This window comes from Apodemus sylvaticus, chromosome 22 (assembly GCF_947179515.1).
Source record: "Apodemus sylvaticus chromosome 22, mApoSyl1.1, whole genome shotgun sequence".
Lineage (NCBI taxonomy): Eukaryota > Metazoa > Chordata > Mammalia > Rodentia > Muridae > Apodemus > Apodemus sylvaticus.
In genome coordinates, this window is record NC_067493.1 from 8,168,751 (window position 1) to 8,240,839 (window position 72,089).

Genomic DNA, 72,089 nt, shown 5'->3' on the forward strand with positions numbered 1-72,089 from the left:
TGGAAATGCCATTTTCTTGCAAGCAGAATAGTCAAAGCATCTGGCTCCCTTTCCATCCTTCCAGAATTTTTGAGTCAAGGACCTCAGTCAGAACAGCACACTGAGGGCAGATCTGAGAAAAAATAGCTACATGCCTGTATCAGTAGTTTTACCCATTGTTTCCATAACTAAGTTATAATAGCATGTTCACACACACACATACACACACACACACACACACACACACACATATATATATATATATATATATACATATATATACACATATGTATATACACATATACAGATATACATACATACATATATACATATATACACATGTACACATATACACGTATACACATATACACATATATGCGTATACACATATACATATACATGTTCATATATAGACATATAAATATATACATATATATATATATATATATATATATATATATATAAAGTCCTTTATTTTATTGTTATTTTAATTCTTTAATCTTTATTTTTTACACTTACATAGTCATACCTCTCCCCATCATCCCCCTGACTCTTCCTCTTCCCATACCTCCTCCCCCATCTCCAAGAGGATATCCACACCTCCCAATTCCCAGACCTTCCCAATCCCTGGGGCCTCACATTTCTCAATGGCTTAGATGTGTCTTCTCCCACTGAGGCCATACCAGGCTGCCCTATACCATATATGTGATGAGGGTCTCATATCAGTTAGTGGCATGGAGTCTGAGAGATCTTGGTTGTCCGGGGTAGTTGAGACTGTGGGTCTTCCTATGGGTCACCCTCCTCCTCAGCTTATTAAAACTATTTCCTGATTCAACCACTGGGTTCCACAGTCTCTACCCATTGCTGTATATAGTGTTTTTGTATTTGAGAGCAGAATATGAACATTTCTACCTCAGACTACTGGACAATATATAGAAGATTAGGTGTAAAATAGGCAGAACTCTGCCATATATGTGCTCCTACAGGAAATAAGAATATATTATTTGATTTCATCTTTGTAAATTGTTTAGTTAATTGTTTCACATGATAAATGGTTTCTATTTGTAGCCATGTAGCCATGTCTGTTCAGGAACTCACATTCTGTACAAGGTCATAGATTCAACTGTATTATAAAATTTTACTATAAGTTACCAGGGGAGAAATGTCCACAAAAGCAAAATGATGAATACATTTTAAATAAGGATTTGAGAATTTCATTTCTTCCAGAGTAAACAAAGCAAGTAAATGAGTTAATATTTTATGGAGAAAGTTCATAAGATCACAGATATGATACTTCAGTATAGGAGCCAGGGAGAGTGATTTCAAAATTGGATATATGCACTGTAATCCAATAATTGATATATATGTATAAACATATATACATATATATCAATTATATATAAATATAAATATTATATAAATATATAATATAAAATATATAATATATAATAAATATATATAATATATAAATAATGAATATTTTTTATATATATGCCAACGTTTGGCAGAATTATTTAAATATTTCTTCAGAAATATGATTTCTCCCTGACCTTTTGGATAGAATTTCTGTCTGGTCTTATTAAAATGATGTAGATCTTGGGCACAAAGATGTATCCAAGTATCCCTGCACTGGATGTCAAGATGGAGAAGATCTCCACAGCAACCATGACCTTGTCTTTGGAGCTATGGTAAACAGGGAGGAAGGTGACCCAGACACTGCAGAACACCAGCATGCTGAAGATTAAGAACTTGGCTTCATTGAATGTGTCAGGCAGATTTCTTGCAAAGAATGCAACAGTGAAGCTTCCAAGGGCCAGGCAAGCCACGTATCCCAGGACACAGTATAATGCAGTAACTGAGCCCTTGTTGCATACAATGATGATGTGGCCATGCTCAGAGTGTTCATCAATATCAACAAAGGGAGGAGAAACTGCTAGCCATATTGCACACAGAATACATTGGAATAGGGAACATATGGGGATAATGTAGTTGGGTGTCCCAGATAATAGGAAGTTTCTGAACTTTTTTCCTGGGTTTGTGACTTTGAAAGCCAGAACCACAGTGATGGTTTTGGCCAGAACTGTGGAAACAGCCACAGTGAATAAAATTCCAAATGTGATTTGCTGTAAGATACAAGTTGCTTTGTTAGGATGGCCAATGAAGAAAAAGGAGCAGAGAAAACAGAACCTGAGTGACACGAGTAATAGGTAGCTGAGGATTCTGTTATTGGCCTTCACAATAGGAGTGTCATGATGCTTGACAAAGGCATAAAGTACCACCGTTGTGAATGCAGAGAAACAGAAGGCTATTAAGGCAAGAGCCATACCCAAGGGGTCTTCATAGCTTGGAAACATCAGACATTTGTGAATGCATTTGTTGTGTTCTGTGTGGGCATACTGGTATTTTGTCCTATCACTGTGTCCCACTGTGCCATTACAATGCCCCACTGTCCATTCACAATGTCCCACTGTCCCATCATAATGCCCCACTGTCCCATCACAATGCCCCACTGTCCCATCACAATATCCCACTCTCTGATCATAGTGCCCCACTATCCCATCACAATGCGCCACTGTCTCATCACAGTACCCCACTGTTCCATCACAGTGCCCCACTATCCCATCATAATTCCCCACTGTCCCATCACAATGACACATTGTCACATCACAATGCCCCATTGTCCCATCACAATGACACACTGCCACATCACAATGCCCCATTGTCCCATCACAATGCCCCACACTCCCACCACAATGCCCCATTGTACTATCATAATGCCCTCTTGTCCCTTCACAGTGCGCCATTGATTCATCACAGTGACCCACTGTCTCATCACAATGCCCCATTGTCCCATCACAGTGCCACATTTTCCCATCACAATGCCCCATTGTCCCATCACAGTGCCCCACTCTCCCATCACAATGCCCCATTGTCTCATCACAATGCCCCATTGTCCCATCACAATGATATATTGTCCCATCACAATGCCCACTGTCCCATCACAGTACCCCATTCTCCCATCACAATTCCCTACTGTCCCATCCCAATGCCCCATTGTCCCATCACAGTGCACCATTGATCCATCACAGTGACCCACTGTCCCATCACAGTGCCCCATTGTCCCATCACAATGCCCCATTGTCCCATCACAATGCCCCATTGATCCATCACAGTGACCCACTGTCCCATCACAATGCCCCATTGTCCCATCACAGTGCTCCATTGTCCCATCACAATGCCCCATTGTCCCATCACAATGGCCCACTGTCCCATCACAATGTCCCACTATCTGATCATAGTGCCCCACTATCCCATCACAATGCCCCACTGTCTCATCACAATGCTTTTATTAGTCAGGGTTCTTCTGAGTCACAGAACATATGTGTAGTCTCTATATATTTAGGGAGTTTCTCCAGGACTCACAGTCTGCTGCCCATTTCCCCAACCTTGATCAGAAGTAGCTCTAGATGCACATCCAAGGATCTAGCAGTTGCTCAGTCCCATGAGGCTAGCAGGCAGAAAAGAGTGTCTGCTTCCTTTCAATGTCCTTATGTATGTCTCCAGGAGAGGGTGTGGCCCAGATTTAAGGCTGTCAGTCTCCTGCAGGGGACTTGGCTCAGATTAAACGCTGTCAGTCTCCAGCAGAGGCTGTGGCCCAGATTAAAGCCATGTGCTACTGTAACTTTAATCCCAAATGATCTTGACCTCAGAGAACACCTTGTCTCAATCTTCTGGAATTCACAGAAATTATGCTTTAAAATCTCCATGCCAAGATCCAGGTCAGAAACTTGTATCTCTGAGCCTCCAGATTAGGATGACAGGTGAACTAATTTTGGATTAATTTTGTGATTGTAATTAGGATTCTTAACATTCAGGGCAAATATTGTCTTTTCCATGAGAAGATGAAATTTATAACTATACGGCCGTGTAGGGCTTCACAGATAGAACCTTCCCATGCAAGGAAGGACTTTAGAGACCAGGCTAGACATCACTGTCCATGCTCAGGCTTGGTGGTCATTATCTCTCTCCAGAAAACACTTATCCCCTGGATAATAGGAGCTGTGATCTTCATAGAGTAATGGGGTGTTGTTAGATTTGAGACGTTTAGACCAAACTTGGAAGCAGTCAGGTAGGGAATACTGTGGTTAATTCAGTTATAGAATAGGTTGGAAGTGGCTGTGGGGCAGACGAGAGGTGTTTTAGAAATGGAGAATTTGGACATTTGTTGACCAATTTGGATATACAACTGTTGGGGAGTGTCTGGTGAGATGGGTCTCTCACAGCCTGACTTATAGAGCATGGAATATAGAGAATACACTATACACTTTATGTTCGTCTCTCAGTCAGAGTGTCAGATCTGAGCCATCTTGTTTTCCTGATCCTTGTCCGCAGGCATCATCTCCAAGCAAGATCATCCTGAGAACATCTCTCCCATCCTGAATCTCCACATGCTGATGGTGTCCCAGGAACTGCCTTCTAACAAGTTCATGCAGCCAAATCCTAGGAAGAAAGTGGACATCTCAAGTCTTCTGCTGCCAACTTGATGGGCTGGCTCTTCTCTCCATCCTGTCCCAGTTCTCCACAGTTAACACATTTGGAAAGAATGCACACCACTTTCCCATTGTTCTGACACTGACAAACGTCAGTGGCTGAGACCTCTGGCTTTTGAAAGGGAGGTGATCAACATTTATGTCCCAGGAGAGTTTCTTAGGATGGGCTCCTCAGCTTCTGTTCAGTAGGAGATTATTAACAGGAAGGCAAATCCTGTTCCCCATGACATAGACAATCCTTTGCCTGAACATTCTAGTGAATCCTGTAGAGCTCTAGGCATCCCCTGTGATGTCACCAGTGATGTCACAACACCCACTGCTCTCAGGGCTTTCAATTAGTCCCTAGATATTTCAACCATATTTATGTCTGCAAGGTGGAGGAGGAGTCTACTTGAGAGTGAGGATGGGGAGCTTAGAGAAGTGAGAGAGTGGCCAAAGGAAGCTGGCTTTCCATCTCACTGGAAACCAGCAAGGAAGATGTCGTCCTGTGAAAGGCACAGTGAGTTATGGAACAGTGATTTAAAAATTCCTGAATCTGGCATTTGTGAGCCAGGATTCTCAATAATGGGTGATAGGAAATGCTGCCACTGTGAAGCTAATGAACTTTCCTGCTTATCATAATTCCTGAAAGGCGAGGATTCTAGTACATTAGTTTGTCCATCTCCAAAGAAAGGAGCTGGCTAGTCCAAAGCTATTATAATGTGAATTTTTATGTTTTCCTCTTACTGGCCATTGGGGTGTAACCTGGGATAAAACAAGAACATAAAATATCAGGAGGGAAATTATATCACCCAGTTTATATCAGTACAACTCTTTACTCCCAGTTTGTTTTTCTAGGTACAGTGGCTATCAGACTATAGTAACTCAGAGCAAAATATTCTTTTGAAACCTTACATTCTCAGACCTCCTCTGACAACCTTATCCCCAAGAATGATATCCTTTACTTCCTAAATCCGCAAATTTGGTGTCAGACATATCTCTAATACAGCCAAACTACTGTCAGAATCAGAGACTGGATACTTTTTCCAGCTCTATATTGTTTTAGTCTTTCAGCTGGATGAATTGTTCAGTCTTTTGATGATGGTTTGCCATACATGACTATTACATCCATGAACATGAGCCTATAATCCATGGTAGGCCATCTGGTTATGAACACTGCATATGGGTGCTTGGGGACTGTGCCATTATCCTGGTCTTCATAGCTTCATGTTTGGGGACTCAGAAGACAAGTTGTACCCTGTGCATTTGTTAACAATACTGGAGAGGACATCTGTGTGGTCATCATAAGCATGTGTAGGGAGGCAGTCAAAATACCTGGTTGTTTAGATAGCTAAAACTCTACAGGATGATGGGAAACTGAGATCCACAGAGAAGGCATTTTAAGTTTTTGGTGTCTCACTGGATTCCAGCTGTGTTCTCTTTCTGTTTGGACCTCAGCCTAGTCTACACATTCTCTATGCCTTCACACTTTGCAAATTTACTTGTGTTCCTTTAGGTACAGAGGCTGGAGTATGGCACAACCCCCTTGCTCCTCTATTGTCATCAAGAAGCAGGAAAGAACAATGGAGTATCTGACACCTCACCTGATATTCAGTGAGAGAAATGAGCTGCAAGGTGGCCGGAGAGTCATCACTGATGGTTCCTTGGGCGGTCTGTGTTTGTTTTATCAAATCCCCTGGTGTCAGTTTTGGCTCTGCAAATATCTCCCTCAGTTAGTATTTTTCAGGTTTTTGTTCTAGACGGCTGCAACTCCAGGATGTCACTGTGTCCAACATCACCTTCATAAACACTTCTCCAAGGAGACTTGAGAACCTGAAGCATAGTTACAAATGAGATGGGAAGTGGACTCTTCTGATGCCTTCAAATGAGACCTGAGTCTGTGGTCTGAGTGGCAGTAGGTATGGAGGCCCTAGAGACTGAGTTCTTAGCATGCATTTGGAGAGTCCTTGACTGGTGTTGAATTGGTGAGATTATAGCTGTTGTGAGTATGTGGTGAGACTTTGAACTTCTCTGGCAGGAAATTGGGTGCTGGATCCTTCTGGTAGCAGCTAGAGGTTCCTGGAACTCACCTTTTCTTTGTCAGTGCTGCACTGTAAGTCCCAAAACCTTAACTCCTCTTCCTGTAAATTGTACTTTATATTGTGAGACAATATTGCTCTCTCCAATCGTCCTGCATCCTGTTGTGGTCTTCCTGCCTCTGTCTCTCTCTGTCTCTTTGTCTCTCTGGCATCTCACTCTCTCCTTCTTTCCCCTGTGTATTCGTGCATACACATATGCACACTTGTGTATCTCTCTAGAACGTGGGATCCAGGGGTCTGCTTTTGGCCTAATGCTATACCAGTTTCTTATTTTCAAAGTGCTGCCAGTGCTGATGTCTGGGAACCTTATTTTATGTCTTTGGAGTTCACTGTGTTCCAAAAACGCTTTACTACATTCATCATATTATCTGTGTTATTTCGATGAATTCATAAATTTCAACACTTTTTAATATAATTATTCATTGCCAACCTCTCTTCTTTAATCCCCCCAGTGTAACTACTCAGCTACCCTGCTGTCATACCCTGACCTCACTGGATGGGCCTCTGTATGACTGCTCAAATAGATGTAGGGGTAATGGGTTTCGCAAATGGCAACTGCCTCATTCAGGATGGACGGAGGTATGCTGGGGCAGCGGTGGTGTCAAATACTGAGAACACGTGTGGAGCACCACACCTGGCAGGAATATCAGCCCAGGAAGCTGAACTGGCAGCTATGAAATGTCATTAGAGGCTGAGAAAAGACAAGACATAGATGGCTGGTGTGCTATTGCTACCTCTAATATCCATGGGGCCATTTGTAAGGAGAGGACCCTTCTGATGGGGAAGGACTAATCTCCATCCCAGAGAGCAACAAGAAAGCCCAGTGGGTGGCCCCTAGAAATTGGGTTCCTCATGTCCTTGATTGCACCAGACCCAGGAGTACGCACACTCTCTGATGAGAAAAAAATATATGATCTGGGCCAAAAACCTGTTGATGTCCCAGTGTTGTAAGAGATGAGGAAGGACAGCTAACTGCCTACAAACTAATGTTTGAGAGAAAATGGGTCTACACAGATATAAGAAATCAGAAACTTTCTAGAGTTCAATGTAAATGAATATGCAACATGCACAATCTCATGGAATATAAAGAACATGAAAGTGGAGCTAAGAAGAAAGTTCACAGCCAAAAATGACCACATGAAAAAAAAATTCAGAGTTCTCATGCTGGTAATTTAACTGCACATTTTAAAGACTACAGCAGTGAAAAATGAGACAGCAGTGAACAAAAGCAGGACACATCAAGAAAATATCAATTTGGGGGCTGGAATCAATAAAATCGAAAGAGAACAATACAAAGAATTTATGAAACATGGATTGCTCTTTTGAGACTTTTATTAGACAAGATAAACAAACCTTTATTAAAAGATAAAGAATATACAAATTTATGAAATATAAATGAAATTGGGGATAAAATAACAGACTATTAAGAAATCCAGAGAATGGTGATGACATAGTTTTAAAAAGGGTGCACTCCACCAAATTGGAAATTCTAAAAGAAATGGATGATTTCCACAAAAGATTCCACATACCAAAATTAAATGACACTAAGAAAACCAACTTCAGCAGACATAAAACTAGGAAAAAAGAATTCATGACAAATATGCCACCAATACAAGTCCAAGGCCATGAGTTTTAGGGTGGAATCCTACAAGACTTTCAAAGAGGTTATAACAAGAATACTCGTCAGTGTATTTAACAATATAAAAGCAAAAGAAATATTAGGCAATTTATTTTCAGAACCCATGATGACTCATATATCCTGTCAGTAAAGACTGAGCAATAAAACAGAATTGCAGACCAATTTTACATAAAACCATAGATGCAAAAATACTTAAGAGAAAAAACAAATAAAATAAACTACAAATCACATCAGAAGATCATCCACTGTGATCAACGAGGAAGACTTCATTCAAGAAACAGTGATGATTCAACATAATGGGATTAAAATGTAAGAAAAAACAAGAACTGATCATCTCATGAGATGATGAAAAATTCTCTGACAATATTCAACGCAATTTTATGATAAAATTCATGGAGAGATTAAGGATACAAGGGACATGCCTGAACATAAAAATGGCAATTTACTGAAAGCCTAGCACCAACTTTAAATTAACTGGAGAGAAATTCAAATTAATTCCACTTATTCCTAAACTAGACAAGATGTTCCATTCTCTCTATAACTTTCTATTCAATATATTATGTAAAAGTTAGGGAGAGCAATAAAACTGAAGGAAAGGAAGATAATATAAATTAGAAAGGAGGAAGTAAAATTATCTTTCTTTGCACCTGATATGTTGGTTACCATAAGTGAACCAAAACTTCACAAAGGCAATTGCTAGAGCTGATGAACACTGTCAGCAAAGTTGTTGGATACATGATTAACTATAAAAGAGAATACAAATTAGTGGCCTTTGTATGTAAAAATGAGCTTGCAAGTGCAAATAAAATGGAGAGATATCATAAAATTTGAATTGATTGTTGACAGTTCTCAATTTTTTTTTACATAATAAATAATCTTGAGTAACTCAATATAGGTATGTTGGCTAAGTACATATCAAAATATTTTTAGTCACAGATTTGTGAAGGTTCTCAAAAACTACTGTGATAAGCAAAGGCTTTAATAGATTAATTACATGCTAAAGAGTTTACTCTTGTATAAAGATAGTAGAAAATACAAAACTTTAACCCATTAACTATGTTTATGATGTTTCTCTGCATTATGACATTTTCTTACGGTTTCTAAGATTACTGCTACATACAAAGGCTTTCTTTACCATATTGCATATTCATAGCATTTCTCTCCAGGATATGTTATTTTATGCATTCATAGATCACTGTTGTGAAAATGTTGTATCACATTGATTATATTTATAAGATTTCTCTTCAATATGTGTTCTATAATATATTTAAAGATTGCTATGATATGCAAATGTTGGGAACAAGCAAAAGAAACTTGTTCTAAGTACTGCAATTTTGTTTCCAACCTCTATTTAATCATGAATTGAAACAAATTTCAAGTCCCAGGTCATAGGGGACCTGCATAATTTAACAATATTCAGCAAGCTTTCATCATTTACTTTTGTTCCTAAAAACATAATGACTGTTCCTAACCATAATTTCTGTTATTCATGTTTTATTCCTAAAAATAAAATGCCTGTTACTAACTACAAAAGAACAACTCGGTGTGATAGGATAAACCATAAAACCTACATTCTGTATCATTTGACATCGAGTAACAACAGTAGAAAATCCCGATTGGTGGGAAATATACCTGTAACAGCATGTATGTTCATAGTTTTTAGTTTTGAAATCTATATCAGTTTCTGGCTCAGGGCAGGGATAGGATCGGGTGATTCAGATTAGTTTCTAAATATATTTTCTAGTCCAGATTAATCAGTAACTACTTGACTACAAAAGATTTTTATTATTTGCCATGTTCTTGTGTTTGAATTATGTTGGAACTTAGGGGATCCCATAACATAAAGGTTTTACCACATTGCTAACATTCAAAGTATTTCTCTACAGAATGAATAATTTCATAATGATGAAGACTATAGAGGTGTACAAAGGCTTCATTATACTAAACACATTCATGAGGTCTCTCTCTAACACATTCTTTCAAAAAATGAAGACTACAGAACTGTGCAATATCTTGGCCGCATTAAATTCACTCACAGTGCTCCTGTCTTATCATTTCCATTGCTATGTAAAATCACAATGGACAAGATAACTCCTATAAAAATGATCATCTAATTGGTGCTGGTTTACAGTTTCAGAGGTTTATTCCATTTCATCATAGCAGGAAGAATGCCAGGAATGAAGGCAGACATTGATGCTGGAGAGGAAGCTGAGAGTTCTGCAACGTGATCCAATAGCAGCAAGGAAGAGACCATCTTCCAGGGACCTTCAGCTCTTCAGCACGTGTAGGAATTCCAAAACCCAACCACACAGCAATGTACTACCTCCAACAAGGCCACATGACAGCATAATGCCACTCACATAGGTGTCATATTTAAATTACCCCATTCCATTGTCTGGCCTCATATTATTGTTCAAATGAATAAGTCTTTGGGGATCATACTTAAACATGTAGAATACATGAGTGACAGCTTCAAAAGTCCCCATTATCTAGAGCAGTCTCAAAAATGTTAAGAGTCCAAAGGACAAAGAGTCTTCTGATATGAATCCTATCATGTAATCATGTTCAAAAACATAAAAGCACATCATATGCCTCCACATTCACAGTATACACTTCACCATTCCTAAAAGCAGCATGAAGAAATAGTGGAATTAAATAAGACGCAAGTTAGCTCAATAGTCTCCAAACTCTTCATCTCCATATCTGTTGTCAAAGTGTTCTTCAGATCTCCAACTCCTTTCTGCTTTGGTCAATGCTGCAGAATTTTTTTGTGCAGTTTTTATTCCCCGAGAGCAGTTTTCTTGAGCAGGTAAAACACAGTTCTAACATCACATAATTTTGGGGTCTTCTTGTTTCAATGTCCAGGATCCACACATGGTCATCTCTACTCCTTCGAAGAGATTGGGTCACTTCTACAGCTCTGCCCTCTGTATCACTCTAAGCTCTGTTTGACTCCACTCTCCTATACCTTTTGTTCTTGCTGCTCATCCCATTGTACATGCATCTTCACTATGCTGGGTTCTTCTACTGCAACTAATCTTGACTAATAGCCTCCCTTATGCTCACTCAATGATGTCAAGCCTCACCTACTCTGAATAAAAACATCATGCATTTGAAACCATTACCACCTGTGTGATTCTTACACATGACCGAGTCTAGCTGTTCTACTAGGTCCAAACTTGTGGATCTCTGGCATACATTCTTTGTCACTCCAATAACACTACCCAGAAGATTTTACCCCAGTGATATTGATTTATTCATCATAGCCTCTAATTTTTTTATCTACAGCTATTCAGCAATAATTGTCTCACTAGTACCTTATATCTTGCTGCTAAATCCAGAGCAATGTAGACAAAGCTGCTGAGTTCTGCTGCTTTCTGGTCCTGAAACATGGTCCCTTCTATTACATTATTACCAGTTTCTACTTTTCAATTCACTGCCTAAGCTTGGCCATCCTAGAACTTGCTCAGTAGATTAACATTGAACTGAGAGATGTCCAAAGCTCCATTTCCTGAATTCTCTGGTAAAAATCATGAAACACCATGCCTGGACCTTTTTAGATCTGAAATTGAAAACCGAGAATTGCAAACATAATCTATCCCTTGTGACTTTGACACATACTTATATCTTCCTATGTCCACAGGAAAAAAATTACCAACTAATAATAATTCCTAACATGATATACTTGTGTTTCATACAACTACAATTTCATAAGTTTAGCTACATGGAAACTTGTCCTAATGTAACCATATATTTATTACCATAGAATATCCTTCATAAAAGGATTTAGATTAATTCAACTTCCTGGTGATGCTTTGCTCTTTGAAACCTCCTTTTTGTATTTTTCCTTTAAAAGTTTGCTATGTTTGATCAAAATTGTCAGGCCAAAATCTATGTGGGTTGTTTTATGATACTTTCTTTGTCAATGCAATTAATGTAAACCTCTTTACCTTAAACTCGAGGAGACTATTCAAACAAGGGAAATAGGCAACATTGTTTGCCAAATCATCATAAGAACTATCTCTAGAGTTGCAATAATTGTAACCACCGATCTCTACCTTAATCCTAATCTAATGGCCTCTTAACTTCCAGTTAATTCATGATTACATTCATTAGACTCTTCTACAGCCTGTGTTCTTTCATGTCTTTGGAGATGACTGTGTGTTGCAAAGGCTTTACCACATTGACTACATTTATAAGTTTTCTCTACAATGTGTTCTTTTATGTCTTTGGAGACTACTCTGATGTGAAAAGGCTTTACCACATTGATTACATTCATAACGTTTCTCTCCAGTATGTGTTCTTTTATGTGTTTGGACACTACTGTGACCTGAAAAGGCTTTACCACATTGATTTCATGCATAAGGTTTCTCTCCAGTATGTGTTATTTTATGTCTTTGGAGATGACTGGGTATTGCAAAGGCTTTACCACATTGATTGCATTCGTAAGGTTTCTCTCCAGTATGTGTCATTTTATGATATTGGAAAGTACTGTGCTGTGCAAAGGCTTTACCACATTGACTACATTTATAAGGTTTCTCTCCAGTATGTGTTATTTTATGACATTTGAGATTCCTCAGTCTTGCAAAGGCTTTACCACTTTGATTACATTCATAAGGTTTCTCTCCAGTATGTGTTCTTTTATGTGTTTGGAGACTACTGTGACATGATAAGGCTTTACCACATTGACAACATTCATGAGGTTTCTCTCCAGTATGTATTTTTTTATGACTTTGGAGATGACTAGGTATTGCAAAGGCTTTATCACATTGATTACATGCATAAGGTTTCTCTCCAGTATGTGTTCTTTTATGATATTGGAGATGACTGGTTGTTGCAAAGGTTCTATCACATTGATTACATTCATAAGGTTTCTCTCCAGTATGTGTTCTTTTATGTCTTTGGAGACTACTCTGATGTGAAAAGGCTTTACCACATTGATTACATTCATAACGTTTCTCTCCAGTATGTGTTCTTTTATGTCTTTGGAGCTGACTGTGTATTGCAAAGGCTTTACCACATTGATTGCATTCATAAGGTTTCTCTCCAGTATGTTTCCTTTTGTGAAATTGCAAAGTACTGTGCTGTGCAAACGCTTTACCACATTGACTACATTTATAAGGTTTCTCTCCAGTATGTGTTAATTTATGAGATTGGAGATTACTCAGTCTTGCAAAGGCTTTACCACATTGATTATGTTCATAAGGATTCTCTCCAGTATGTCTTCTTTTATGACATTGGAGATAACTCAGTCTTGCAAAGGCTTTAAAACACTGATTACATTCATAAGGTTTCTCTCCAGGATGTGTCATTTTATGTCTTTGTAGATTAGTGAGATTTTCTAAGACTTTACCACATTGATTACATTCATATGGCTTCTCTCCAGTATGACTTCTTACATGCCTGCAATGATAATTGACACATGTTGAATCTTTACAACATTCATTAACCTGATCAATAGTTTTATCAATATGAATTAAGATTATAGATTTGTGTAATGGTAAAATGCATTAGATCTTAAGGTTTTATCACTTCATATGTTCATGGTGATCTTTCTCTCTTTTTGGGTTGCACAAGATATATGTGATGGTTATTACATGTCTCCTATTTATAACATTTTTTTTATATGGAATTTTTCTATGATGTATTTCACCTATCTGAAGAAAACTGGAAAAACACAGAATTTTATAAAACTGATTTCATTCATAATTTTTCCTGTGGTATAAATTACACCACATTTGACACTGAACTAGTACAAATAGAAGAATTTCCAAGTCCCTAGTACTCATAAAGGTTTTCTACGGAATGATTTTTGGGATTTTCCCAGTAAAATTAGAAAGCCAATTAATTGGAAATATCTAACAAATTCACAAAATATGTTGAAGGCAGAAGGCTACACCTCTTCTTAATCTTTTTGAATAAAAATGTAGTTTGTTTCTTTCAATATCTCTGTGGTTTCATGGAATATATTCATTGTGACACATGATTGATCTAATAAGAGAAGAATAACAACTGAAAGGTTTCCACATTACATTCACACAATTTGAATTTTTGTTTCTCATAAAACGCAGTATATAGTTTTTTGTCTCACCACTACACTATTCTTGATTCTCATAAACTGCCCTCTCAACAAATTTTACAATGTCATTACAAGAATATGAATATCACCAACTTTACCATGGACTATTTGCTTATTAGAAACGTTCAGCTATAAATTTATCACTATTCAATGTGTAATATCTAAGTTCTATGAGACTATACAGATTGGCAAGTTCACAGCATAATTCTAATGGAGCAGCCCATCAAATGAATACACAAAACAGATAACTGAATTTGAGGTACATAGTTTGGTAAGAATATTATATTCATAGCTGCACCTAGATGATTGATTTTTTTTAACATTTTTGCTTTTTTAGAGCATCCAGAATATATTAATTTTTCCTCAGAGGCATAAGTGCATCTGCTTGGACATGAAAATTACCTTTCATGTCTTCTAGAATTTTCACAATGTTCTTCAATATGATGGCCTTCCCAATTGTAGCCTAAAAGTCCGTACCAGAAAATGAATGATATATTATTAGAAATAAGGTAAAATTCAAGTTCTGTGAATTTTCACAGTGCTGTGAAAGCTATCATGAAAACTCAGCAAACCCAATTTATTCACCTCAATCTTTACTGTTACCAATTGAAGTAACAGAAGATCATCAATAACCAAGAAATATTTGTTTCCTTATTTGGAAAAGAATTCACAGTCTTACCTATAGCTGTGAGATTCAGGAACGTCTCCAATATCACATCTTTGTAGAGACTCTTCTGGGTAGAATCCAGCATATCCCACTCTTCCACAATGAATGTTACAAGCACATCAACCAAAGTAACTGCATCCTAAAATATCCCATATATGTGTACAACAGAAAGAAGTATATGGACATTACTGTAAAGTAAATGTATGCTTCTTTGAAAATATATTAATTTAGTTCTAGTGCTTCCTCCACTAATTTTGTGACTCAGAATTTATCATCTAGTTACCATGTCATTTTTGAAGCAACTTGCATTATAAGATTCACCTGTGTTGCTTCTGAACACTCAGAATAGCATATAGCCTTTCAAGAGAAATGCAATTGAGAGGGAGATGCGAGGGAAACAGAACAACAGTATTGAGCACCCATCTGAAAGCTTGTATGAACAATTACTAAATATAAAAATGATGGGAAAACTGGGTGTATTTGCTCATGTCTTTAATCACAGAGGTGCAGACAGGTTTATGTCATTGAGTTGGATACAAGCATGGTCTATGTAATGTGTTACTGGACAGAGAAAGTTATATATTCAGATCTTCAATCCCCTGCAAAAAATCAACCAAGGAAACAAAAATTATAGAAAACTCACTGTTCCTTAGTTACCTTCCTACAAAAAATTACACATTCACTGGAGTTCTGTATTCATTTTACAGAACTGTTAACTGCACTAGTTTAAACTGCACCATTAATACAGTTTTACCAAAAATGGAATGCATGTTTAAACAGTTCCAAATGGACAGATGAAAATACTAGTAATGAAAACGTTGATCATAAATAAGCAACAGAGGGCAGGAGAGAGAGCTTAGAAGTAGAATATTCTTTCTGGTCTTCCACATAATGGTTGTCAATTTCTACCATACACATAGGAATGAACAACTAACTACCCATTACTTTAATATCAAGGGTTCTGTGACCATCTTCTGAAAAAAGTAAAGATGAGGCATACATGACATTCATATCCATGCCCACAGAGTAAATACTACAATTTATTCAAAAATTCCAGAAAAAAAAAAAAAAAAAAAAAAAAACAAGAGTGAGGCAGAATATTATACACCCGGAAAAAAATGATTCTGAAGCCTCAGCTAGTACTGATGTCATGAAGATATGCTATCTTGAGAAATAGAATATAAACAATGTAATTGACAAAATTTCAAAATTAAAGATGTGGTTGAAGAGTTGAACAAAAGCATATGCTTATTGTGCTAAAGCATTTCAGTTGGCTTTTGTACTTTCTATATCAACTATCAGGACAGGAAGGGCTTCACAGAGAAAAAAATTTGAAAAACAAAAACAAACGGAATAAAATTGAAAATATTAAGCCATGAGGCTTGCATAATAGCTTAGACTTAAATAGCATATGCTTATACTGTATCTTAGGGACAGAGTCCAAATGGTGACTTCATGGGAGTGTAAGAAAAAGCAGAAGGATCTGTTTCAATCACAACACAGTAGACACAAAGAAAATTATTATCTTGTCCAAAAGAAATTCAGGGGGACACATGGAGCAGAGCCTGAGGGAATGCCCAAGGGAAACTTGCCTAACAGGAAAACCACCTTATGGGCAAGCTACAATCCATGACATTATTATGGATACTCTGCTATGGTCACACAAATGAGCCTTGATAATTATCCATTGAGAGCATCCACTCAGCAACGGACTGAAACAGATACCGAGATCCAGAGTCAAATATTGAATATACTGGTGGGACTCATCTGAAGGAGTCAGAGGAAGGAATGAAGGCACTGAAGAAGATAGGAACTCCACAAGAAGACCAAAAATCTCAACTAACCTGGATTATTGGGGACACAGGGAGACAGAGACATCAACTAAATAGCACCCAAAACCTGGAGGAAGAGCTCCTGGCACATAAGTAGCAGAAGTTCAGGTTAGTCTCCATGAGGGTCTTCCAACAACTGGAACAGGGGCTGCCCCTAAAACTGCTGCATATCTTTGGTATCTGTTCCTTTAACTGGACTCCAATGTTTGGCCTCAGTGGGAAAGGATGCACTTAACCCAACAGAAATTTGAAACCCCACCATGTGGGGATACCCAGGAGACCCAATCAATTCCATTCTGACCCTGGATGCTATACGCTTATGTTCATCCTGTGATGAAAATGCATTCGGATTAGAGTGATGCTATTAGTTTGCAGGAGCTCCTACACAAGTCAAATGTCTAATGTGTCTTCTGACACTCAAAGCAGTATATTGAAGTTCAAATCTTTTAAACTCAGAAAGCAAGTCCTTTCTTTCCAACATACAATGGTACAGAAGCCCCTTCCTTTTCCAGTAGACAGGAATGTACACTCATTTTTCATCCGCATCCCATGCCTGCCATGAGAAAAAGTAGGCATTGCATAGATCTACCACACTATTTGTTATACCACATGCAATTTACACAGCTATACCTAACACTGTACAAACACCAGAGACAGCTGAACCTCTCTCCTGACTATGTCTTCTGGTGGACTGCTAAGATCACCTCTTCCTGCCTGCCACTTCCAATTTTCAACCTTAGCAAGCATTCACTCTTGAACGTACCCACTAAAGAGGTCAGTAAAAGGGGAAACCCTCAGCCAAAATTCTCCGAAAATACAGACAGCAAACAGTAATTCAGGAATAAAATTACCATCCTAACAAGACAAAAACAGAGACCAGTGTCTAAACCTATTGTCATCACAAAAACCAGATGCCTAGATATCAGCAAGGGAATATATCAAAAATAAGTCTAGGAATTGTGTCATTAAGAAATCCAATTTATCCTGTCACAGCAGGTCCTCAAAAATCAAAACATGCAAGAGATCTGATACAAAAGAGGTTGTTTTGTGGAAAGGACAGGAGTGAGAACCTGGGGAAGAAATAGAGGTATACAAGAAGATCTGCAGACTGGAACGCATATAGGGAGAAGGGAGAGTGGGATGAGAGTAGAGAAAGACTATAGTGGGGGCTTGTGTAGAGAACAGAAACAGGCAACAAATATAAAGAGCAGCTGAAGCTAGGGCTCCATGTATATAAAGCACAGCTGACAACAGCAGCAGTTGATGGAGGCAGGTAATGATTTAAGCAGGTGCTACGTCCCTGAGAGCACACCATTGTAATTGCCTGCACGTTAACCAATACAGAGGCAAGGTTCACATACCAAACAGGAACGGATGATAAATAGAATAAATGGACTTGTTGGTAAAATATATTTGGAGTCTAAAAGTTTCCTGGCACTAAATAACCAGTAACGCTGCAACATATCAAAAGCAAATATTACAATTGACTATAATAGAAGATGAATATAGGCTCAAAGGACACGGAATTAATTCTAAAGAAATCCTAAATGAATAACTTCTAAACTAAAATTTCGATTCCTATTAAGGTACAAGAAGCATTCAAAATATCAAATAGATTGAAACAAAAAGAGTCCCCTTGCCACACAATATTCAAAACACTATACATATATAGAAATGTGAATAGTGCAAGAAAAGAAAAGAAAACAAAACAAAAACCAGTCACATGTTAAAATAGACCTATTAGATTCATATCAGCCCTGTCATTGAGTAGTGTAAAATACAAAATGTTTTGGTAACGTGATGCAGAATTTAAAAAAAGCAGCCATGATATTTCTAAAAGCAAACCAATGGTCCAAATGATTTGGGAAGATTCAGCCTTGATAGGGAAGATATTCAGAGGTCACTGCCTGCTTTAGCAAGTAAGAAGCACCACTAGAAACTTCACACATGGTCACATCTAGCTAATGTTCCCCATCCCACCCCTGATAGGAGCCTCCACCCCAGCACCCACTGCTCAAACACCTGTTCCTCCCCATTGTGGGCAGATATCCTGTGCTTACCATGTCTTGATTTCAGAACTTCCCTGAGGTCCCCTCACAGCACAATACGGAACAGCAGATTTCAGAGCAGGAAACAGTGAACTATTTTGGCCTGCACAGCCACAGTAAACTTGCAGAAAAGTTCACTGCCTGGAGGTCAGCCTGGAGGTCTGAATTAGCCAATAACCCTTACAACACCTCAAAATTAACGTGTGCTTTTAGACCAGGGCCAAACATTTTCCTGATCTTAGGAGTAGTTTGCACGCCCTTAGCATTTGTTGTGCCTGCCTAGCAAGAGCACTCTCACACCATCCAGCCCTAGGGGACAATCCACAATTCCAGTGCAGGCGACTCAGCTGCCTGCTCCTCTCCTTGTTAGCTATGACCCTGTACTTAACAGGATCTAAATTCAGACCTTTCCTGAGCTTTCCTCAAAGTACTTGCCTTCCTCTTCCAGTAATCAAGATGAATAGGTTGCATAGCCTATTCCTCAGGTGCAGTGGAGGTATCAATCTGACCCACAAGGGGGAAGGGTGCCCAGGCACTTAACTTTAAAAAGTGACTTTAGGAAACAAAAGTTTTGTTTTCTGGCTTCATGCTGGGCTCAGGGAAATTGCAGCTCCCTTTCACCCGAAGATAAGTCCTTGATTTTGAAGTTTACCTTGGTAGACAGCCATTATTGGAAGAAGAGGACAACTGTCTCTGAGACATAATAAATCTTCTTTCTACATACACAGAAAAATTCACTCTCTATTTGAGATATGTTGCTATAGAAAGCATGTGCTAACACAACTTTTGGTGTTTCCCCACATTGGCATTGAAAAAGATTTGCTGCCTAACAACAATGTTCCACAGTGTTTGTCATCTTTCCTGGTTTTCACTCGGGGTTCTTTCATGCCTATCATCTGGTGGAAGGGAATTGTTTGAAGCTGCAAAGAAAAACACATGTTTCCTAAAATCTCTCTTTAATGTTAAAAGCCTGGGAATCCTCCCACTGATGGGCCAGCTTTATATGTCCACTGCAATTCAAGTAACAGTTTATCCACCTTGATTTTAGGAAGTAGAAGGGGAAGTGCTGTGAGGAATTCTCACACAAGCTATGAAGACAGGTCATGATGAATGCAGGATAACTGCCCACTAATGGGAGGAGCAAGCAGCTGAACAGCCTCAGTTGCAATGCTGTGTCCTCCTCCAGTTCTGGGTGGGGGTGCAGTTGGATGAGGTTCTTGGAGGACAGGAACAAATGCTATGGGACTGCAAACCTGACCTGAGATATATGAAAGGTCTGGCCCAGGACTGGAAGCACCTTCAAAACTTTAGTAGGGGTAAGACTCACTGGCCAATCAAGGACCCCAGGCAGACCTGCCAGTCAGACTAAGAGGAGGGTTCTTCCTGGTGCCTTGCACCAGGAAGAGGGGTGCAAGCTTGAATGGTTCTCTGCATTCTGCTTTGAGTGCTGCTCTTGGGTGCTGTGTAGTGACCACGAATAAGTTCTGTTTTTGAGACATATTGAGCACAGGGTCTCTGCCCATAATGAGGAGAATGTGGATGAGCAGTGGAGCTGGGGTCGTGGGTCCTTCCTGATGCTAGATGGGAAGCATCAGTCAGGTGTAGCCAGATGTGGTCACCTGTGAGGTCCCTCGTGGTACTCCTCACTTGGTACATCAGGCTGTGACCTCTGAATAAGTTCACTACCAGGGCTGAATCTGCTCAAAACATTTGGACCAGGAGCTTGCTTGTAGAAATATCATGGGCAGGATGCCAAACTTGGACAGCCCTAGTTTCTCTTAAACAAGTTCTGCCCTCAGCATTTACCATTTGTGTGTAAGATCCACCTGCAGTTAATTGTGTAGAGCTGTTAAAAGGCTTCTCATATATTGGGGAGCACTACCATATTAACCTGTGTTGTAACCTGTGAGTAGAATCTATAATGTAAAGGACTTACCAAACTTAATAATTGCAGTAAGTAGCATTTATTTGATAGCGACTGCCTCAAAACCACCCCACAGATGAGTAGTGTGCTAAACCCTCTGGCTAGAGAGTAGGATGCTAGGATTCACATATTTGTTCACCAGGTTTGCCTAAATATATGGCTTCAAACCGTAATAGGTGAGGCAACTGTAATGTACAACACAAATGTACATTTGCTTGGCACATGCCCATATCAAAAATCAGGACTGTAACAAGCATTTTCATGGGACATTACAACATCATAACCAACATTAAGGGCTGGTGTGCCTCAAGTGCCCATTTTCTAATTGGGAAAAGCATAGTTCTACCTCATTGGAAAGACTACTCTAGCTGACAGCCATTTGAGAGGGAAAAACACCTATGTGCTTGCAGTCAGAAGCTGAGCATGACTGTCTTCTGAAAGGCTCTAACAACAACTGAGACAGATGCAAGCACTTACAGCCTATCAGTGGACTCAGGTCAGATTTAAGGGAAGATTTAGGGGAAGGATTGAAGAGGCTCTGAAAGATGCTAATCCCATAAGAAGACCAAAAGTATTTAGTAACCAAGATCCCTGGGATCTCACAGAGACTAATCAATCCACCAAAGAGCACACATGGACTGGTATATGGCCCCAGGAACACACACACACACACACACACACAGACATATATATATATATATATATATATATATATATATATATATATATATATAGAGAGAGAGAGAGAGAGATACAGATATAGATATATATAGATATACCTATATATCTATACCTATATATCTATATCTATATATCTATATCTATATATCTATATATCTATATCTATATCTATATCTATATATCTATATATCTATATATCTATATATCTATATATCTATATCTATATCTATATCTATATCTATATCTATATCTATATCTATATCTATATCTATATCTATCTATATCAGAGGACTGCATTGTCTGTACGCAGTAGGAGACTATAAACCTAATCCTGTAGAGACTTGATGCCATCAAGGAGAGTGGCAGATGTGAGGTGGTTCTGGGTGCATGGATAGCAGGAGTGGAGGTGGGTGATGGAGCACCCTCTCAAAGTAAAAGGCAAGGGGGAATGGGGTAAAGAATGCTGGGTGGTAGAACAGGATAGTTGGGCAACATTTGTAATGTAAGTAAAAAGCACAATTGAGTGGGAGTTTAGGAGAGAGACAGAGAGAGAGGGAGAGGGAGGGAGGGAGGGAGAGGAGGAGAGGGAGAGGGAGAGGGAGAGGGAGAGGGAGAGGGAGAGGGAGAGGGAGAGGGAGAGGGAGAGGGAGAGGGAGAAGGAGAGAGACTATTGTATGAAGTGCTAGCCTTATCCAACATGTCTTTCCATAAGGTCCTCATGTATGTAGAATAACATAGCTCTTCTCAAACCCATGAACATACTTGGCAGAGACAATAACAGCCTGGGGCCTGGGCCTTGGGACCTTTTCCTGAGGCCACAATGTATTGAGAATAAAATAGAGCTCATTTTCTAAAGTCAGAAATATGCTGGGGAGAGCTGGTAATGGGTCTGGGGCCAGGGCCTTCAGGACATTTTATATCCTCAAAACCCAACTCTGTCCACCATATGGGCCTGCGGTTATCAGTCCTATGGCCACTGTAGGCTTGGGCAGTAATGTTCTTGAGATAAGGTGTATTATCGTTCTGAAGCATTGTTTATGAGACACCCCCAAGTTTGTCCTATTGTGTGATAGTTTCTGCTGGCTTCAAGGAAGTTTCCAATTTCTTTCCATTTTCCCTCTCTACGAGGTTCACAAGATGATATTCTTAAGCTTTACTTAGCATAAGGCATGGCTTCCCTAATACCTTCCTACCACATGTATATATTTTGCCTTCTATTATTTCTCTTTTCCATCATCTGAAATCTCTGACTTTTGACACTGCCACTGAAGAATGATCATTTGTATTGGGGTACTCATGTAATTTGGAAATAATTTCTGGAATATCTTTTCTGTGTAAATCTTCCATCTTCCTAATTGACTGGACTTGCAATCTCCTGCCCCTTTTTAATTGTCTAAAGTATAACATGGGTCCTAAATCTAAAAGAGCATTAGCCAGAGCCAAATTCATGGTGTCATTAAAGATAATTTAAGTAACATTTAACTGTATGAAGAGTGATTTATCCCTGTGAAAGCATATTTATTTTAAGACAGCTATATTTTCAGCCTTTTAGAAAACTGATTCCAAAAAACATTTTGGTCACCTGGCTGCCAGTATGGGACTCCCCATGGAAATCACCTTGCTTTCCTCTGTATTGAACTTTCTGCATTCTTTAGTTAAAAGGCTGTACCACAACAGAGTTTTAAAATTACCCATTGGAATCAAGTAGTGAACTGTCCATTGCAGCAACAGGAAATGGATTTGCAAGTGAAACATAGCTTTTGCCTTCAGAACAGGACATGAGAATCAGGTTACTATGTATACAGCACAGTGACGTAGGAAAGGCAATAGCTATATCACAGTTTAAAATTTAAGAAAGTCAGTTGATGTGATGTGATGGAAAACAGAAAAGATTGTGGGGGTGTACAATTTGGATAGGGTAGTTTGAGCCATTGATTATTGAGTTACCAATTTAGGGACTCTCCTGCAGAGAAATATTGAATGCTCAATGACATAGTTAAGACAGCTTAGAAATTTGAGACACAATCCATTGGCTGTGCTGTGTATGTCTGCAGTAACATTGCACATAGGGACAAGGTCAAATACTGTCTTATTAATGTCATTCCCTCTATCAGGGTATGTCTGCTCTATTTCAAAGTTAGCATACCTATGTGTTTTTTTTAATATATTTATTTTTTAATGTCAATTGTTGGTATTACTTTTTTATTTTGTTTTCTTTATGTGTCACTCCTCTAATCTGTTATTTGTTTCTATTATCCAATGTTTCTTCATCATTAGGAATTTCATATCTTTTGCTCAGAGGCGTTGATATTTGACAATGGGAGTCACCCATGATGATATCACAGGGTCAGGCACTGGGGGAGTTGATGGGCAGTGCTTAGGCAGAGTGATGTGGTCAGGGGTTGCATGGTGAGGAGTCACAGGGTCAGGGATTGCAGAGGGATCAGCTAATGAAATATCTATGCAATGAATAATGTAAATCTAATGATTAAAAGTCCTAAAAAATCTTGCATGGAAGAAGCAACAAAATTATTTGTTTACACAGTGCAAGGCTATTAGCCATTCCCTGAGGTAAAATTTTCCAGTGACTTCGCTCTGTGGGTGCCTAAGAGGGAGTGGGGGGGGCATACAAAAAAGGTGGTCAGGATCAGGTGTGCAAAGAGATGAGAAAGACATACAGAGGGTCAGGAAATAATATAAATATGTCACACTGGAGGATGGGGAACACCGTAGCAGAGGGGGTAGCCTCTAGAAAGTCCCAGATACCAGAGAAGTGAGAGGTTCCCAGGGCCCTAGGGGAATGCCCTCAGCCAAATATCCAACAAAGGGGAGATAGAACCTGTAGAGACCACTTCCTATAGATAGGCATCGATAACGTTTGTGGAGCAGGATCACCCGTCCATATCAAAACTAAAACTCAGAATAGTTCCTGTCTGAAGAAAGGCAAGACTAAGGGGAAGGACTGAAGGAGCTGAAGGGGATGGCAGCCCCATGGGAAGAACAATATCAACTAAGCGGACCACACAGAGCATCTTGGGACTAAACCACCAACCAAAGAGTAAGCACGGAGTGGCCCATGGCTCCAGCTGCATATGAAGCAGAGGATGGCCTTATATGACATCAGTGGGAGAGGAAACCTCAGTCCTGTGGAGATTGGATGCGCTAGTCTAGGGCTATGCTAGAGCAGTGAGGCAGGAGAGGGGGAGTAGGTGGAGGCAAAGAGAAGAGGGGGAAAGTATGGGGAGTGTGTGGAGGGGTAACAGGGAAGGGGTGAACATCTGAAATGTAAACAAATAAAATGATTAATATAAAATGAAATTTAATTGTCTCTATTATATAAAATTAAGATCTTTCTGGTGACAACAACAGAACAGGAAGGCCAGGTTATGGTAATTGAGAGAAAATAGCAAAAAAAAAAAAACAGATTGGAAAGACAAGGCAACTGTGGTAAATGAAACAGTAATTTATTGTAATTCCAACTAAAATGGTAAATAAGATCGAATATGCTGCAGATTTAAAGAAACCAAAAAATGGCAGTTGACAAAAATCACACCCTGTGACAGTACTTTAATAAAACTCTGTGGTATAATGAGTTTTCATTCTCCGTAGCAAGTGGTGTTTTAATGTCAGATTGATTTCCGACTACTTAGAGTGAAGCTTCAGGAGTCTGTTAGGGATAAAACATCACATGTGTATTTTGCTTGCTCAATTAAGCATGGCCACATTCTCTGTGACAATTACTTTTAGAGATTCTTGTGAACTACACCCAAAAGCAAGTCTGTATAATCATTGATAATTTAGACATGAACTTTGATGTCTCATATTTTTCATTCATTTGGCGGCCATTACATTTCTAGGGAATAATTTATACATACAGGACGCCATCCTGGAGAAATTCATGAAGGGATTGATGCTAAGGTATGGTGTAATCCTTAATGTCATAGCGTGTTTTATTTAATTCATCACAGGAATGGAGTGCTACAATGTACATTGATGGTCTTATCTTTTGTCTCTCATTTTTCTATTATTGAACATAGATGTTTTCATACAATACATTCTGTTTCCAGATTTTCCTGCCCCATTCAATTCATTCCATACCCTGTCATTCTTTTTCTTATTATAGACAAAACATCTAAATTATTATTGTTATCATCATCATCATCATCATCATCAGTGGTAGTAGTAGTAGTAGTAATACTAGTAGTGGTAGTAGTAGTACTTATAAAAACAAAAAACCTGTAATAGGACAAAATAAAAAAGAAAAGATGAAAAGAATATGAAGAAAATGTCTAAAAAACTTAAACATTCACAAAAAGAAATTATATGAAAACACAAAAGTGTAAGTCACAATATACTTAAAAAGAACTTTGAGATAACAACAACAGCAACAGCAAATAACAATTCATAAGAAAACCAAAGAAAACAAAAACTAAACAAATATAAAAGTCCGAGAAAGCATTATGAGACAAAGAACTCTCAACAGTGTCTTTGAGTTTCTTTTGTGTTTCCCATCTGATGCTGGGCAAAAGGTTTGCACTTAAGAATAGTTTGAATACCCTGTGAATGTCCTATTATTGAGCACATCTCTTGAAAAAAGAGATTCTTTTAAATCATACCTGAAACCAATTCTGTTAAGTCATCTTTAATATAGACATGAACTTTAATGTCTCCTTTTTCTTTCATCTGGTGGTCATTACGTTTCTAGAAAATGATTTCTACACATAGGATGCCATCCTCAACTTCGTGGGATAGATGCTACAGTTTTGTGCCAACCTTCATCTCATAAAGCATTTTATACTAAAAAAAACAATTAATATTGATTTTGGAAATTGATATCAACTGGAATGGAATGGGGATGCAGTTCCATTCCCCTCTCAATATTGAGACCCCATTTTGAACAGAACCATGCAGGCCCTGTGCATGCTGCCACAGTTTCTGTAATGTCACACGTGCATCTATCATTCTTGTTTTAGAAGTCCTGTTTTCCATGGTGGGTGTTCTCAATCCTGTCTGGCATGGATAATATGTCTACCTACACTTCCACAGTATTTCCTGGTTCCTGAGGCAAGGAATTTAATGGAGGCATCCCAGTTATCAATGTCTGTTCCAACTTCTTTCACATTCTAAAAATGGACTCCCTAAGGGTATTTGTATTTGTTCCTATCTATTACAGAAGAAAAATTCTCTAGTGGTGGCTCATCACGACCCTGTTTTTTAGGTATAGTAAAATGTCATTAGAGTGATTTTATTGCTATGTGACCTATCAGAACATAAATATATGCAATTTTACACAGTCTCAATATTTTATATTTCAATATACACTTGTATATACATATGCAAATATATACACATTCAATAAGAATTAATGAATAAGTGGCCATGTGCATTTGAGGATTGCAAGGAGTGGTACAAAGGGTATTTTGAAGACAGGAAATATAAAAAAGCAACTAAATGACAATGTCAGATATAAACTACCAAATCATACTTAAGAAATGATGCAGCAAATAGTACTTTTATGGACAAATGACACTGACCGTCATCACCTAATATAAATAAATAAAAATGTTCATGTTTGCGCATGTGAGATTAAGCAGAAATAATCTTTAGTACTCATATTTTGATAAAATTTATGATGTGACCCTTCATCTAGAGTGATTTATATATGTTCCTCACATTCACTGACCTTATTCTAGTAAAGGTCTTGTGTGGAACATTTCCATTAGTGATTGTCCTCACATAATGAAACACATTCATTTCATAATGAAATTGTTTCTTTTCACAAAAATTTACAGAGACTTATATTGCAGTCACAATCTTAACCCCATTGTCCCTTTCTTAAAATATTCTCTTCATTGTATGTTATCTGATGTTCTTAATGTATCTCTATTTCACTGTAGCACTATTCCAATGTCCAGCACTTCTGTGCTGTCATATGCAACACTGTCAGTGTGCGTCACACTCTGCTAACATTCATTCTTGTTTTTCTTTTCAAATAAGTACCTTTTATTGACTAAGGAATGTGTAATATTCCAAATCCCATCAAAAGCACTTTACCATTTAGGCGATGTCTTAGATTCTGTTGCTGTAAAAAACACCATGTTCAAAAGAAATGTGAGAAAAGTGTTTATTTACTTATGTACCTTGGTCACAATATATTCAATATAGCCAAGACATGAAATTGGATGTAAGTCCCCCATAAAATGGAATAATGTTGATTACTGACTTTATGTCCCTATTAACTGTAGTCCTCTTTCTTATTACTTCATCAACTCACCTAGAGGGCGTACTGTCCACAGTACTATCACCTTATATCAAATGTTTATTAAGTACATGGATTACACACAAAACCATAGCTCAAAATGATGGTATTCCTCCATTGAGATTCCCAGTTTTCAATATCGCCAGGAATGTGTACTTATGAATGAAATCGTGTTCAACCAAACATTATTAATTGGAATCACAATGGACAGTGCTGTCCTATTTATAAGCTCAAATTTGTTTATTATTTAAAATTTTTCTATAATTAAATTCTACTTTGGTGAAGACAAAGAAAAAATATGTTGAGTATCATCTAATATTTTTATACTATAACAGTTTCAATGAAACAATTTATTCTTTGTACTTCTGTACAAAATTTGGATCTGATCTAATGAAAATAACATAACACTTTGGGACAAAGATACACCCTAGCAACCCTGCACTAGAAGCCAAGATGGAGAAGACCTTCACAACCACTATGTTCTCCCCCCTGGAGCTATGGTAGACATGGAGGAAGGTGATCCAGTCACTGCAGAATGACAGCAAGCTGAAAGTTAGGATCTTGGCTTCACTGAATCTGTCAGGAAGGTTTCTAGCCATGAAAGCCATTGTGAAGATCCCCAGAGCCAAGGAACCCAAGTATCCCAGGACAACATGGAAGGCAATGACTGAGCCTTTGTTGCAAATAATGACAGTATTCCCATGTTCAGATTGTATATCTCTGTCAATAAAGGGAGGAGATGTTAACAACCAGATGCCACAGAGAACAAGTAGGATTGGGGTACAAATAGGAATGCCCAAGTTAGGTGCCCCCAATGTCAGCATCCATCTCATTCTTCTCCCTGGAGTAGTGAGCTTGAAAGCCATGACCACAGTTAGTATTTTGGCCAACACTGTAGAAATTTATAGAGTAGGAGCAATTTGGTTTAAATCGGGATAGGTATAAAAATTGTATGTTAACACCACAAAGTTCAGGATATTTGAAAACTATTATCATTTTACAATATTCAAAGTGAATCCTGGACAAAAATAAAGAAGGAAAGAGAACCATAGAGAAGCCATGTGACACGGGTTACCTTTGAATGCTGGAAAAAGCCTATGTGCTATTTTCACTATATGTATTCAGTAATGCACTATGATCCAGGATGGTTACAAACTCCATGTGTTCTGTCTGAAGATATCCTTCCATGTTTTTCTTTCTGCTCCAACTCCTGGCTGCTGAGGTTATAAACACGGGCACTATGTCTAATTGAACAGTACCTGTGAGTCAGACTAGGTTTTGTGCATATTAAACAAAAGCTCACCGGACAGTAGTGTCACAAGCCTTTAATCCTATCACTTGGGAGGCAGAGGCATAGGGATTTCTGAATCTGAGGTCATCCATCTATACAGAGTGTGTTCCAGGAAAACTACATCTATACAGAGAAACATTCTTTCATAAAACTAAACAAAACAAAACAACAAAAAAAGCAAAAAACAGACAAAAATCCTTTTCAAATTGTCATTTCTATCAATATCTATTTAAAATCACAGTTCAAGAGAACTGTCCACTGAGGAGCAGTGCAAATGATAAAAACTACACTAGCAATGTAGCCGCCAACAAACACTTATGTAGAACAATCAAAATGATAACATTTTTAAGGAGAAAATTTTAATACCTGGGTGTCCTGCCAGCTGAATATCTTTGTACCACATGCATACAGTTCCCAAAGAGTCCAGACGCCACATCAGATTCCACCAGAACATGAGTTAAAGTGGTTTGTAGCTCTCATGTGAGTTCCCTGAGACAGAAACAAATATTAATGGGGAACACTTCTCTTCTGCCCACACTACACTTGACTATTGTCTTTCCAACAAAGTTTGCTGGATCACTCCCAATCAAAGAGAAATTTCTGGAAATCTGTAGTGACATGTACATGAGGTAGACATGCTAATTGCCTTAGGCTGTTACACATCCATGCTAGGATTTTTTGAGTTCAGGAATCAACCACAGGATCACTGATTGTCAGTTTGCATAAGATTGTTCAACTCTCATCTAGGATATCAGTGCAGATTAGGCTCATCAGATGACCTATACAGTTGAAAAGACCCTCCTGATTTTGAATATGGGTAAGAGTATGGTGGACATCAGGGTAGGCGATGGTGGAAGGAACCTTACTATTAGCAGGAGTGGATAGAGCCTGCCTCAGTGTCCACATGCACCTGGTGGAGAGAGTGTCTCTGCAATGCTAAGAATAGAGAGGGTTAGTTAGTGCTGCTCTTTTACTGACGGAGATCTCAGAGCATGTTGAGGGAGTGTTTCTTGCAGTGCTCTGTCCTTGTGAAGATTTCTAGAAAGAATCTGTCACTGTACCAATACCATGCAGTTTTTAACACTATTGCTCTGAAGTATTGCTTGAGGTCAGGGATACTGATTCCCCCAGATTTTCTTTTGTTGCTGAGAATAGTTTTAGCTATCCTGGGTTTTTTGTTGTTCCAGATGAATTTGATAATTGCTCTTTCTTACTCTGTGAAGAATTGAGTTGGGATTTTGATGGGTATTACATTGAATCTGTATAGTGCTTTAGGCTGCATGGTATTGGTACAGTGACAGGCAGGAGGATCAATGGAACAGGATCGAAGACCCAGAAATGAACCCACACATCTATGGCCACTTGATCCTCGACAAAGAGGCTGAAACCATCCAATGGAAAAAAGATAGCCTTTTCAACAAATGTTGCTGGTTCAACTGGAGGTCAGCATGCAGAAGAATGCGAATTGATCCATCCTTGTCTCCTTGTACTAAGCTCAAATCCAAATGGATCAAGGACCTCCACATAAAGCCAGACACTCTGAAGCTAATAGAAAAGAAACTGGGGAAGATCCTTGAAGACATCGGTACAGGGAGAAAGTTTCTGAACAGAACACCAATAGCGTATGCTCTAAGAGCAAGAATTGACAAATGGGACCTTATAAAATTACAAAGTTTCTGTAAGGCAAAGGACACCATCAAGAGGACAAATCGGCAACCAACAAATTGGGAAAAGATCTTCACCAATCCTACATCAGATAGAGGGCTAATATCCAATATATATAAAGAACTCAAGAAGTTAGACTCCAGGAAACCAAACAACCCTATTAAAAAATGGGGTACAGAGTTAAACAAAGAATTCTCACCTGAAGAACTTCGGATGGCGGAGAAGCATCTTTAAAAATGCTCAACTTCATTAGTCATTAGGGAAATGCAAATCAAAACAACCCTAAGATTTCATCTTACACCAGTCAGAATGGCTAAGATTAAAAATTCAGAAGACAGCAGGTGTTGGAGAGGGTGTGGAGAAAGAGGAACACTCCTCCACTGCTGGTGGGGTTGCAAATTGGTACAACCACTCTGGAAAGCATTCTGGTGGTTCCTCCGAAAACTGGGCACCTCACTTCCAGAAGATCCTGCTATACCACTCCTGGGCATATACCCAGAAGACTCCCCACCATGTAATAAGGATACATGTTCTACTATGTTCATAGCAGCCCTATTTATAATTGCCAGATGCTAGAAAGAACCCAGGTATCCCTCAACAGAAGAGTGGATGCAAAAAATGTGGCATATCTACACAATGGAGTACTATTCAGCCATTAGAAACAATGAATTCATGAAATTCTTAGGCAAATGGATGGAGCTAGAGAATATCATACTAAGTGAGGTAACCCAGACTCAAAAGGTGAATCATGGTATGCACTCACTAATAAGTGGATATTAACCTAGAAAACTGGAATACCCAAAACATAATCCACACATTAAATGAGGTACAAGAAGAAAGGAGGAGTGGCCCCTGGTTCTGGAAAGACTCAGTGAAACAGCATTCGGCAAAACCAGAACGGGGGAAGTGGGAAGGGGTGGGTGGGAGGAGAGGGGAAGAGAAGGGGGCTTATGGGACTTTCGGGGAGTGGGGGGGCTAGAAAAGGGAAATCATTTGAAATGTAAATAAATTATATCGAAAAAAAAGAATCTGCTTTCATACTCCCTAATCAAAGTCATAAATTAATTGGTTATGATTTAAAAGGAATAGTGAAAAGATTAATTTAAAACTGGTGGTTCAGTGTTGGAGCCGTCTTAACTAGGTACACATGGCCTAACACAACTCATGCTTTGTTCTTGTTTATAATTGGTCTTAAAGGTATATTTTGCATGTCTTGACTACATAGAAAATTGGCTTATAAGTCATTGGACATGATTTAAAAGGTATATGTTATTAACAAAAAGTTAGGCTAAAGATGGTAGTTTAGAGTAGTCACCATTTTTAAACAACACGTGGCATGACACAACCCAGGAAATACAGGCCTTTAAGATACTTCTAAATTGGCATGGTGTTTTGTGTGAATCTTAACCTAGAAATTAGTCTTATAAAGATTAAGATTTAAAATGTCTCTTTAATAATTTACACAGGCAGACATGCCTTGTGCTTTAAAAATGTGTTTGCCATTGGTTTTAAAGAAAATAGATTGTTTAAAATTGGGATTTGCTTCCAAAATTACAGTTGTGCTCTAATGCAAGGAAAAATTGAGTTACAATAGAAATCACCAGTGTGTCATTGGCTGCAGTTTTCAGTTTGCAGGTTCACAATTCTTAACATATTTTGTAATTAAGATAATTTTAAGAGTGATACAGCTGTGGCTTTTATAGGCCCATTGCCACTTTTCCACAAGTTTATAGGCTATAATGGTAGGAGCAAAATTTAACCCTCCAAGATTAAAAAGGAGATCTCAGTGGAAATTTATTTGATATCAAGCAGGTTCCTTTGACCATGGAATTACAGGTTTCTTTTGTTTAATCCTCAAAACGTCCTAGCAAGACAGGTAGGTTTGTGTCTGGCCTTAGATAAAAGGCTCAGATTAGAAGATATTTACATTTGAGGAATCTCATACAATGTCCTTGCCAAGGAATAAAGGTGGATCCTAGGGCAGATAAAAAATTTTTACATTTCAGTTAATGCAAAGCTTAGAGCTGCCTCAGGGGAAGCTAGTGAGGAATCTTTGAGAAATTGTTTCTGCCTTACAGGACCCACCTAGGGAGTGTTTGTCTTAAAAAAATATTCATATCAAGGTGTGGTTTGAAATGCTGTTCAAATCTATGAAAGGTCAACGAGGCCATAAAGGCATTAACATTTGGCCTGTCTACTCCCTACAAAATTATTGTGGATTTAAAGGGTTGGTTTTTGCTTTACATTCTGATAATTATAAAAGCATTTGCTTCTAACTTTAAAGAAACAACAAAGCAATTTCATTAGAAGGTTTTTGCCTCAAGGGATGGCTAATAATAGCCTTACCTCATGTGAGAAAAAAATGTTTTGCCTCTGTTTCAATACAAGAAGCTAGGATCTTAAATTTTTCAGTGTACAATGTTCATGGAATGTTTGCTACAGGCCTTTGCTCCTAACTAGGACTTTTTTAGGTAAATGGTTTTCAAAGGTTGTTAGGATATATTAATTTGTTTTATCTTATATTAACCTTATTTTAAGCTTGCCACAAGAGGTCTTAAACCTCTGTTTTCAAGGTAGAAAACGTTTGTTCCTTACTTCAAGCAGCAATCAAATTAATTATTATTAATGGTTGATCTATTACATGGCAAGTATTTTTAGGCAAAATTAATTGTTATCCAAAAGATAATTTACCATCAGATCGCATGTTTATTCCTTTAAGTTTCTCCCTGCTTCAGCACAGATACCTGACTTGGGTGCTATAGCAGCTATTTTTGAAATGTTAAAAATTAAGCTTTTAATAATAGTATATATATATATATATATATATATATATATATATATATATATATATCTCATGCTTTACAATTGCTTAAAATTGTTCCATTTTTAATACTGCTAATGCTTAGTTTTTACAGTTTATGCAAATTTAATTCAGATTTCAAAGGATATGTTCTCTTAATGACTGTCCTTTAGGTATTTGAAAGCTAACCCAAAGGCTAGAGAGACAGATACAATATACTTATATAATTAATATTTTAAAAAGGTGCCTGGACAAGACTCTTTAAGGCAAGGCACATAAAATTTGTATCCCAGACAGGCTATGTAAAAGCAATCATATGTACAAGCATATTATTTATATCATCAAAAAGGTAATGGCTTAAAAAATAATTTTGTATTTTGTGCACATCAAATTATAAAGATTTGTTCTTGATGTCCTCAATTACTACTTTGAAAATGTTCTTCAAGATGGTCTTCCCAATTATAGCCTAAAACACAGTACCAGAAAACCAATTATATACTATTGGAAATTAGGAAAAATTCAAGGTACTGTGAATTTTCACTGCACAATGAGAGTTACATTGAAAATTAGTGAAATTGAATTTTTCAGCTCTATCTTCATTATTCACAAATAAAATAATTGAGGACCAAAAATAAACAATAAACATTTTTTTATTTAGAAAAAAATAAATCTTACCTATAGCTTTAATGTTCAGGTAGGTTTCCAACATCACATCGTTGTAGAGATTCTTCTGGAAAGGATCCAGCAAATTCGACTCTTCCTCAGTAAAGTTCACATGCACATCATCAAAAGTCACTGCGTACTAAATATCCCATACATATGTACCACACAAAGCATGATACTAACATCAATTTAAAGGAAATACATGCCTTTTCGAAAACGTATTCATATAATTTTGGTACTGCTCCACTTATATACTGACTCAGAATTTACAATCACTGTGTCATTTTAGAAGGAGCTTGAATTATAAGATTCACCTGTGTTTCTTTTGGACACTTTGAATAGGATACAGCCTTGCAAGAGTAATACAAATTGAGAGAGAAATGCACAGGAAATTCCACAATACTGAACATGCATCTGAAAATGTAATTACAGTAAGAACAATTACTAACTACAAAAGTGGTGAACAAGCTGGGTGTATTTCCCCATGTCTGTAATCACAGAGGTACAGGCAGGTATATGTCATAGAACTGGATGCCAGCATGGTCTATGTAATGTGTTCTAGGAGAGCAAAAGTTATATATTAAGACCCTCAATCCCTACAAAAATCAACCAAGGAAACAAAAATGATAGAGAACTCACAGTTCTTTACTAAAAGTTCACACAAATGATTATGCATTAACTTCACATCCGCATTCATCTTGTAGACACATGAAGTTCAACAGTTTAAACTATAACATTAATAAAATTTTACTAAAAGAGAATGCATGCTTAAACAGATACAAATGAACAGACGAAAATATAGTAATATAAATGTCGATCATAAATAAGCAATGTAGGGCAGGAGAGAGATCTCAGCAGTGGAAAGCTCTAGCTGGTTTTCCACATTGTGTTTGTCAGTTTCTCACATACACATGGGGACCAACAACTACTAATTACTTGAAGTTCAAGAGTTCTGAGGCCATCTTATGACAACAGTAAAGAAGAGAATTATGATATTCATATTCACATACATAGGCAAAATAATATTTATTCAAACATTTCAGAACAATCACAAGTGTGAAGAAATACATCATACACATGGAATCCAAGGACTCTGAAGTCTCATGTAGTATTGATGTAATGAACACATATCAACTTGGGAAATAGAATATAACTTATATATTTGGCCAAATTTCAAAGTGAAACATGAGGATTAAAAGTTGCACAAAAGCATATACTTATTGTACAAAACCCTGTCAGGTGGCTTATATGGTTCCTTTATCGACTATCAGGACAGGAAGGATTTCAGAGAGAGATTTTGTCTTAAAAACAAAAACAAATGAATTACATAAAAAAATATTAAACCACCAGGCTTATAAAATAGCTTAGAATTAAATGCAAATGGGCCTAAAGCATCTTATGTTATTTAGGGACAGAGTCCAAATATTGACTGTATGGGAGCATGAGAAGAAAGCTGACAGATCACTTTCAACTACAGCACAGTAGACACACAGAACAAAATCTGTCCCATCTAAAAGAAAACCAGGGGCACACCTGGAGCACAGAATGAGGGAATGCCCAATGAAAACTAATCCAACTGGAGATACACCTTATGGGCAATCTCCAATACTTAACATTATTATGGATACAATGTTATGCTCCCGGAAAAGAGACTTTCATAAGTGTCCAATGAGAGTCTTCACCCAGCAGCTGACTGAAATATATGCAGAGAACCACATAGAAACATGGGATGGAACTTGGAGATTCCTAACGAAGATGTGGGGAAATGCTGAATGCCATAAAGATGGTTGGAACTCCACAGGTAGTTTAGCAAACTCAATGAAACTTTAACCTTGGGGACACTGGTCTCTCAGTGCCAACAACCAAATAGCAGACACAGGCTGGTCTAAGGACCCTGGGGTCCTCCAACAATTGGAACAGTGCCTGTCCCTAAAGTTTCTGCCTATTTTTGGTATCTGTTCCATTTACTGTACTCCAAAGTCTGGCCTCAGTGGGAGAGGATGCACTTAACCCAGTAGAATCTTGAAGCACCATGGTGCAGGGATACCCAGGGGACCCAATCAACTCCATTCTGACCCTGGATGCTATAGTCTCATGCTTATCCTGTGATGAAAATGCATTCAGACTGCAGTTAACCCAATAGTCTGCAGGAGCTCCTATGCAGTTCAAATGTCTAAATTGTCTTCTGACACTCAAGGCAATATCTGGAAAATAAAATCTTTTAAAATCAGAAAGTAAGTCCTATCTTTCCAACATCCAGTGGTACAGAATACCCTGTCCTTTTCCAGTAGACAGGAATGTACAGTCCTTTTTCAATCACATGCCATGCCTGTCAGGAAACAGAATAGGCTTCCCATAAGATTCACCACACTATTTATTATCCCACATGCAATTTACATAGCAGTACCAAACACTGTAAAAAAAAAAAAAACCAGAAACAGCTTAACCACTCTACTGTCTCCTGGTGGATTGTTAAGATCATATTTTCCTGCCCGACACTTATTCCTGCTTTCAACATTAGCAAGCATTCCCTCTTGAACATACAGGTCAGTAAAATGGGCGAAATGCAGCCAACATTCTCTGAAAATACAGAAAGCAAACAGTAACTCAGGAAAAAAATTACCACCCAAACAAGACAAACCTAGAGACAAGTATCTACACCTATTATCCCCACAAATCTAGATGCTTAGACATCGGTATAGAGATATAATGAGTTTAAGTCACAGCAGGTCCTCAAAAATTAAAACATGCAAGAGTTCTGATACAAAAGAGGTTGTTTTGGGGAAAGGGCAGGAATGAGAAGCTGGGGAAGGGATAGAGATATGCAAGAGGACCTGCAGACTGATACAATATAGGGAGCAGAGTATACGTGATGAGAGTAGAGAAAGACTACAGAGGTGGAATGTGTAGAGAATAGAAACAGGGAACAAATATAGAGAGCAGCTGAAGCTAGTGCTCCATGTATATAACGCACACCTGACAACAGCAGCAGTGGATGGAGGCAGGTAATGATTTAAGCAGGTGCTAAGTCGCTGAGAGCAGGCCACTGAAATTGCCTGCACATTACCCACTACAGAGGCAAGGTTCACATACCAAACAGGAAAGAAAGATAAATAGAATTAATGGACTTATTGGTCAAAAAATATTTGGAGTCTAAAAGTTTCCTAGCACTAAATAACCAGGAACACTGCAACATATCAAAAGCAAATACTACAATTGACTGTAATAGAAGACGAACATCAGTTCAAAGCTCAAGGAAGTAGTTTTAGTGAAATTGTAAATGAATAATTTCTAAACTAAAATTTTGATTCCTTTTAAGGTACAAAATACCAAATAGATTGGAACAAAAAAGTACCCTTGCCACACAATGTTCAAAACACTATAAATGTAAAGAAATACGAATAGTGCAAAAAAAAAGAAAAACAAAACAAAACAAAACAAACACCATTCACATGGTTAAATAGACCTATTAGATTCATATCAGCCCTCTCTGTGCATTGTGTAAAACACAACTTGTTTTGGAAACATGCTGAAGAATAAACAAAAGCAGCCATGATATTTCTAAAAGCACACCAATGGGCCAAATGAGTTGGAAAGATTCAGCCATGATACAGAAGATATTCATAGGTCATTGCCTGATTTAGCAAGTAAGAAGCACCACTAGAAACCTCACACATAGTCTTATCTAGCTGATGTTCCCCATCCAAACCCTGATAGGACCCTCCACCCCAGCACCCACTGTTCAGCCACCTGTTCCTCCCCATTGTGGGCAATATCTTGTACTTACCATGTCTTGATTTCACAGCTTCCCTGACGTCCCCTCACAGCACAGCACGGAACAGCAGATTTCAGAGCTGGAAACAGTGAACTATTCTGACCTGCAAAGCCACAGTGAACTTGCAGAGAGGTATCTGGAACTACTCAGATGCCTGCTCCTCTTATTGTAAGCAATGACCCTGCACTTACCAAGACCTAAATTCAAACCTTGCCTGAGCTTTCCTCACAGCACTTGCCTTCCTCTTCCTGTAATCGAGGTGAATAGCTTGCATAGCCCATTCCTCAGGTGCAGTGGGGGAGTCAATCTGAACCACACGGGGATGGGTTCCCAGGCTATTAACTTTAAAGGGTGACTTTAGGAAACAAGAGTTTTGTATTCTGGCTTCATGCTGGGCTCAAGAAAATTGCAGCTCTTTTTCAGCAGTTTCCTTTGGCAGACAGCCATTATTTGAAGAAGAGAACAACGGTCTTTGGGACATTATAATAAATCTTCTTTCTACACACACAGAAAAATTCACTCACTCTATGAGATCTGTTGATCTAGAGAACATGTGCTAACAAAACTGTGTGTTTTCTCCTACCTTGCCATTGAGAAAGATGTGCTGACTAACAACAGTGCTCCGAAATGTTTGTCATCTGTTTCCTGGTTTTCTCCCAGGGTTGTTTCATGCCTATCATCTGGTGGAAGGAAATTGTATGAAGCCTCAAAGCAAAACACTTGTTTCCTAAAATCCCTCTTTAATGTTAAAAGCCTGGGAATCCTTCCATTGATGGGCCCGTCAATGTCAAGTAACAGGTTATCCAACTTGGTTTTAGGAAGAAGAAGAAGGGGAAGTTTTGTGAGGAATTTTCAAGCAAGCTATGAAGTCAGGTCATGATGAGAGCAGGATCACTGCCCACAAAGGGGTGGAGAAAGCAGCTGAACAGCCTCAGTTGCAATGGTGTGTCCTCCTCTAGTGGTGGGTGGGAGTGCAAATGGATGAGTTTCTTGGAGGACAGACACAAATGCTAAGGGAGTGCATTTCTGAACTGAGAAATACGAAAGATCTGGCCCAGGACTGGTAACACCTTCTAACCTTGAGGAGGTGTAAGACTCACTGGCCAATCAAGAACACCAGGAAGACCTGCTAGTCAGATTAAGAGGAGGGTTCTTCCTGGTGCCATGATGAAGTTTGTTTTGGCTTAACAGGCTTGAATGGTTCTCTCTCTTCTGATTTGAGTGCTGCTATTGGGTGCTGTGTGGTGACCTCAAGTAAGTTCTCGTTTTGAGACATATTGAGCACATGGTCTCTGCCCATAAGGAGGAGAATGTGGATGAGCACTGGAGCTGGTGTTGTAGGTCCTCCATGGGGATGGATGGGAAGCATCAGTGACAAGTAGCCAGATGTGGCTACCTGTGAATTTCCTTTTTCTGCTCCTCATTTGGTACATCAGATGGTGACCTCTAAATAACTTCACTACCAGGGCTGAATCTGCCCAAAACATTTGGACCCAGGGCTAGCTTGTAGAAATGCCATGGGCAGGATGACAAAATTTGACAGCCCTAGTTTCTTTTGATTCTTATTCAAGTCTGCTCTCAGCATTTTCTACTTATGTTTAAGATCCACCTGCAGTTAATTTTGTAGAGCTGATAAAAGACTTCTCATATATTGGGGAGCACTACCATATTAACCTGTGATGCAGAAAAGTAGAATTTGTAATGTAAAGAACTTACCAAGCTTAGGGAATAGTGACAGTAAGTAGCATTTATTTGATAGAGGGCTGCCTCAAAAACACCTCACAGATGACTAGTATGCTAAGCATGCTGGTTAGAGACGAGGATGCTATGATTCACCTATTTGTTCACCAGGTTTTTCTAGATATATTGCTGAAAACCATAACAGATGTGGCAACTGTAATGCACAACACAAATGTCCATTTGCTTGGCACATGCCCATAGCAAAAATCAGGACTGTCATAAGCATTTCCATAGGTCATTACAATATCATAACCAACATTAAGGCCTGGGGTGCCTCAAGCGCCCATTTTCTAATCAAGAAAAGCATAGTTCTGCCTCATTGGAAAGAATACATTAGCTGACAGCCACTTGAGAGGGAAAAACACCTATGTACTTGCAGTCAGGAGCTGAGTATGACTGTCTGCTGAAAGGCTCTACCAACAACTGAGACAGATGCAAATACTTACAGCCAATCATTGGACTCAGGTCAGAGTTAGGGGAAGACTTAGGGGAAGGAATGAAGAAGCTCTGAGAGATGACAATCTCTTAAGAAGACTAACAGTATCTAGTAACCCAGATCCCTGGGAGCTCACAGAGACTAAGCAATCCACCAAGAGCATATATGGACTGGTGCATGGTCCCAGGAACATATGTAGCATAGGACTGCATTGTCTGTTCTCAGTGAGAGATTATACACCTAATCCTGTAGGCACTTGATGCCATAAATGAGAATGGCAAATGTGAGGTAGCTCTGAGTGCATGGATATCAGGAGTGGAGGTGGGGTAATGGAGCACCCTCTCAAAGTAAAAGGGGAGGGGAATGGGGAAAAGAATGCTGGGAGGTGGAACAGAATAGTTGGGCAACATTTGTAATGTATGTATAAAAAACAATTGAGAGGGCTTTGGAGAGAGACAGAGAAAGAGTGTGAAAGTGAGTGAGTGAGAGAGAGAGGAGAGAGAGAGAGAGAGAGAGAGAGAGAGAGAGAGAGAGAGAGAGAGAGAGAGAGAGAGAGAGAGAGACTATTTTATGGAGTGCTAGAATTATCCAACATGTCTTTCCATAAGGTGCTCATGTATGTAGAATGACAAAGCTCTTCTCAAACCCAGGAACATACTCGGCAGAGCCAATAACAGCCTGGGGCCTGGGCCTTAGAAGCTTTTCCTTAGGCAACAATGTATTGAGAATAAAATAGAGCTCCTTTTCTAAAGCTAGGAATATGCTAGGGAGAGCTGGTAATGGTCTGGGTCCAGGTCCTTCGGGACATTTTATATCCTCAGAACCCAACTCTGTCCACCATATAGGGCTGTGGTTGTCAGTCCTAAGGCCACTGTAGGCTTGGTCAGTAATGTTCTTGAGATATGGTGTATTCTCCTTTAGAAGCATTGTCTATGAGACTCACCCCCAAGTTTGTCCTTTTTTATGATAGTTTCTGCTGGCTTCATAGAAGTCTCCAATTTCTTTCAATTTTTCCTCTGTAAGTAGTTCACAAGATGCTATCCTTAAGACTTTTACTTAGCATAAGACAAGGCTTCGGTAAGATCTCCTTATCACAATTTTGATACATTCTTTTTTTTTTCTTTTAAAAGATTTATTATGGTACATAACAAAAATATTATATTATATATTAATATAAACATAAACATTTATACACACACACACACATACACACACACACATACACACACACACACATCTATATATATACACAGATATACCAGATGAGGACCTCACATCCCATTACAGATGTTTGTGAGCCACCATGTGGTTGCTGAGAATTGGACTCAAGACCTCTGGAAGAGCAGTTGACTCTCCTAACCACTAAGCCATCTCTCCTGCCCATTTTTATAAATTTTACTTTCTAGTTTTACTCTTTTTCATCCTCTGGGATCTTCGAAATAGAATCCTGTCACTGAAGAATTACCCTCTGAATTAGGGCACTGGTGTACTCAATTAATTTTGGGAATATCTTTCCTGTATAAATCTCCCATCTACCTAATTGTCTAGAATTGCAGTATCCTGTATGTATTTAAACTGTCCAAAATATAACATGGGTCCTGAACCTAAAAGAACATTAGCCAGAGTTGAATTCATTAAAAATATTTTAAAAATAATCTTTAATTGTATGTAGTGTGATTTCTTTCCGGAAAAGCTTATTAATTCCAAGACAGCTGTGTCTTCAGCATTTACAAAAATGTTTCCAAGGAAAGCTATGTTGACTCAGATTAACTAATTGTCAGTCTGTTGCTCTCCAGGGACATGACCATTGTTTTCCTCTTGATTAAACTTGTAAATTATTTAGTTAAAAGTCTTACCAAAATAGGTTATAAATTACCTATTTGAGTCACACAGTAAACTGTCCTTTTCTGCAACAGGAGAAGGATTTACATGTGAAGCATGACTTCTGCCTTCACAGGAGACCCTCGGGAACAGGTTACTGTTCCCACTGCACAGTGAAACAGGATAAGCAATAGCTACATAACAGATTAAAGTTTAAAAGAGCCATCTGCAGGGGACAACCTCATGAAAGCTCTGATACAAACATGGTGAGTAATTTTGTCATTTCCCTGCATGTATTAATTCATGTACTTAAAAGAAAACAGACCAGATTGAAAGGATGCACAATGTGTATAGGTTAGCTTGAGCCAGTGAATATTGAATTACCCATTACAGGATTCTCCTGTAGCGATATGTGGAATACTCTCTGATATAGTTTAATCAGTCAGAAAGATGAGACATGAACCATTGGTTGTGCTGTGTAACCGAATCAGGACTAGCATGTCCCCCTAACATGCACACACACATACACACACACACACACACACACACACTCTTTCTCTTTTTATCTCTTTCTCTCTCTCTCTGTCTCTCTCTCTCTCTCTCTCTCTCACACACACACACACACACACACAAATATTCTATACCTCATGAGTCAAAATTATCAATAAATTCATAGATATAAAATCATGTGAATTTTTGAAATGGGGGTGTCTAGATCATGAATGAAGTCTTTGATAATTTCCTTAGCAATTTTTTTAATGTTACAAGTAATCAATTTGTCCTCTTCATTACTCTGAGAGAGAACTTGAACCTTGATTTCCAGCATTAAACTAGAACAGTCCAGTTGACCTTTTGCCATTTTCATTCTCCACTGGTTTCTGCACTTACATGGTGACCAGAATACATAGGGACACATAATTAAATATAAAAATGAATAAGCAAATATCATTAAAATTCAAGTTTTGAATGTAATATAAATGTAATTTTAGAGGGGATCAGTTATTATAATAAATTTGTGTAGAAACCTTTAAACTTCAGATTGAATATAAATATTTTCTTTTTGAAATTACATCTTCCAAGAATTTTCAATGAATACAATGTGGATGTTAATAAAGAATGTGTTCCTTAAAAGGGATATTGTTAATGATCATATTTCCATGAAGACTAATGTACGAAAGGGATAGTTCTTGTTAGTGTTGATGCATTTTGGACATATTCTGTATCCCATTATTGGAGGAGAATTGGTGAACGTGATGGATTTAGCACAGCCACAAGCACTCAATTGCCTTTTTGGAAATGCCATTTTCTCGGAAGCAGCATAGCCAAACCATCTGGCTCCAATTCCATCCTTTCAGAATTTTTTGAGACAAGGACCTGAGTCAGAACTCCGTACCAAGGGCAGACTCAGAGAAAATTTAGCTAAATGCCTGTATCAGTAGTTTTGCCAATTGCTTCCAAAACTAAGTTATAGTAGCATGTACAGACACACACACACACACACACACACATACACACACACACACAGACACATACACACATTTATTTAATTTATATTTATTTATTTAATTTTATTAATTCAGTTTTTAATTCTGTTTTTTTTATTCTTTAATCCTAATTTTTACACTTACGTAGTCCTGCCCTTCCCCATCTTCCCCCTGACTTTTCCTCTTCCCATACCTCCTCTGCCATCTCCAAGAGGATATCCACACCTCCCAACTCCCAGAACTTCCCAAACACTGGGGCCTTGCGTTTCTCAGGGGCTTAGATGTGTCTTCTCACACTGAGGCCAAACCAGGCCATCCTATACTATATAAGTGTTGAGGACCTCATATCAGTTAGTGGCATAGAGTCTGAGAGATGTTGGTTGTTCGAGGTATTGGAGACTGTTAGTTTTCCTATGGGTCACCCTCCTTCTCAGCTTATTAAAACTATACCCTAATTCAACCACTGGGTTACACAGCCTCTCCCCATTGTTGGACATAGCATTTTTGTATTTGAGAGCAGAAAAAGATCATTTCTACCTCAGACTACTGGCCAATATATTGAAGATTAGGTGAAAAACAGGTAGTACTCTGCCATATATGCGCTCCTACGGGAAATAAGAAAATATGATCTGATTTCATCATTGTAAATTATTTAGTTAATTGTTTCACATGATAGATGGTTTCTATTTGTAGCCAAGTCTATTCTGGAACTCACTTTCTGTACAAGGTCATAGATTCAACTGTCTTATCAAATTTTATTATAAGTTACCAGGGGAGAAATATCCACAAAAGCAAAATGATGAATACATTTTTAATAAGGATTTGAGAATTTTATTTCTTGCTGAGTAAACAAAGAACGTGAATGGGTGAAGATTTTATGGAGAAGGTTCACAAGATTGGCAAATATGATACTTCTAGTCATCACTAGAGGAGCCAGTGAGAGTGATTTCAAAACTAGATATATGCACTGTAATGCAATTATTGATAGATATGTGTCAACACTTGACAGAATTCCTGAATTGTTTACTTAAAACTATGACTTCTGACATTTTGGATATAATTTCTCTCTGGTCTTTTTTTAAAATCATGTAGATCTTGGGCACAACGATGCATCCAACCATCCCTGCACTGGATGACAAGATGGAGAAGATCTCCACAGCAACCATGACCTTGCCCTTGGTGCTATGGTAGACAGGGAGGAAGGTGACCCAGACACAGCAGATCACTAGCATGCTGAAGGTTAAGAACTTGGCTTCATTGAATTTGTCTGGCAGATTCTTGGCCAAAAAGGCCACAGTAAAGCTTCCAAAGGCCAGGCAGGCCAAATATCCCAGAACACAGTAAAATGAAATAACTGAACCCTTGTTGCACACAATGATGATGTGGCCATGCTCAGAGAGTTCATCAATATCAACAAAGGGAGGAGAAACAGCTAGCCATATTGCACACAGAATTCATTGGAATAGAGAACATATGGGGATAATGTAGTTGGGTGCCCCAGATACTAGGAAGTTCTCAACCTTCTTCCTGGGTCTGTGACTTTGAAAGCAAGAACCACAGTGATTGTTTTTGCCAGAACTGTGGAAACAGCCATTGTGAATACAATTCCAAATGTGATTTGCTGCAAGATACAGGTGGCTCTGTTAGGATGGCCAATGAAGAAAAACGAGCACAGAAAACAACATGAGTGACATGAGTAACAGGTAGCTGAGGATTCTGTTATTGGCCTTCACAATAGGAGTGTCATGGTGCTTGACAAAGGGCCCAAGTACCAAAGCTGTGAATGCAGAGAAACAGAATGCTATTAAGGGAAGAGCCATCCCCAAGGGGTCTTAGCTTAGAAAAATCACATATTTCTGAAGGCATTTGTTGTGTTCTGTGTTGGAATACTGGTATCATGGACAATTCACACACTGGTTCATATCTGATATTCAAAGGAATGTTTAGTTAGTAGTGCTTTTGAAATTTATTGGCATGGTTTTTCAAGTAAGGGTGATGAAAGAAGCCTTTCAATGCTGACTTTGATGCTAAGAAGGTAATTTGGAAGATATTGCTGCAGAAGCATTGCTTTCATTTCTTAATGTTCGTAAAGATTTAGGGAAAAATAAAGCCAAACAATTGTCTCTTTGTCTATGTAACTTTTTTGATTATAACATTTACAATGTTATTAGAAAGCAAAGATTTCCTAAACCATATTTTGTTTCTATTTTGATATCACATAAAATATTGAATTCAGAGAAGATACAATCATAAACCAAAATGTGGTTGGGTATGTTTTAAAAATACAAAACCAAAAACTCATTATTTCCTGAGTTCATTGGCTGTATTATTAATTCATTCTCTATGACACATTGAGACTTTAACTTCTACTGGGACAAGTACCTGTCATAGGTACTTGAGAATTCATTAGCTCAGACTCATTGATGTAAAAACAACACTAGATTTAACAGATAGACAGGGTATATGTGTATATATCTATATGTATGTGTTCATGTAAAAGTAACAATTGCATTATTGAATTTTAGTGATTCCTGTCATAAGACATAAGAAGAAATTGGAGACTAAAAGGTAATAAAATATTAATGTTTGAAAACAAGAAATCAATAAAGAAATTAGCCCTCAGATATGCCCTTATTTGGAGATACCTAAACAAAAATTCCAATTATTGTTCATGAGACGCACAAATATTAGCACTGAAGAAAACAAAAACAAAAAAGAAGCCTTGTATACACTTTGTACTAAGAAGTCCTTCATCTTCATTACTTCTTCATTTGAAAAGCTAAGCACTGTCATCCTTGCCTAATTTCCAATCTGATGGATCTCAGTGTATGTGAATGTACTCTACTATGAAATCAGTAATGAGAAACTTTATGAGAAATATAACAGAGGAATCATCAAGCCAGAATAGTGAGCCAGATGGTTTGTTTTATGCCGTAGTACCCCATTTCTAAATTAAAATACCAATCATGGCAGCACTGTGAACTCTGGTTGTAATTGGACTTGATTTTTATGTCATGTGATTCCTTGGTTTTTAGAATTCTTATCTAGAACATTGTATTTGTGGAAGATATTATTTGATAAGTTGCCTTAAATCCTAAGAAGTTGGAATAGCTGTAAATATATTATTTTGCTCTAACAGAGAACCTGGTTCAAGTCCCATTGGCATGTCAGGCATCTCAAAAGTACATATAACTACAGGGGTATTTTTTGCCCATATGTGTGCCTGTTCATATGTTACCACTCCCACACACATAAGCAATTAACGTAATAAATTATTTTCTGGAATTTTGGAGAATGCAATTTTTTCTGTTAAGTATTAATTCTTTGCTTTTTTAACATCTAAAACAATTTCAGTATGTCTTAAAATTATTGTTGAGCATGATGCTCTTTGAAATTTGGGACTTGAAAAGGCATCTTCTGAGTAGGTAGCTTGGTTTTACTACATGCACAATGGGAATAAACTCACATTGTAATTCTTAGCAACAAATGATTTAACTGTTCAACCATCTTGCCTGCAGGATATATATTTCAAGAATTTTACTTCATTATATAGAATGAAAGGCAAAATAGTTGAAAAGCTTACCATAAACTTTTTGCATGTTGCCAACCCTAAATATTTGGTGTGGTATATAACATACTGTATATGAGTCTTCTCATATAGTCTACATTTTGGGAGAAAACTTACCCACTACTTACTGGATTCATATCACAGATGACTTTGAACATGGCCCTCTGAATATTGCATATTTAGCAGTTTCTAATAAATTTGCAAACATTTTACTCTTCTATATTAATTATAGAAAATGGATTGTGTACCTAGCAGGCTCATGGCCTTGTGTGTATATATATATACACAAATAATATATATATATATAATTTATATTTATATATAATATATAAATATATTACATATAATACCCTTTACATAATATATACTATGTAAAGGGTTGCGTAAAGATATATAAGACAGATACATTCATGAAATATGACTAAATTAATACTGTTAAAAATTACAACTAAAATCTAACGTACATGTAGCTTTTCAATTGATTAATTATTAGGAAAATTATATGGAGAATTCCTTCAAATTGCAGTTATATTTTCTAAAGTATTTCTTTGTCAAAATGCAGTCTGCCATTAATTTTCAATAAGTCAATCTGTGGCTTAAGGGATAAAGTATCTGTGTTCATTTGTTTGTTGTTTGTTTGTTTGTTTGTTTTTTGAAGAATTTTGTTAATGGTTTTTATAACTACAACTATTAAATTGAATAAGTAATATATTTTATATTTGCAGTTGCCTCTTTGTTGACTTCATCATCCCAGGGTGGAACAGCAAACACACACTTGTTTCATTAGAAATTTCATTTTCAGGACAGGGGCTGCAAACAAAACAGCAGGCTGCCATTCCCTCCTTCCAGAATCTTCTAAAGCCAGTACCACAATCTGCAGTGCACACAGAGGATGGCATCTGAGAAAAAAATTAGACACATACTAATAACAAGTTAAAGGTATTTCTCTTATGTTTTACATTAATGGATTAAATTTGTAAAAAGCTTATTTTAGGTACACCAACTGATTATCATTTCACTATGTTTATAGTTTAATGATCATCTATGAATACTGGAAATGCATGGAAGAAATGTTGGATAGTTTCTGAATGTCTAATAAGTCAGGAAAAACACCTGATAGTGAGCCATGTGCAAAAACTACAGAGAATGCAACCCGGTGGTTTTTTTTTTTTTTTCAGTTAATTATTTTCAATTTGGCAGTAAGTGCTGTGAAGAGAAAGAGGGAACTTTAGTTGAAACATTTTCTGAGCCAGCACTAGCCTCTCCTCATACCTTTGACACATTTTAATTTCTAATTGATATAAGATTGCTCATCTCATTGTGGACAGTTGAGCCAGTAAGTAGTGTTTTTTGTGTGTTGTTTTGTTTTGTTTTTTTTTTCTTGAGATGCATGCATTATGTCAAATCACAACTGCATCCTCATATTGTGACCAAAGCATAATTAAAGCAAAAGAGAAGCAAGATAGTGTTTGAAGATATTTGAAACAGGAAAAATATGTACATAAATCACAGAAAAAGAAAATATAACCTTAAATAAATTACCAGTGCAAAACATGAACAACTGTATATAAACAACAGTGGAATATGGCAACAGCGGTTCAAGATGTATTGAAATGATAAATTCATGTGTAATAACTTTAAATGTGAATGGTTTCATGAGGTAAAAATGCTCTAAAATGGATGCAAATACTGGAAAAAGCTGGAAAAAATAGTTTGTTTCAAGTTAATTGTAGATTTGAAGAATTCTTCCTACATTTTTGATATTGTTGAAATGGTTCTTACCATGAAGTATATTCCAAAGATGTTCAGAGTATATTTTCCCTTTTTTCCAATCATTTTTCTTTAAATTTACGTTAACACTTTGTAGTATTTTAAAAGCTATTTTGAGTTGAAGAAAATGGACATGCTTTTGTAATTTATGTTAATTTATTTTAAGGTAATGTCTCTTTATCACACATGGCTCCTTTGGACTCACAACATAGGGCAGACTTCTCAGAAACAGATAGAGATTTTCAAACATCTGCATCTAAAGTGCTTGGATATAAACATGAAGCAAAATAAAATCCTACCTCATGTTATTTCTGACTTTCATGGATAATAATTTTTCCTGCAGGAATTATAGTATTGTCAATAGGTTTGTGAAAGAAAAATGTCCTAATATCAACGTGTTCATTATTTTCTTTCATTTGATTTGTTTCTTTATATCTGAATGAAAGTTGGACTTGATCAATAGCCATTTCTGAACTGTTTGAAAAATAATGTAATTGTATCCTTTGCTGTGTATTACATTCAATGCATCTGCATATTTTGAATGATGCTTGCATTCCTGGAATAAATTCTCTGAAGGAGGAGGAGAAGATGGGGAGCAGAAAAAGAAGGGAATAATCAGGTATGGGAGCAGATGGCGGACATATCCAAAGCGTCAGTAAATTGAATAGGATTGTGTAGTAAATGTGTAGATGGGGAACTGAGGGTAACAACATGAAAGTCTCATATGCCAGGAAAGCAAGATCCTCCCAGGGCACTCTATAGCGATGACATTAGCTCAAATGCCCCACAAATGGAAGGAATAAACTGTCAAGAGCATATCCAGAGTTAATTTTTGCCCTCTAACCACGAGTTGAAGTGTGGGGCCATCACACCTCTCCAAAATTTTAACCCAGTGTAGCTCCTCTCTAAAGGAAACACAGGGACAAAAAATGAAGTCGGGACTGAAGGAAAGGCCATCTAGAGATTGTCACATCTGAGAATCCATCTCACATTCAGAAAGCATCCAAGACACTACTGTGGATGCCAAGAAGTGACCGCTGAAAAAAGCCTGATGTGTGTTTCCTGAGAGGTTCTATCAGCTTCTGACCAATACAGAAGCAGAGTCACATAGCCAACCATCCAACTGAGCCCAGAGACCCCAATGTAGGAGTTAGGAGAAAGACAGAAGGAGGTGAAGGGGCCTTATCTGGCATCAATGGGAGGGTAAGCCCTATAATCTCTGAAGGCTTGATACTCCAGTGTAGAGGAATGCTAGGGCAGTGAGGCAGGAATGGATATGTGAGTAGGGAAGCACTATCATAAAAGCAGGGTAACAGGGGATAAGATAAGGCGTTTGTATAGGGGAAATTTGGAATGTGAATAACATTTGAAATGTAAATGAATAAAATATCCAATTACAAAATGGAAACAAGTGACAAATTAAAAAAATGACAATAAAATTGAGAGTATACCTCAAAAATAAGCTGCTAACCTAACACATAGTAGATTCAAACTTCAACCCTGCAAAAGTAATAACAGTAATATAAGGGCATGTTTAGAAGTAAGGCTGTATGTGTCTTACTGGTATTAAGATAAAGGCATTAATGTTATTTTTTTAAGAGTGAAACAATAGTCAGTATATACTTCTTAAAGAGTTGTTACTTTATAGGTTATATTCAGATCACTGCCATGCTTATACAAAATTGTTGCCCTAATGTGACATAAGGAATACAGCTATAAAATAACAAATTTTACAAGTGTATTGTTAAATCATGATCCTTCATGTTTTCATTTGCTCACAAGTAAGATAGAGTTTTGTAATGAAACTCAAGGTGACATTTTCTTAGAGAACAACTATACTAAAATATGACAAGGAAGGGAAAATTTTTATATGGAAGAAAATACAAGCATAAAGCAATATTAAAATGGACAGATAAAACTGTGTGATGATTCAGGCAGTGCAACCTCAGAATAAGAGCTCTGAATGCCTGGAGAAAGAACGTATGTCAACAGATAATGCTCCATTACTAAATTACCTGGAGTAGATTTTGCACTGATGTTTTAATTGTGATAAATAAGGAAAGATGTAGGTTATACAGCTTGAAAATGAACACTGATGATAAATACTAGTTTTTTGTCTCAATCCTACTTCAAGAAGTATACCAAATGAAAGTTAGGAGTATGATTACAAATTATTTTTTATAAATGCCCTACCACATAACAGACCCTATTCATGGCACAAAGGTAAAAATAATAAATTTATGTATAAATAATCTTGCTATTTAGTTACTATTTTTCATATAAAATATTAAAGTATACTCTAATAAATGATGCTTTATATGTTCCTACACTGTGTGATATGGACACATATGAGAGGTATCTAACTCACATTTACGGTTAAGTAGTGTTTCCTTAAATAAGATCTAAGTAGCGCAACTTCAAATAATAAATAATTTTCTGACTGAATGAATAGAGTGTTGACAAAAATCCAAACTTGGGAAAAGAGTGACCAATCCAGGAGTATCAGCAGTTGTGGAGGAGTACTAACTCTGACCATAGTAATTGGTCCCATTCTGGAAACCTCAAGAAATCATGTCTATAATAGATGGAATAGTAAAGAAGAAGCAATGAGTTGGTCTAATTTGTGCACAAATGTCAATGTGATTTTATTTTCACACTTATGCTCCCAAGGCCTGATGAAATTTGGTTTACATAAGAATAATTTCCAGCTAGGGCAACAAGGCATTTATGGGTAATAAAAATTTTCCCACTGTTCTTTGCATTGGGGTTTATGTTATGATTAATCAGTGATAAAAGACGATACCAACAGGTTTTAAAAACCAGATTTTTGTGTTTGAGATGGTTTTAACAAGTGCAATCTACTTCATGGTTTTTATGTAGAATTCCCATTAACCTATAACATTATTTCATCCAAATAATTCCTTTTGTATTTCAAGATTAATAGTTTATATGTGCTTCATATTACAGTTATTCAAATATGGAATAAATAATTTGTATTAATATTTCCAGATGTTATGATTATAGAATTTACAGTTTGAATTATACATTTAAAAATAAACTATTCTTAGTACTAAAATGGGAAAAACTATCATTTAATTACCTATCACCATCTCATGCTTCAATTGCTACTATTCATGTAAGATATAAAGTAGGATTTCTTGTTTGTTTTTTTTTCACCGAGTTCCATTTCATATATCTAGTTACCATCTGGGTTATGAATATTTTGTTCTGTTATGATGTCTTATTTTTTATTTAATCTTTATTTTGTAATTCTCCCATAGAATCCTGTTATTTTCCAATGAGCAACAGAGAGTGGAGGTAATGGGAAAAGAAGTTGGGAAGGAAATAGGAGTATTAACTCTGATATATTTGCAAGCAAAACTGAGAATTGGTCATATCCCAATAGAAGGAAGAAAAAATGTAATTAGCATATATTATTCAAGAAAAACAAACTATTCTCAACAAATTAAAACATCACAATTTCAAAAAATATTCTCTGTTCTCAGAGAATGATCTTTCTGTTGTGTGTTGTGCTCTTTTGTTAGGTGATTTTGTCAAGAATTATTCCATAAATATTCATCAAAGTTATTGTTCTTTAATTGCCTTTTCCCTCTTTTGACACATTAATATGTTTTCATCCATTTTTATAAAAAAAAGTTCTCCTTCGGTATGTGCATGAGGCTCCCTACCCTGTGCAGGCAAACATTGGATGTCTTAACAAATAAGCCAGCCTAGTCGTCTTTGACTCATTTAGAGAATGGTACCAAAATTTTTCAGTAATAATGGAAAATTATTTGTTACATTTGTCTTATTGCAGTTATTGTTGTAGTTGATGTGTTTAATAGACATTTCTTTGTCTGTTGTTTTAGTACAGACTCTGTTCCTTCGATTTTTTGTTCATCTTACTAAAAAGTATGAAGGGATTCTTCAAAATAATTAAAAAGTGATATACAGTGAATATGAATATCTGTAATTTTGTTCATTATTGAACTTGAAAACTTTCCTTTTTTTTAAATGGGAAAACATTTTTGACTATAGTGACAAGGGTTAGCAATTATGAATCTTAGTGTTTCATAACTGTAACATTAGTCTCACTTTCATCAACATCTGTTCCAGAAGTTTAAAGTAAGGGAAGAAATTACTGTGTGGTAACAACAATGGTCTGATGAGAATTTTTGTTTCATTAAGTGGAAAGAATATCAATAAGTGTTTAAAAATAGATTTATATTCATTAAATTTCAATAAATAGATCTGATATAAAAAGGTACATTTTATGCATTTTTTGAAATCTTCAAATAATTAAAACCATGCAAACATGTAAAAAGAAACACAATTGAGTACTCTAAAGTATGGTTCTGGATGTGATGAAATATTTCATTTCAATATTATGCAGTGTATTCACTTGCTAGCGTTTACTACTGTGTATTTTAAATCAGTAAATTCACATACACCCACCTTTCTACTTCCTCTGGCCAAGTATATTATTTCTCCATATAAATGAAGGTTATGGCCATGTGGAAAATAAGGGCTGAAATTTCCTATCTTCACCTTAACCCCAATGCGTTGAGAGAGATTCCAGAAGTGAAAAATGTCATAGTCTTCCTTCAGTACTACTCCCTGTTTCATAATCACTTTGTCTCCATGAGGATTAATGAAGTGGGCTTTTCTCAGGAAGGAGTTTATCTAAAAGATAAGCATTGCATTTTAATGTATACATTATTACTTCAAGTCATAAATTGTGTTCTGATTTCATAGTAAAGGCAACTTCATTTAAAAATGAAAGAGAAATCACAACACAAGCAATTGGATAAATGAAATCATCATAATATTTCAAGAATTTCAGTTCTTTCAGTGAAGACTATCAAACACAGACAAAACTGCAGAAGCAAACACAGATATCCAACACACACACAGACAGACACACACAAACACACACAAACACACACACACACAGACAAACATACAAACCTACATTGACACAGAGAGAGGCTCACATACTTTCTGAGTCACACATTTAATACAGCTCTATACTTATTTGCACAGAAATATACATACATGTTGACATGCACATGTAAACATTCAGGCACAAAAGAGACATACGTGTGTACTCAACTAACTAAAAGCACAGATTTGAAATCACACAAAATACTGACATGCGCACACGCACACACACACACTCACACACACACACACACACACACACACACACACACACACATTGACAGCAACACATAGGGAGAGGTGTAAATATGTAACCACCAGCCCAGAATTATATTGACACACAGAGAAACTTATACTCACATATAAAGACAAAAAGTAGGCAGATGGCAAACCAAGAACAAAAAAATGAGGAGATACATACACTTGTAAATCAGATACAGATACATATATGCACATACAAACACTCACAAAATACATATAATAGTACACAAAGTTATATGCTCTGACAAATACACAAAGAAACACAAATACATATACAAACAAACTTTTAGGAAGAAATTTATACATAGAAAATGTACTGGTCAATTCCATATTCATACAGAAATATAACAATGTATGTACATAGCAACTCAAATATAAACACAGATAAACAGAAAGAGTAGAATATATACAAATAATCAGTGAGAAAGAATCATTCACACAAATAAACACATTTCTACAGAAGGAACTGAATACCAACAGCAATTTTTTTGTTTAATTCCTCTCAGAAAAGCAAAAAAAAAAAAAAAAATTACACAGAGCCTACACTGGAGACAGAATCACTGGACAACTCTAAGGAAAACTGTTCCTTAAAATGATTTCTTTATAATTGACAATTATTAATGAACATTCATCTTCTTGTCATGGAGAAAATTCATGAGATAGGACTCTTTATATACAATATTGGAAGGGGTGTGCTTATGGATACTCATGTGTTCTGTATGTAACCCCAAATTTTAATTGATAAACTACACCTTATTTTTCCATTCTTATTTATAATAATTACTAGAGTTCCGTTTTCTTAGGAAAAATGTTCAGAAACATACATTTTGCAAAATATTTCCTCCTTCAATAAGTGTGGGCATTCGAGAAAACATCTATGCACTTTAAGACAATAAACATCATCTAATAGAAGATACTCTACCTTCAAACAGTGAGAACTGGATCCTTTCTCATTGACTATCACCTAATTTTCAACCTGTTGAAGATTCACCTGATGGAGGGCATGGGCCACAGCATACACAGAATTGTATATATTTTGACTACTTTCACTAAAGGCCTTGCCCAATGTCTGTTCCATTAGCCATTCCAATGAGGCATTCATTGGATGAATAGTTCTTCAGTATTTCACAGTTAGATGCTGAGGCATCATAGTTAAAGTACTTCCATTCTGGCATTAATAGATATAAATCTGAGCTTCTGACATGGTACCATATCTGTACAAATTTTTTAAAGCCAGAAATCTCACCATGGTGTTGTACAAAAGTTAGTGTTCCATAGAATGTGCCACAGAGTAAGTCTCTCTTATAGGGAGGAAAATCCCATTGTATTGTTGTAATCCATATTCTCTGTATAACTGGAGATTCCAACATTCTGAAGCTCAATTCAATAATACAGTATGTTTCCCCATAAATGATAATAACATTGGTGGATGACATCACAATTTGTTTGTAGTACATTTCACTTTTTTGACGGAATGAAATCTCATAGACTGACGACATCATGTTCATAAAGGCAAAGCATATATCCTTGTTTCGACTTTCCTCTTTCAATTCAGAAAGAAATTGTTTGCCTTTATCATCATCTGAGATGACAAGGCAGACCCAGTTCCAGTTGAAGTAAAGTATGAAGGAGACCATTGCAAATGCTAGAGAAGTGTCCTTTGGGCCCATCTGATAGAGATATGGAAATTGTTCATCATCATTGAAGGTGGAATGGAAAGGTCCATAGGCAAACTGTAGGAGCTACAACACAGAGAACAGCATGAGGTGTAGTGCACTTTTAAAAACTTGTAATCAGATTTACCTGCAAAGAGTTGATTATATGTGACTTTTTCTCTCATCTCTGATTCAAATGAGCAAATGTGGAAACCTGGAACCTCCACTTCAAATAGGAACAGCAAGCATAACTGTTTAACAAAGATATATAAAATATATTGACATGTTAAAATAACTCTTTACTGTCTTTCAGTTTTAGTTTGATATCAGTGTTTTCAAGGTTTGAAGTGATTTTAAAATATTTACAAGTTGGGTATATTTCCTTAATATTCTTAAAAGATATTCATGACTTAATCTAGAAATACTTCTTCTAAGGTTTAACAGGTAAATCCTATGCATAATATTGCTTTAGCTTTTAGGAAAAGATATTCTTTTCTTCCTACTTGATGTTATTACTTGTACACTAGAGGTTGTGATTCACATAAAGATGCCAGAGAACTCCTTTTTAGGATAAGGCTCCAAAATATTCTGTGACTATCTTCTTCTATGCCTCTTCAGGAAGCATAATCAGAACAAATTAAATATAAAAATGTGAACAACATTCGTCAGCATAAAACTGGTAGCAGTATATAAGATTAAAAAACAAAACAAAACAGAAAACTCTCATCTTACCAAATGCTGAGGAAATCATTTGCAAAATACATAAGGTTCATAAGTTGTGTGTCTTTAGGAAAATATTTAGAAACAAAGTTAGATTAGATAGTGTTATCATCTCCATAAATAGTGTCTTATAATGATGTAAAATAATCTTATGGGAAAACATGATTATTCTTTCTTATGAAACAACGAGGTATTGGAACCCCATTACCCGTCTTTCCTAGACAAGTTTACTTGTGAATGTCCACTCTTGTATCTTATGAAGAAGATAAGACAAAGCAATATGTATCACAATGATGTGACAAAACCATTGTAATAATATAAAGAAAATGACCTAAAATAACTAAAGCAGCATGTTGCTGAAATTTTTGGCAATTGTGTACTGACACTTAATAGTTGGCCATAAACACACTGGTAGTAAAGTGGCTAATTCCACAGATTGCATTGGAATTTTTATCCTGTCTAGTGCCACTGACATGTCACGAGTGTACAGAATAAGAATGGTCTGCCATGCCTTTGCAAAAATTACTGTAGATACTTAAAGGTGCGTTATAGAGAAAAGGTTTGTTAAATACCTTTCTGTATCGTAACAATTTAATACAGATAACTAAACTTACAACACCACCGTGATTGTAAATGATAACTCTGTTCTATCACAGTTTACCAATGATAATGTAAACTTATGATCTGGGGACAGAAATAATATTGTCTATGATTTGGAACAAAATTAATCAATGTCTGCTTACTGAGATTTGTATAAATCAACACTTTGGCTGCAAGATTCTCTCTACCACAATTCCAGAGTCCATTCTTCATGGTCTCCCTATTCCTCCTCCTTTCTGGAATCTATCATCTTCAGGAGGTGGCCCCTAGAAAAAAGTCTATCATGTCTCTAATTAGTAAGTACCCTGGAACTTACTACATAGATTGACATAAGGATAAATCCAATCGAATCCATTGACTTTCTTAATATTAATCAAAATGCCCCAATTAGACATCATGCTGAGAATTTCTCGCCTAGGATTACTCACACGTGGGGATAAAAAGAGGTCCAAGATTACTGACAATTGATATGATAACTTCCACTGAGGTCTTGTAAGCAGAAATGAACATATCGTGTCTTTGTTACAGACATAATTAGACATAATCTTATAATTTTTTCCATTAAATAAATAGTTTACATATTCTCTATCACAGTGGCCAAAAATGTGTTATATAAACAAAAACATATTCGGTAAAATATCAGGATTCATGTTGATTTCATCCATTGAAAAGACCAATGCCAAAGCATATTTGTGGATTTTAGTTGTTTGTCTGGAAAAGAGTACAGTGTTTAATACAGACAGATGTCTATACATGATCATTTGTACTCAATAGATGTGTATTATGTATTGGAAGTTTTGCATGTGACCTCTAAAGATGGAAACAAATGGATATTTTTGTGAGATTGGATTGACTTGAAAACTTGGATAATAGCAAACACTTTAAAAGTTAATGACAGTGAGGCTCTCAACAATAAGGTATGGTATTGACCTCATCCACAGAGAACATTCCCAACTCCCTTTTTAAGTGCTTGATCAGAAAATAAAGAAAAAATCAGAGATATTGACAAAACAATAATATTAATCATGACTTGATTTAAAAATTATTGAATAACCTAAATATACCTGTTATGAGAAACATTGTGTTTATGAAATTACTCATTTTTTTCTTATGAAATTAATGGAATTTGTTACGGAAGTGAAAACATGATTTATCAGGGCATTATAGTATCTCTGCAGCAAAATTTGTTTCTTGTACTTACTATCACTTACAATTAGTGGCCAATGTTCTTACCATGTCCAGTCATAACTATCGTGATTTTGTTAATTTTGTTTTTCAGCCTTTTGTGGAATTTTTTCTAAAGACTTAGTTTTAAATAAATTCAAATATCAAACATGCATTTGGTAAGTGATAGACGTCTATGTCGGTTTGTATGTACTTGAGCAAGGATTATGTAGGCCAAAAGAAGAAAATGTATCCAAGTGTTTTATAACTTGCTTTGCTGTACATTACCCTTGAATCAAATACACAGGTGTATACTTGAGTCCGGTACTTAGTGCAGAGATTAAGGGCTTGTTGCACCAAACAAATATCATTCACCTACTTTCTGTTTAAAAAGGAATGTGATGTATTCACTCTGGGTAGTTCTCCACATTACATATTAATCTCTAAGAAACATCATTGATCAAATTTACAATTACATTAAAATAATAGGAGCATCCTACAGTGAAGTAGGAAAATAAGGAAATTGCAGTGATATTGAATGTGCCAGTAGTATCTGTTTATAATGTAGAAGAGATTTTGGTATAAATTGTAAAGAATATGTTCAGAATTTTTTAAAGTGGACCACAAATCCGTGGGAATGAAATAATACTTTATTGCATTTATGTTTATGTAAAGAATAATATCTCCTGTCTCATACTTGCCAGTTTATATAATCTTATCAATAAACACTAAACATACACCTATATATTCAATAATTAAATTTGAGGTGAATACAATTAAGTTTTCAACAAAAATTGGGTTGTTGTGTTGTTTTCATTCTATGCACTGTAAATAGCCTATTTTAGAATATTGTTTATCACCACACACAAGAATCCACAATTAAAAATTTTTACGTAATTTTATGTACTACTCAAAATAATACTTTTATGTACTTCATAATATAATACTCAAAAGAAATTTGAAAATAGACTTTATGCAATGCTTGAAATATATCCTAACCCTAAATTTTAGGAAATATTAGTTACTGAAGCTGTCTGTGTAGCCTATTAGTCTAAATAACTGGTTTTAAAAGCAACTATCAACAATCCTCAAAAATGGGTTCCATTCACACATTGTTTTTACAAATGTTACCATTTGCTCCTGTATTTATTAACATTACTGAAAAAAGCCGTATAATATTTAAATATCATTAAAGGTTCAGAGATTCACCAAATTAAATATGAAAATAGAAGTCTTGTTTCTTAAATAATGACAAAAATCTAATAGACAACTCCTGTATCACTGTTCTCAAATGTCCCAACAAACACAAACCACAACTGCCACCCATGCCAGGGACAAAGGATATAATCAGTCAGTACTGTTATTAATAACCTCACTATTCAAAGAATATAAACATATCATTGGATCAATATGTTCCAAATATGTTTTACTCTAAAGAGGGAATTCCAAACAGAACATGATATAGATCCAGAGATATTACAAAATCTGTATGAAACAAAAAGCCACTGTGCTTTTCGATTATCTTTTAAAACACTTGGACATCTTGCCCTCTAATGACCTAAATATTCCTTGCTCATATACATACAAAAATATACATCCAGGCATTCATAAGTAGTATGAATTTCTGAGTATAAAGATCTTCTCTTTCCAAACTTGATGAAGTTTACAAGGCAAGAAGTGATCTGATCACATGCAATAAATGTGAGGGAGTAAGTTTCTATACATATAAGGCTCTTGACAACTATGTGTGCCATGAATATTCCTGGAACCAGCATATGCTCTATGATAGAAGGACTTTGAGCAAAGTTTAGAATCCATTTATTTGCATTTACTTTGGGTAAAACACAATGAAATATGTCACCAATTTCAAATAGGTATTACTGTGTAGAGTGCAATATAAAGTTTTAATAGGAGGGCTTTATGTAAAGATTCGGTTACATAATCCTATTTTCTTCAGCTTGCAGGCTTCACTGGGGAAAATGACATTGAATCTATTAAAGAGCTAAGGTTGTTTCTTTGTGTTCAGACTTAACAACAGGACAGAAGACTCATGGACGTCTCTAATATTCATCCTCAAACCACACAAGAAACATTCTATATGTCACTTATATGGAAAATACAAATGCACTTACAGGACATTCAGAGTCTGGTTGATATAATCTTTCTTCATAGGTGTCTGAAATGCTCTTAGGATGAAGGAACAAGTGAAACCCAAATCTTCATTTTTGACTTCACTCAGATTTACTCTCCAATAGCACCTGGGATCAATGTAACTGGCCATAAGAAGTGGAATGTTAAGGAGGAAGAGGACTACCATAAAGATCAACATATTTGTTCTGCCTGCCTTAAATCTGGACTGTGTGGATTATTAAGTGCCACACCTATCAACACATTAAATTTCTGCCTCCTTTTATTTCTCTTTGCAAAAGGATAGTTTGTTGCACATCCATGATTATTTTTTTTCAGATTGCTCCAGAGCCTTGGAGACTGCTTTAACACTCTCTTCCCTGGGGCTGTGCAACTGGTGTTCACCGCACATGTAATAAACACAGGTAGATAAATAGAATAATTCGTTCTCAGTTTTAATGATACCACTTATGTTTTAAATGCCTGGAATGAAGCATTTTTGTTCAAATTTGATCCTTAGAAAGTTTCAATAAGGTAATTAATTATGAGGACACAGTTAGAAATTATGTCATTGGATTGTATCTGAGGATTCACATTGAGACATCCAGTAATAGTACAATGATAGCTACTTGGGACAGACAGGACTTTGTATTACAATGTCCAAATAAGGGAGAGGCAGTCTCATATTTATAGTCACTGAGATCCACAGACCATGTACAGTATATACTACATCATACCAGTGACATGAACAGATTATCTAAACAAGGCTTGTGCTTACATTTTCTTCAGGATCAATAAACAGACCAAATCAGAAATGTATATAATTCTGCTCTGTCCCAAATTATACAGTTCTTAGTTTATGTGATGAAACGTTGATTTTAAAGGTTCAACCAGATCCAGAGAAAATGCTGTGTGCTTTCTTTATTCCTTTCTTTCTTTTTATTGGTTATTTTTATTAATTTACATTTCCAGTTTTGTCCCCATTTCATGTTTCTCCTCAACAACCCTCCATCACTTCCCCCCTCTTCAGCTTCTATTAGAGTGCTCCCCTGCCTACCCACCAACTCCTGCTCAGCATACTAGCATTCCCCTACTCTTGGTCATCTGTCCTGCATACGACCAAGGGGCCACTCTTCCAGTGATGCTAGAAAAGGCTAGCCTCTGCTACATATCCAGGTAGAGCCATGGGTCCCCACATGTGACCTCCGGTCATTGGCGGATTAGCTCCCTGGTCTCTACCTTCTAAGTCTTCATTGCTAATGAGAAAGTAATCTTAATATTTGAATTCCAACTTACTATTTTCCTCCCTGTTCCTGATATTTTTTCAGTGTAATAACTTGGGCAGATCCATTTATTCTACATCATCTTTGTTTTCTTACATTGTTTTTGCTCATTTTACACAGCAATAGTGGCTGTGTGGAATTGTGTAGAAATATCTTCTTAGTATCTTACACACAGATAGTTACTGTGAAGCAATACTGTACTCTAATGTGCAAAATTTTCTTATAAAATCTTTCTACACCTCTCTTCTTGCTTGCACTTTAGAATGAAAACTGATCACTGAAGACTTTTGTGAAGACTGTACGATCATGAACCATTTTCCAGTAGATTTGGACTGAAAGAAATCAGAGCATATGTAGGCAAACCATTGGTTTTGGTGATGCTATGTCCTATTATGTGTTTTAATGAGACAAACAAGTTTAGCGTTCTGCACTAGATATTGATTTACACTTAAAAGTCAATGTTTTCAATGTGCACACTTCTGGTTCTGGGATAAGCTGTCCTAGAGTACTGAGACTTGTATATAGAGGGAAGTAAACGAGAAATTTTTCATACTAATACTAAGTAAAGTAATTTTTTATGAGTAGGTGATGGGGCCACCCACCAATCTCAAAAAATTTAACCCATAATTGCTCCTGTCTAAAGGAAATACAGACACAGAGTGGAGCAGGGACTGAAGCAAAGGCCATTCAGAGACTGCCCCTCCTGGAGATCCATCTCATATACAGACACCAAACCAAGTCACCATTTATAGTTACAAGAAACACTTGCAGTCAGGAACCTCACATAGTAGTCCCCTCAGAGGCTCTGCCAGAGCTTGACCAATAGAGATGCGGATTATTGCAGCTAACCTTCAGACTGAACACAGGGACCCCAATGAAGGAATTAGGGGAAGGTCTGAAGAATCTTAAGGGGTTTGCAACTCCATAGGACAAACAGCAAAATCAAACCAAACACACACCCAAAGATCCAAGGGACTAAACCACCAACTAAAGTTTACACACCGAGAGAGTAATGGCTTGAGGTGCACACTTAGAAGAAGATGACCTTATCTTGCATCAGTGAAAGGGGAGGTCCTTGGACTTGTGAAGGCTCAATTCCCCACTGTAAGTTTATGCTAGGGCCGTGAGGCAAGAGGACAAGGGTGGATAGAAGTACCCTCATACAATCAGGAGGGGAAAAGATGGCATAGTGGTTTGCCTAAGGGAAACTGAGAATGGATATAATATGTGAAATATAAATAAATAAAATAACCAATAAGGGAAAGAAAAAAAGACTGCAAGTGAAATTTCTGGTAGTTCAGATTTAGGATATATATTTTTCTAGTTAATGATTATTATGTATTTTGTAAATACCATACATTATTTTGGGTTTCATTACAACACACTAACATGAATATAGCATGGGCTTTGCTGATATGTGTACTGCCCTCACCATTATCTGTTAAATCTTTTGCCCATCTTTTACTGACTCATTGCTCAGTTCATCAACCTCCTTTCCCTTCATGACATTTTGTGTGCGTGCTAAATTTCCAATTCAAGAATGATATTTTGTCCTATATTTTCTTACTACCAGCTTCACATGACACACCTGTTACCAAGTCCTTCATTTTTTTTCAGTTTCCAAATAATACCTCTCCAACATTCTTTGTGAAAAATGTGCAAACATGCACACACACATACACACACACTGATAAAAAGACACACAGTGTTACACCCAGACTCAAACCTGTTGAATTTACTCAGTCAGTCTTTAGTTTGAAATGATGACCCCTCCTGTTTTATTCTCAATTATTGTTAACAAGAACATATACTTGTGGGTTGGAGGACATTTCTTATGTGTGTGCAAAGTCTTCATGTCTGTCATCTAAATTGTAATATGAATATGAGAACAGTAGACTCACAAATCTTATGTGTGTTATAGCGTCCATTTTTTCAGTATTTCTGCATTGCATAAGTTCTATTTACTTAAACATTTATTAGATTGGTTTGCCAGTTTTATTCTAAATATTTATTTTTAACATGGATATTCATTGAATTTCACTGATAAAATTTTAAGAATGCAGTTTACATGGCAATAATTAACAAATAATGAATATCCATTTTTGGAATGCAAAATAACTTACTTTTATATGATAAGTTTTACTCCTTTGTTAAATGCAAATGCAAGATTCATGCCATTTTGCATATTATAATTAATCATAAACAAGAAGACATTGATAGAAATATACCTATGTGGTATGATCACTCATGTTTACTTCCAGAGAAATTCATAAGAATTTTGCATAAGCTATAACATACCCCTACATGTACTGCTTCTCATATTGAAATATTTTGTAAGATTTTGTATAAAACTTTTATACTCAATATATTATTTGGTCTCTGTTTACCTACCCTTTCCCAAAAGTGAGGTTGCATTAACTTCCTATTTCAACTATGCTTTTATTTGGGATACTTACTATACCAGTCATACTTATGCAATTCTCCATAATTGGAAAACTTGAAGTAAAAACTAAGCACTATTTTAAAAAATGTCAAAATTATAAATGTTGGCTATGTAACAATATTTATTCCTGTAAACAGTAATGTTTAGGTAATTCACACAGATCTCTACTAGCAGCCTTCATTTTATTATGAAGTAGTATTGCATATTTTCATATACTTTCTTCATCTAATGCATCCTTCTGCTGCTTACAATTAACAAACATCAATACAAAGATAAATATTACCTCAGAATGAAATGTTAGAAAAACTTTGACACAAATGGACCTAAGGAGCAAACTGGTGGAAACATTCCATTGGTAACACATTAGACTTGAATTGAAAACAAATCATTAGATATAAAGATTTGTTTATACAAATGAATATGTTTATACTACATATTCATCAAATTGCTTTGATTCTCATATTTTTTGCCACAAACACAAGGATACACATTTTTGTAGAAGAAACACAGGTAAAGCTTAAATCACACTTTGACCTTCACACATTGATAGCAGTAGACTTCAATACATTTATTCTAAGCAATAGAATTGTCATTAAGAAAAAAGTGTAAATAAAAAATACTATAGGTAATGGATGCTTTTGAACAAAATGACCTAACAAATATATAAAGAACATTACAAATAATCACAAAAGAACAAATATTATTCTTTTTATGCATGGATTATTCTTTCAATTTACCATTTACCCAGTCATAAAACCAATCCCTACACATACAGGACATTTGAAAAACCATATATATTAACAGTCTGGCATATATAATTACAGAGTATCAGAAAAAATAGAATATACAGAAACCTTTCAAACTCAGGTAAGTGGATCAATTTTTGTATTAGAGCAAGACAAACAGAAAAAAACGAAATGAAATTATATATTTCCTATAATTAACAAAAAAATAATATAAAACATACTGAAACTTATGGGACAAAATAAAGCTGGGATAAGAAGAACCTTCATTACACTGAGAATAACTTAACAGCACACTTAAAAGCATTAGAACAAAAAAGAACTCAAGAATCATAAGAGGAGTATATTATAAAAACATAATCAGCATAAGGGGGAAATAAATCAGATAGAACCAAAGAACACAAATATTAAAAGAAAAATGAGTTTGTTTTTTAAAATATCTTAAGACAGTCAAACATTTAGCCATTCTAAATAAAAGATCATGAAAGAAAATCCACATTAATAATACCAGGTGTGAAAAGTGGCATCAGAAGAAGCACCAAATAACTCTAAGAATCATGAAGGCATGCACTAAAATTCTGTACTCAATTAAATTGGAAAATTCAAGAGAAATGTTTAATATTTTCAATAGCTATCACTAGGAAAATTTTGGTCATGTAAAAATCAGCATTTCAAATAAACCTACAATCCTGAAAAAAAGAAGCATGTATAAAGCTCTCACAATCTGATTTCAAGCTGTTTAATGTTGCTTAAAGTAATGAAAATATGTGGTATTAGTATAGGAACAGACAGGATGATCAATGGATTAAAATAAAAATGCAAGAAATAAAACTGTACAGTTGCAGACTTTAGCTGCCCACGGCTACATTCACACAGGTTACCAGGTCACCTAGAAGGAAAGCTGGGGATAGAAACAGGGTGGTGAGAGATAGAAAGAGCCAAGACAAGTTTTCCTGCTAAAGTCTCAAAGTTTATTGGGGGTCTCCAAATAAATAGGTGAGGGAAGATCCTTTGCCTAAATGTTGGAATCAAGTCTGCAGCACTGGTTCTCCTTGTTCTGCAGAAAGCTGGCATCATGTGACTGCTGGTGTCTCTCAGAATGTGGCAGGTTCTTGGAGAACAATGGGATTCACATTGGTCTGAGGGCTCCACCCCAGGTGGGGGAGGGTTGTGGTTAACTGAGGTCAGGAAATTCTTGCTCAGAGAGCTGAGGGGGGAAGGCACAGCAGACAATTGATTTTTTAAAAGATGCCAAAATAATTCTAAGAGGAAAGCAGTGGATCTTCACCAACTGCTGCTGGTCGAACTGGATGTCTGCATGTGGATGAATATAAACAGACTCATATTTGTCACCCTGTAGAAAACTCAAGTCCAAGGGGACCGAAGACCTCAATTTTACACGTAAAGTACCTTAGGCCTCATTCCCCTAGAAACTAACAAAACCATGTCACATGGTTTCTGCTGATGGAGATGAATTAATTCTCAAATACATCTGTTCATTCCAATAAGTCAGACACATACTTTAACTTAGCATCTCAGAGGGAAAGATTAGAAGTGTGGTTGTTTCCTGTCACTCCAGTGGTGTTAGGTGCTGAGCAAGTCCTGGGAAGGGGATAAGACAAAGCTTGTCTTGAAAAGAACAGAGACTGAGGGACAAGTATGATGTTGCAACTAGACTCTGCCCTCCTGCAGTCTGGGTTTCCAAACATTTATGAGCAACTGTTCTATAAATACCTTGAAAAGGCCACTATGGGATTGAATGTTCTCCCAATGGATGTAAGTTTGCTTTATTATCAGAAAAACCTGAGTCATGACCCCTAGCACTATACGGCATGCCATCATTACACATTCCTAGAAATGTCAGTCCTGTAACATACTCTATAAACCAGGCTGGTCTTGGAAACATAATCTGCCTCTTTGTCCTGTGATTAATGAAGTGACCACTTCACAATGGAAACTGGTTTTGGTATGAATGGCTTTAAGTTCTTAATACAATTCTCTCTTGGTATCCATTGGTTCTTCATGAAACACAATTTTGTCCTAGGTAGTATTTATAAACAAAGTCCTAGAACACATGCATATATCAAATTTTGTTGGATATTTATCTTGTATTGATATTTTGTCACAAGTATGGATCAAAATGATTTAGGAATATTTTCGGCTTTGTGGAGGAATTCAAAGCATTTTTGGAAACCTAGGCAACTCTTTAGTGCTAGAGAAGTCATGGATAATAAAAGAGATTCTGCTACTGCCATTTTACTAAACCAAAATGATTCCTAACTACATTGTAAATGTTTATCCTTATACCCACAGTACACTGCAGCTCTCACCCCTCTTAAGAAAAATATGGATTGAAATCAATGAGTATCATTATGGGGAACCAACGAGAACAACATTCAGAGAATAAGAGATTGTTTGGTGTCTCTCCCTATTTTCTTCATCTACAATACAACTGAAAGCTTACGGATGAAAGTAGAAGTTGAAAATGTTGCATGAGCCAGAGGAACAGGACAATTTATTTGAGAATATTTTCCTATAAATGCTGGAAGGATGGCCTCCATGATGTCTCATATTTTTGGCATGCTAAAGTAAAATGGAAAATGGGTGACATTGATAGACAGACTGCCATAGATGTGTTGAATTTAATGAGGACTCAACCATATGCAGAAAACTACAGACCACCATTGAATTCTGAAATTGGGAAAAATAATCTATCCAGTAGAAGACATTTCCGGTAGGTAATCCAACATCAAGAAATCAGTCATGAAATATTTTACATATAAATTATGCTATATTCTCTATGCAGGACCTATTATATATATATATATATATATATATATATATATATATATATATATATATATATAACATTCATAAATGGACACTGTAACTATGAGAGTGTTTATGAATATGAGAATGTTTGAGGAATATACACTGGAAGGATTGAAGGGTTGATTGAAAGGGGGAAATGATGCAATTATATTTAAAATTTAAAAGTAAAAAGTACTTCTTTTTTGAATTTTTATTAGATATTTTCTTAATTTACATTTCAAATGTTATCATCTTTCCTGTTATCCCCTCATAAAACCCCCTATCCACTCCACCCTCCCCCAGCTTCTATGTGAGTGTTTCCCCCAACCACCCACTCCCACTTCATCATCCTGGCATTGCTCTATACTGGGGCATCGAGGCTTCACAGTGCACAAGGGTCTCTCTTCATATTGGTATCCTACAAGGCAATCCTCTGCTAAATATATGATTGGAGCCATGGGTCCCTCCATGTGAACTCCTTGGTTGGTGGTTTACGCCCTTGGAGTTCTGGTTGGCTCATATTGTTGTTCTTCCTATTGGGTTGTAAACCCCTTCATTTCCTCAGGTCTTTCTCTAGCTCCTCCAGGGGGAACCATATGCTCAGTCATAGAGTTGGCTGCAAGCCTCTGCCTCTGTATTTGTCAGGCACTGGGTGAGCCCCTAATGGGACAGCTATATCAGGCACCTGTCAACAAAAACTTCTTGGAATCCAAAATAGTGTCTGGATTTGGTGACTGTATACCGGATGGATTCCCAGGTGGGGCAGTCTCTGGAAGGTCTTTCCTTCAGTCGCTCCTCCACACTTCATCTCTATATTTCCTCCTATGAGGATTTTCTTCCTCTTTCTAAGAAGGAACAAAACACCCACACTTTGGTCTCTTTCTTCTTGAGCATCATTAGTCTATGAATTGTATTTTGGGTATTCTGAACATTTTGGCTAATATCCACTTATCAGTGAATGCATACCATTTGTGTTATTTTGTGATTGTGTTACCTCACTCAGGATGATATTTTTTAGTTCCATCCATTTGCCTAAGAATTTCATTAATTCATTGTTTTTAATAGCTGAATAGTATTCCATTGTGTAAATGTTCCACATTTTCTGTATCCATCCCTTTGTTGAAGGACATCTGGGGTCTTTACAGAATAGCTTCTGGCTATTATAAATATTGCTGCTATGAACACAGTAGAGAATTTGCCTTATTATATATTGGAGAATCTTCTGAGTACATGCCTAATAGTGGTATAGCTGGGCCCTCAGGTAACACTATGTACAATTTTCCGAGGAACTACCAGACTGATTTCCAGAGTGGTTGTACCAGCTTACACTCCCACCAGCAATGGAGAAGTGTTACTCTTTTTCCACATCCTCCCCAGCATCTGCTGTCACCTGAGTTTTTGATCTTAGCCATTCAGACTGGTGTGAGGTGGAATCTCAGGATGTTTTTGCTTTGCATTTTCCTGGTGACTGAGGATGTTGAACATTTCTTTCTGTTATTCTCTACAGGCCATTCTATATTACTCAGGTTAAAATTCTTTATTTAATTTAGTACCATATTTTTAATAGGGTTATTTGACTCTCTGGAGTCTAATTTCTTGAGTTATTGGTATATATTTCATATTAGCCCTCTGTTGGATGTACGATTGAATAAGATCATTTCCTAATCTGTTGGTTACCATTTTGTTTTATTCACAGTGTCCTTTGCCTTACAGAAGCTTTGTAGCTTTATGAGGTCCCATTTGTTGATTCTCTTAGAGCACAAGCCATTTGTGTTCTGTTCAGGAAAATTTCCCCTATGTCCATGTGCTTTAGGCTCTTCCCCACTTTCTATTGTATTAGATTCAGTGTGTCTGGTTTTATTTGGAGGTGTTTGATCCAGTTGGAGTTGAGCTTTGTACAGGGAGATAATAATGGGTCAATATGCACTTTTCTACCTGTTGACCTCCAGTTGAACTAGGGTTTTAGCTCCTTTTTCAAGGATCAAGTGTCCATAGATGTGTGGGTCCATTTCTGGTTCTTCAGTTCTATTCCATTGATCTACCTGCCTGTCTCTGTATTCATAACATACAATTTATTTTTATCCTTATTGCTCTGTATTACTGCATGAGGTCAGGAAAGGTGATTCCCAAAGAATTGCTTTTATTGTTGAAAATTGTTTTCACTATCCTGGGTATTCTGTTACCCTGAGTGAATTTTAAAATAGCTCTTTCTAACTCTATGAACAATTGAGTTGGGATTTTAATGGGCATTGCATTGAATCTGTACATTACTGTTGGCAAGAAGGCCATTGGCAGGATCATATGAATCCTGAAAATCCATGAGCAGTGGAGATCTTTCCATCTTCTGGGGTTTTCTTCAATTTCCTTCTTAACTGATTTGAAATTCTTGTCATACAGATCTTTCATCTCCTTGCTTAGAGTCACACCAAGTTATTTTATATTTTCTGTGACTATTGTGAAGGGTGTAATTTCCCTAATTTCTTTATCATCCTGTTTACCCTTTGAGTAGATTAAGGCCCCTGATTTCTTTGAGTTAATTGTATATACAGACACTTTGGGACCTCAAAATAACACTGGATATACTGAACCCGATAGAAGTGAAATAGTGTAACAGATTTGAAAGTCCTGGCACAAGAAACAGACTTCTAAACAGAACATCAGTAATTCAGACACTAAGATAAACCATTAACAAATGGAACTTCATTTGACTGAGTAGCCTCTAGAAGGCAAAGGACACAGTAAGGTGGACATCATGGAAGCCTAAAGGAGAGGAAAGGGATTTTACCAACTCCAAATAATCAGAGGCATAAAATGCAAAATGTAAAAAGAAGTTTAGGAACTACATGTGTAAAGGACAAAGGATTCAGTTAAAAATTGGGTGTGTGCTAAATGAACGAAGAGAGGAGTAATGGTTCAAGGATTGCACACTTAAAAACAACTCTCACAGCCAGTGCCGTATCCATTACAAAACAGCATGCAGTTACAGTTCAGGTACTGTCAGTCTGCCCCATTCATTCTTCCATCTGATTTTAATCTTTAATGCTCTCTCACTTGTCAGATAGGCATAAGAGTTTCAACCATTTTGTCTGTGCTGTTGGTGGCAATGGAAAATGGAGGATAGAAAGAGCACAATATCTAGCTGAAGAAAATCAAGTTCAAATGTTGTTCTAGCATTTTATAGTTGGTATGTGATTTTTTTTGTAGTAATAGTTCTTTCAGAGATGATAAGCAAATGTGCTATCATAGGACACATTAAGATGCAGAAGACTGTCTTATTTGCATGGTATGAGAACTTTCTGCCATTGAATCAAATTGCACGAAATGGCAAAAATGGTATGTAGAAACAAACTGACTTCCTTGAACTTAAAAAATGACAACAAATTACAGTTGAATAAAAATATAATTCTTTGACAAGTGTCTCATCTTCTTTTTCTGAAACAAACCAAAAAAAGTCAAAGTGAGCTGGTAACTCAGCTGATTGTCCATTTCACTAGATGTTTGATTCTTTTTTATGTTATTTGATATTCTTAATGTCTTCCTATTATAATTTAAAGCTACTACTAACTCAAGCAATTCTGTGTTGTCATATGCAATACTGTCACTCTGCTTCACACTCTGCTAACATTCACTCTTGTTTTTCTATTCAAAGGAGTACCTTTAATTGCACGAGGAAACGATGATATTCCAAATCCACACAGAGGCACTTTACACTAAGGTGATATCTTAGATTCTATTGCTGCAAAAACCAGCATGATCAAAGGAAACATGTGAAAAAAGCTTTTATTTACTTATGTACACTTGTCACAGTATATTCAATGTAGCCAAGGCATGAAATTGGATGTAGGCACTCCATGAATGCATGTGGAATAATTTTGATTACTGGCTTCATGTCCATGCTGTCTGCAGTCCTTTTTCTTATAAATCCAAGAACAACTTACCTACTGGCATAGTGTCCACACTCGGAACTATTACCTTATATTAATCATTTATTAAGTAAATGGCCTACACACAAAACCACAGCTCAAAATGATGGTAGTCTCCCTCAAATGAGATTCCCAGTTCTCAGTATCGTCAGGACTGTGTACTTATGAATGAAACCATGATCCACCAAACTTTTTTAATTGATGTCACAATGGAAAGTGCTGTCTAATTTGTAAGCTCAAATTTGTTTACTACTTAAAATTTTTCTATGATTAAATTCTACTTTCATTAAGATAAAGAAAATAATATGTTGAGTATTATCTAACATTTTCATACTATGAAAGTTTCAATGAAGCAATTTATCTTTTGTCTTCTGTAAAAAATTTGAATCTGATCTAACTAAAATAACATAACATTTTGGGACAAAAATACACCCTAGCAACCCTGCACTAGCAGCCACGATGGAGAAGACCTCTACAACCATCATGATCTTGCCCCTGGAGCTATGGTAGACAGGGAGGAATGTGATCCAGACACTGCAGAATACCAGCATGCTGAAAGCTAGGAACTTGGCTTCATTGAATCTGTCAGGAAGATTTCTAGCCAGGAAAGCCACAGTGAAGCTCCCCAGAGCCAAGGAACCCAAATATCCCAGGACAACATGGAAGGCA

General features: G+C 36.7%; 2 pseudogenes; both read right to left on the reverse strand.

The window, feature by feature from the left end:
• Nucleotides 1-1,505: 1,505 nt before the first annotated feature.
• On the reverse strand, nt 1,506-60,419 carry LOC127672323 (vomeronasal type-2 receptor 116-like; annotated as a pseudogene).
• An 11,448-nt stretch (nt 60,420-71,867) lies between these two features.
• The window catches only part of LOC127673254 (vomeronasal type-2 receptor 116-like), a 12,887-nt pseudogene continuing 12,665 nt past the window's right edge, over nt 71,868-72,089 (reverse strand).